We start from the raw sequence: 72,089 nt of genomic DNA, 5'->3' as shown, positions 1-72,089 counted from the left end.
CTGTTACACTTTGCCAGACAAAATTACTTACGTTAACTATAGATATCACACTAGTGGGCAACGATAGTGTGCCTTGAATACTACTTACATATGGCCATTATATATACATGCATTTGATAAACATACATCACAAAACAATTAAATTTAACTAAATACAATACACAATTGTCATAACGATTTCATGTAATATGAGATGTCATACTGTGTGGTATAAGGGAACATGCCGATAAAATGGAATCTGCAAAAACGCTGTAAATACTGTAAAGTAGAAATATTTTAAATCCGGTTTCACTGAGCCTGCTCATAGATAGCATTGGTAAGTGCAGACTTCCGTCCACGATTTAAGCACAAGTATGGAAGCGTCCTAGTGCCAAACCTGAAATGTTTTTATGTCATAATTAGTAGATAGTAAGTGCTAATTAGTAGAAAGTAAGTGCTAATTAGTAGAAAGTAAGTGCTAATTAGTAGATAGTAAGTGCTAATTAGTAGATGCTAAGTCATAATTAGTAGACAGTAAATACTAATTAGGAGATAGTAAGTGCTAATTAGTATTATACTAAGTCATAATTAGTATATAGTAAGTACTAATTAGTAGATACTAAGTCATAATTAGTAGATAGTAAGTGCTAATTATTAGATAGTAAGTGCTAATTAGTAGATACTAAGTCATAATTAGTAGATAGTAAGTACTAATTAGTAGATAATAAGTCATAATTAGTAGATAGTAAGTACTAATTAGTAGATAATAAGTCATAATTAGTAGATAGTTAGTACTAATTAGAACATAATAAGTCATAATTAGTAGATAGTAAGTACTAATTAATAGATACTATGTCATAATTAGTATATAGTAAGTACTAATTAGTAGATAATAAGTCATAATTAGTAGATAGTAAGTACTAATTAGAACATAATAAGTCATAATTAGTAGATAGTAAGTACTAATTAGTACATACTAAGTTATAATATTGTAATCGCTGCTTGCATTCTGTGTTAACTAATTATGACTTATTATCTACTAATTAGTACTAACTATATACTAATTATGACATAGTATCTATTAATTAGTACTTACTATCTACTAATTATGACTTATTTTGTTCTAATTAGTACTTACTATCTACTAATTATGACTTATTATCAACTAATTAGTACTTACTATCTACTAATTATGACTTATTATCTACTAATTAGTACTTACTATATACTAATTATGACATAGTATCTATTAATTAGTACTTACTATCTACTAATTATGACTTAGTATCTACTAATTAGCACTTACTATCTAATAATTAGCACTTACTATCTACTAATTATGACTTAGTATCTACTAATTAGTACTTACTATATACTAATTATGACTTAGTATATACTAATTAGCACTTACTATCTCCTAATTAGTATTTACTGTCTACTAATTATGACTTAGCATCTACTAATTAGCACTTACTATCTACTAATTAGTGTTATGTATGCAACTTATTACATGTATATAATTTATATATGACCAGTTGGTATTTCCAATATTATCATTGTTCTATTTTTAGAACATAAACTACATGTATGTACTAGAACGTTCTTAACTATTGTAGAAAACTCATGCATTATATTTAGATAGAAAATTTCTGGAATGATCTTTATTGGTGAAGTTGCTAGATTATGATTACTGTAGTAAATGGAAGACTATTCTAGAAACTTCTTAGTTAATATATATAGATTGACATTTTTCATTACCTTTACCTTTTAAGTCATGAGTTACCTTTTAAGAAATCAATATATTTGGAGTATTATTCAACTTGGATATTAAGTGAATTATTGGAGCTTGGATTATTCTTGTGGATTTTATTGTGGGAATTTATTCTAAAGTGTTCTTGGATTTAACTTGGATTTAACTGTGCTATTCAAAAAGGATCATTCCAGGATCAGACTAGACATTTGTAATTTTCATTTTTATTTGGACTTCAGGTATTTGTAAACATAATTTGTTAATTTATTTTTCTTTAATAATTTTTCTGTAATAAATTTGTTATTGTTACAAGTTTGTTGCTGGCTTTTCTTTCTCGTTACGCCTGGCTCGTAACATTAGCACTTACTTTCTACTAATTAGCACTTACTTTCTACTAATTAGCACTTACTATCTACTAATTATGACATAAAAACATTTCAGGTTTGGCACTAGGACGCTTCCATACACAAGCCACAGCAGAATTATTGCAAACGAAATATTTATTCTTTACAAAATTAAACATTTCTGTTCCTTTTATGCAATTTATTTTCTTAGTTTTCTAGAATAATATATCGATTATAAGACATTAGTGTACATTGCCCAAAAAATTAAAGCGTGTATACACATTTGACTCAATTTGGGCTAAGAATAACACACAATAAGATCTTTTTAATTTATATGTTTGTAATTATCTTTTGCATTTTTGTTTCGATTTTAGTGTCACTGTATATACTTTAAAAAAACTATCATTGTAATTAATAATAAGAACTTATACGAACATTAATCTTACTTTTTAATCTAAACTATTGCAACCGATAATCTTAGATAAAGTTTACATATAATGAGCATACATTTTACAAATCCAACTTTTGTGCTTTTTGCTGTGAAGGAATTGTGTTGTTATGATGTAATTATAATGTTGGCATTAAATTATATTGTTATTAAAATGGCCTGTATGCTTATGATCGGATTTAGTTAAATTTAGTCCTGCATATGGATCTTAAAGCAATATAGCATCTCTGCGGGTCTTTAAATTTTAGTTCAATTCTTTTAGAACATGAACAAATCTCTTTTTAAGCAGTCAATTTTGTCGCCGAATGGAGAAACCATTATATGCAAATGATACTCGGAAATGTTATCGTGAGACAAAGCATAAGAGGAAATTAAAACATCTGTTTCTGGGATGGGTGTAAGGGTTAATCCACAAATGTATATCTACGGCTTTATGCTCTGTGCCAAGTAATCATGACAAGTGAACGGCCTTGTCTCAATGAGGTGTACAAGTTCATGACATGATATGTTTGGAACGAAATATGTATGCTACCAAAATGTATGTAATGCAAATATGAATATGTAAGTTTTAATATATTTTAAACTTAGAAAAAAATATAAATTTATTATTTCACAATACATGTCATTGCAAATATAACTTAAAAGAAGCGTTAAAATGAAATAAATTACTGTCCTTAACATAGATCCAATCATTTGTCAAGTTTGTTAACTTTAGTTTAATTTTGCTTTAGTCCGTTATGTGCAGTGTGATTAACGCAAGTTATTGACTTCATAAAAAGGTAATTTGTGTTAAGATGTCTGCAACCTTAACATACATGGACACTTCATATGCTTTCTTATCAAATATAATTGGTCATTACACACATATATGCACGCATTTAGAGTGTGATTTATTGTGTGATTGATTTATATTTGAATTAAATGTATAATTGTAGGGTAAATTAGATGTTCATTTTCTCTTTAGATACTTCGAAGCAGTGAAACAGATTACACAGAGCACACTCTACAAGTAAAGAGTTTGAAACAAATTTTGAATTAAGCGTTGAAACTGTAGCTATGAAGTCAACTGAACGAATAAAGTAATATTATTATGCACAAAGCATATATAAGGCACATAAGTACTTGTAAGTTGTGAAAATTTGAACAAAAGGCTTATTTTCTTTTGTTTTGTCTTACATACTATAAGGTTCAACAATTATATTGTGACTCGTTTTGTGTGATTTTTGTTTGCTCTACATCTTAACAGATACAGCTTTAAATAAGGATATTTTCAAAAAGATTAAAATTGCAATTCAACCTTTATAGAAATGTCACAAACATGACAAAAGACCTACAGACAGGAAATAGCCATCCCTGTTTTATGATTGGCTTTTTGAACAGGATGTCCTGACAAATTGCCTGTATATTCATTATCTTGACAGAAGTAATTTCTAGGAGGAATCGAGGCAGACGCTTATATAAATGCCGTTCTTAGATGACTGGGAATATGTCACTTCAATATATATAGTTTATAGTCAAATAATCCGCCACTGCATTGTTGACTACATTAATTGTTAATTACATCTTGACAATATTCTTTTAGATCATTGTTTGAAAATAATTATATCTTTAAATGATATTAGCGTAAAAAGTATTGTTATTTTCATACATTTTCATGCAGATGTACAAAGACTGCGTTTCATTGACATATTTATATATGTCATTGAATAACTTCTCGAGAACGATTTCACATCGCTTGCGTGGATGGTAACTTGCATTTTCCAGTACAGTCCTTGAACAGGCTCGCAACATTTACAATTTTGTTGTTTTGGGCGATCTTAAGGGATTCTGTGTTTACTTTATTTAGTAACATGACGTTACGCAATAGTCGTTTAATTAGTAAACCAATATTTAGATAAATAGCATGTGTCGTTGAAATGTTATAGTACACTTAAGATAGGGAAAAAGCAATGAAACGTAATAGGATTCACAATTATATTTTCAGTAGTGTGCGGCACAAGAACCACGACAGTTACAGTTCCCAATCTCTGACAAGACCAGATGTAATGAATAATAAGTTCAAAATAACAATTCGAAACACTGTACACTGAAAAAGTTTAGTCATTACTTAAAATTGTTAATCATGTAACTCAATATGTACATCCTTGTATGAACAGTTGTGGATAAGTGGTAAGTAGAAATGACAGGAAACCTATTTATTCACCATTTTCAGGATATTAACCTGTAAGCCAGAGTGCCATTTTTAGAAGAATAAGTCAATCATAATATATACAGGCTTGCGAGAGAAAATTATATTAGGACACGAAGACATATATTTCTAGGATAGATGTAAGACTTAGAACTCAAATGTATGTTAAATATTCCATTGTTTTCCAAGAAACATTAGGTATTACGAAATGTTCTAACCTTTTCTTTTTTTTACGTTCACAGAAGAATGTTAACTTGCAATATTTTGCAATTATATTTAATATATTTTCTTACATAAGTAAAGATATCAATATAAAAGTCAATGTGAAAAAAGAAAGAATACAAATAATACAAAATAGACGGTTTATAGAATAATCATAGTAACTTTAACTTTATTTTTTTAATGCTTTGAACATTGAACATTTTAGATAAAATACTTTAATTTTAGTTGATATATTTTATATATTATCATTTGAACGACGGTACATGCTATACTTTTCTTGAATAAGAAATTACATCTTAATCGGTAATTCTGCATTTCCTTATCTGTATTATATGTAAAGAAACCATCGTGTCCTTTCCATGCAAGTAGGATGTCATTCATTTATGTTTTGACAATAAAAATACCAAGGCTGTCAATGAATTGGTTGTTTACTATTGCATCATAAGACAATTTTATAATTGTAACTATTCTTTGCAAGAAAAATGCTTGAAGCCTGTCTAGCTATCGTGATTAGCATTGAGATTATTCAACAGCATTGTTTAAACAAAATTGAATAATTTTGATCTATTCTAACACATCTAATATAACTCAATTTTATATTCGTATATGTTTATGTGTTATTAAAGAAAATAAAAAAACATCGTATTTTAACGTTTAAGGTACACATTATACTATAAAAATATTTTCCTTTCACAAAAGAAATAGACTAGATATCTGAATAACTAATATAGGATCTTTACTATACAAAGTTTGCGCCTTACATAATTGTTTTCTTACATATTTTATTAAGATGGCGTTCTACAAGAAACGTTCTGTTAGTCAAGTCAAATTATAAGTACAACCTAAATCCTTGATTACAATCGGACTTAAAGCAAGTAAGAACGTTTTCATTTAACCAATGAAGCAAATATTACATACCGTAATATGAGTGCCGACGCGGCCGAGTCAAACACACACGGTCAGCAATCCTTACATTACTAGTCCGACTCGGCCGCGTCGGCACTTATATTACGGTATGTAAAAGCTATAAAATAATGGAAACACTGTCGAGTAAGGGGCAAGCCGTCGTTTCCGTGAGGAAGGCACTTTATAACTTTATACTTTTTGTTAAGTATTGATTGGTTCAAGGAACAGATTCGACAGTGTTTCCATTATTTCATAGCTTTCAACACAATCGAACTAAAATACATTATTATAAACTAAACAATATATGCATATTTCTGTAATTTTATTATTTAAAGAAAACAGTAACATAAGCATGTATTATATTGTATCATTATGTTTTCTCTCAACTTCATATTTATTCGGTTTTAGAAATAATCTATTTCCCAGATGACCCTGAAGTACCGTGACAAACATTAATACTTGGTACATGACAGTATTTACCGGAAATTGACCCCGATATTGTTAGAAGCAATGCCATTGACGTTTTCGTTTTGTCATATATGGCTGCAATATTATTACTTTTTGATCTATTTAAGCTTTGACCTTAGTTGCGGTTCTTAAAACAGGAGCGTATTTGTTAAGCAAAAACTTATCAAGCCAGTTTGAGCGGATTTACACAGAAGTGATATCAATTGCCTCTTCACAATTTAATTTTGTGAAACCCGTGTAGAAGTATGAGAAAGGCCCAAACTGCCGTACAATTTGGACACCCTTCGAACATAAATGTTTTCATCAGCAACGGAAACAACAATTTTGATTTTTTCATCTTTATCAAACTCTCAAACTTAAAAATAAAAATTAGTACTTTGCTTTTGATTGTCTGCCTGTTTATTTGTTTGTTTCCTTTTTTTTAGAAGGACGGCAATTTAATAATTGTGATATTTTGAATTTTCATAGTAATTATATGTACGCAATCAAGCTGATGTTTTCCTGAATTATGTTTTCTACCACTCTGTACTAATTGCTCTAGTTTACAATGCCAGTTTGATACGGTGTGCTCCGAATATTTATAAGAATGTTAATGACCATATATTGATTCGAAAATGCAGCTGGAACATCTGGGAGATAAATCGTTTCAATAGGCTTAATCAAACTTTATATTGTACCCTCTTGGGATGCATATATATCACGTCTTTGATGGATGTTGATAAACATTTCAAGGTTTACTTATTCCATCAAAGCAAATATACAGAAAATGTCCTTGAACAGGCCAAATTATTCTGAGTCTGAACAACTTCCATTTTATTTCTCCATTTTTGGCTACAATAAACTATAAGTAAATATAATCCATATAAGCATAACAATATAGTAAAACAGAAAGGTTTATTGTGTTTTAGTTCTTTTCCTTTTATTTATTCTTTTTCTGGTTGTGTTGTTCCAATTTGCTAACTTTTATTTAGTTTCACCACCCTAAAGATACGGAGTTTCTTTGTCTGATGACACATTGACTGTGCTATGCGCCTTCATAACCTATGATCCCCTCTCAGTTCTATTCACTTAGTTTAGCACATTGTTTTTCTGTTACTTAAGGACCATGACAATTGCCATATGAATACAAATGCGGATGATTCTAAATTCAAAATTTTACCATTTTCATTTAATGATTCAGGCGGTACTAGAGTGCGTGGACATTAGCTTGTTATTACCATTAACGGCCATAAACACCTTCAATTAAATTGAGCCTGCGACATTTTTATCTTTCCTTTTTGAGCGTCCTTTAGGGATTATGTTTTCTCTATTGTTATTGTATTACAATATTGAAACATTTTAGTATAATTTACCTTCTTAAGGTTAGTTTACGTTGTGTATACTATATTCTAATTATATATCACGCGATGATATTAAAACACGAATATATATTTCAGCCATTCAAGAGCATAATTGTCAGTATAATTTTGAAACTTATTTGACTGCTAAAAATCGATGAATTTTGGAGAGAAAAAAAAAATATTTTGTTTGGTTTTTATCATGACTCTCCTTATTTTCAACCATCTGTATTTCAACTACATGTATTTTAATGATATTATTATCATTTAGTAGACGCAATAGAGCATTGTAACTTAACTGATAAAGATAAATGTTATTTATCCAAGTCCTAATATTTATACTGAATGTCTGCATGCACCTACCAACTGCTTGCGTAAAAATAGTCTCTTAGACACGCAGTGTACATTAAATAAGACTGGATACCGCATTGTTTTTGCATTGATGATGCCTTATGTTTGTACAATTTTAAGTTTTATATCCCAGTCAAAACATGTAGACTAAACTCTTTAGCATAAATTGAACGATATTGTGCGGTCTTTTAAGTCAAACCATTTTGCATATTTAAAGATATTCTATGCTAATCTTTGGGTAAAAGATTTTTACTGCAGACATATATTGATTTGTTTGAAACTCTTACTTAATAATTTGAATAACTGAATGCATTAACTGTAATTTAAAGGTTGCATTCTCTAGTTAAGGTAAATGTGACCTTTTATTCGTACATTAACATCTGCAGAAGCCTTTCGACTTGTTAACCCCTTCGCCCTACGGACTCGAGCTTTTAATACACCCTCATGCTTCTGTAGATTCTAATGCACAAAAAGGTACGTTAATTACTCTACTTTATGTACAATTCAAACTGATATTTGAAATGTATTTATTATCAAATTTATTACAGAAAATTAAAATGCAAAGTAAATACCTTTTAATATTTGTTTGGATAATTGTTTTTTTATTTACTTTTTGTTGTATTGTTTTTGCATACAGAAATATATTTCGATCTAAATCAACAAAATCATTCCACACAAAACATATCTAAAGGAAGTAAATCGCATTTTGTACTTCTAATTTCGTAAATGGAAAATAAACGATTTTACTACTCTAATGTTTTTATCTTTTAAATGCTTTTAATATGATGAGCGATTTTTTCAGATTGTTATAATTTCAAGCCAACAAACATCATTATTTTAATGTAGTTCCTATTCAGTATTTTCCAGGAAATCAGATTGGCCGACGGGAATACGGCTATCTCGGTCTATCTATTTAAACGCTTTGTTAAAAACACTTTTTTGTTTCTGCAAATATATTGATAAAGTGATATTAGAAAGGTCGACTAGTGTATTTTGCTAGACAGTCTGTTTGATTGGTTTGTTACATCAAAACAGTAAAGGTCATGTGGCGACGATCCAGCTTGGTTAAGGAAGACCTCATGTGCCTTTCCGTGCATTTTTTCAAGCATGAATGGACATCTGAGTAGAACCATCGACAAGTGTAAAGGAGGTATAAAGCATAACAAATCACGGTAAAAAGTAAACGATGACAGACGTCAATTTTATTCTCAAACTTAAGGGGGCATTCTGAATTTATCGTTATGAATTTTGAATACTTTATAATTTTGTAACAAACTTTCAATATTTCTACAGTAATTATGATGGTTTTATATATGCAGCCTGTTATTTAAAATCAATGTCATTTTAACTCATCTTTATTTCTAAATAATGCCTATTCGCTTGATAGTACACTATATGAGATAGATGTAGATATCAGCATATATTGCCATATGATATTTGCCTGAATTGGATGAAGTGTGTAACAGATGATATATGATTTGAAATTGCTGTGTTAATATTCATGCAGATTTCATGTTTTGTGTATGTTTAGTTTGTAAATATGTTAAGCTCTTCAATAATTGAGTAATAAAAAAGTATCATTCTGTAAAAACAGTACACATGTAATTTATGTGCACCTACTTATGTATATGGCGTTTTTGTTACTAAGAGCGTTGTAAAACCGTTATGATTGCAGTGTAAGTATTTTGTGTGATGATAAAAAGAATTTTAATTAGTGCAGATTCTTTTTTAATTTTCTTATGAACTCGTTGAATGAAACCGTTGTAATCGAGACTTGGTTTATACCGTTTTTTTAACTGATTTGGTATTTTCAAAACAGATACCACGCCTATTTATCGTCCTCTATAAATATCATTTACAATGACAAATAAGAAGTAAAAATTATTTATCTTTCGTATACTTATGGTCAGAAAAATAACTTAAATTAGCTGCAGTGATTAACAAATGTCAAAAAATGTCAACTCTCAGCAATGAATACTATTTTAAGAGAAATTAAACGATGGTAAATGCACGAAAGCTATTTTTTCCTTGTTAATTAAATACACCGTTTTGTATTAGATACATAATTTTATAAGTTTAACCATTGTTAAAATATTTATAAGTTTTTTTTTTGCATAAACCTTTTAAAAAATAAATACGTATGTCTTTTTAATGTCTTTAAATGATTACTGACAAGCTGAATTCGTCTTTTGAAAATGGAAGTCTAGTCGTTCTCTGAGATTTTAGATGATAAAATTATTAAGCGTCAGGGAGAGTGAAGTAGAAAATTGGATTACAGCGAATAAATTTAAGTTCGGGAGAAATATAAGATTTAAGTGACAACAGGGGGTAAAACATCCAGGGGGTCGTCAATTACGGTATCATTAAACAACGCTGTCCTACAACCATACAGTGTTTATATATTATAAACCATTGATATCAATACATGTAGCATTGTGATCCACAGTCATGTTCAGAAACGATATGCATAATATTTGGACATTTTATATTCTCGAAACATACAGCTAATAAAAGCATGTTTTAGTTTTTAATAACTGTTTTTTAAGAATGAATCTAAATATAAAAACATACATAAAGTTCATAATACATGCGTTATGAGTTTTGTATTTGTTAATTAGTTCATTTTGTTCATTAAGAGCTAATGAGTCAAAATGGGCAATCTTAGTGACTTCCATATTTAATTTATGTGCAGTATAGGTCAAATGACGATTCAGTTATCAATAAGGTGCAAATTCGTTATCACATTACAAAATCCGAATGTCTTTCCTTCTTATGGATAATTATGCATTCACAAAGTTAAACATCCTATTGAATATATAATTATGTGAATATTTACATGAATGTCTGGTGGTAGGCTTAATCAAGTATTATAATTCTGTCTCAGGGGATACATATTGATCACTTCTTTACCGGGTTGAAAGAAATAATTATATGCGAGTAATCATATAAAGCATGCATCAATTAAAACCATACATTATTAAAGTTTGCTTGTATGCTGTTTCGTATGTGTCAAGTATCATTAATCACATCATTGTGTAATCAGAACAGTATATGTACCTCAGATTTATTCCAATGTTACCTATTACTTTTACTTAAACCTCAATGTGACATGACGACAAAAATAATATTCATTAAAAGTAGTAATTAAAGCAGAAAACAAACTGGTTATTTCTATAACTTACTGTTAGAATAAAGTGAAATGTGAAGTTAAAGTTTTTAAATTGTATATTTGCTGCAACACGTATTGTTTTGAATTACTATATAAAAGAAATGTGTTACTTTATTGGCTTTAAAGCGAATGACGCATGCTAGAAACCATTGTTAAACAGGTTTAAACCCTCCTTAAAACAGCAATAGCACGCTTCAAAATTGAGTGGTAGCGTGACTAATATATTATACAAATAATTTAATGCTCTCCTATTTATTTTTCCTTCGTCGGAGTGATATTATAGGACGTGTTTTATCTTATCAGTAATTTAAACAAGGAACTTAAAAAAGTGTTTTCTTGTTTTAAATTGTTACGGAAACAGGTATCATGTCGGAAAATTACAATTGATATTGAAATTAGCTTCAAGTCTTTATTGATTGTCTAGTTATTAGTTTACTTATACACATGGCAGATCATCAGAAAAAAGTGTATTATTAAGAAATCAATGTTTAATCTTAACAGAAATTTTTTAATCAATAAAATTAACTGCCAAGCAACGTGAATATTTTGTGTTTCAAATGCTTTCATTTTCTTAATATAAATAACTTCTCTGATCCTTCGCATCATTAGGTGTGCTTAAGCACTAGGGTAAGCATTAAAAATGTGCATGTCTAGCAAAATATATATCTATATGTAAGTTAAGAAATGTTGCATATAATGTAAGAAATATTTCGACGAACCTTCTTTTTTAAGAAAAGGAAGTCAGTGTTTTTGTATCAAAATATGTGCTAAAATTATAATCTATCCGTTTTACGTTTGTTTTTCATATCATAATTATAACCCACATTACTAAAAGATTATCAGGTGCAATAATGTATCTTAAACAATCCTGACAACTTGTCATCAAACCATTAAAAGGTTTTGATAAGATTAAAGAAAACTAATACATAAGATGGTCTATTGACACGGAATGTTGTTTATACAGCTACACTTATGACAGCTAGTTCAATACCGTTACAGATGAATCACACTACGACATTAATGGTGTAAGAACTTTTCCCAAAATGGGTCTCTTACCACTTTCACGATCATATGATAATTTCAATCGTATTAAAACATAAACTTGAATTGTTTCAAGTCCATTGAAAAATATTTGATAGATTGCAATCAAACAATTTTGGTTTTTACGCAAAATTAATCAGATTATTTCATGGATATTTGTTTTTTACGCAATATCGATTAGATGCTCCATGAATATTTGTTAACTTTATATATCCTATGAAATATATGACATTGTAAAGATTATATTACATCATTTTGCCAAAATGAGATGTTTTTTTTTCTTGATTTTATAAACTATCTGAGAAGGTTTTATAAAATGTCTGAGTAAACGGGAATGAGAAGGGAACGGATGTCTGTGTGGGGAAAAAAGATTGTTTTCCTTCATATAATTTGTAAAATACATATTTCTAGATTTGTCATCATTCAACGATTTGTGCAATTTGCATGAACATTGCAACATAAGTAATTTATTGTATGTTTTTATTGAAATCTGGTAAAATCACAAACTGATTGTTTCTATGAGAAACAAATACGCGATGCTTTGCTTTCACAGATCTAATATAATCAAGTGTCACAGCAAGTAGAGGGGGCAATCTGATTACCGCGAATAAATTCAATTTGGAGAAGACTCAGAAATTAAAGTGACAACAAGAGGTAAAAAATCTAGGGGACTTGTCAATTACGGTGTAACAAAGCAAAGATTCAATTGGAATGATTGTAGTAGGCAATGAGGTTTGAAGGCAATAGTAAGTGCATTTTCAATGGTAGATTTGCAACATTGTCTGTTTCTGACAGGATATTTATTAGCCACTATACGGTTAGATACGTGTGTTTTTAAAACAATTGTTTTTGTAAGCAATCAAACAGGTGTTGGTGGTATTAATGGTGTTATTGACTTATACTATGATCTAAGAGACATTAATTGTCTTTGATTGACTATACTTTTAAAGGTACAATAGGTCATTTGGCGAGGTTTCAGCTTCACTGGTGAAGGAACACCTCAGGTGTCCTTCAGTGCATTATTTCAGGCACGAACGGGGACCTGAGTAGAACCACCGACGTTCGTACGGTAGCTGGATAGAATCCAAATATGAATAATCTAAAGTCCCTTTCGGGATTCGAACCAACAGCGGTGAGGGGCAAGTGGTTTGAAGTCAACGTCCATAACCACTCGGCTGAATTAGAATAAAATGATAATCATTTCTATTTCCAAGATTAGTTTGAATAAATAAAACGAAACAGGCAAATCATAAATAAAACGAGGAATAAGGTAAAATAAGGATCCAGTAAAGAACATAGTTCTAAGCCAAGATTCAAGTCTAAGTGTGTGGTTGACATATTTGCGTAACCATAAATATGTTTTTATTTCGTCCTCTTAAAAGCATTTTGATAAGTCCAAGTCGAATAGTTGTCTATAAGTTATTAATAAAGTGCAAAGTCCTTGTAATCATATTATTCATAAAATAAAGTTGCACTTGGGAAAACCAACTTAAAAGGCTTTTGACACAAAGACAGTGTCTGCTGTTAAAAGTGCAAATGTTTTTTCCTAATTACCACATATCCCTTTGAACGTCTGGTGATAATCCATATCAATAAACATTATCATTCATTATCATTCTGCCCCAGGGGATGCATATTTATCACGACCTCGCCACGTTCTTGGAATTATATACAACATTTATATCTTTGTTTAATTAAACAAGGCTTAGCAAGATTTAACATAATCAAATATGCTTGTTAAAATAGTGAGGTACACGTGCATATTTTTACCTTTCTGCTCAAAGTTTTACCATTAAAGTTTCCAACTTTTCGACAGTTGTTCCTCGTTATACATAAGTCTGAGACAGAAATGTACAAATTTGCTCCATTTTATAATACAAAGACACAAATTTATCAAAAATCAAAAGAGGCTAAAACGAAAAAGCTAAATACATGTATGTCATTAAATATCATTTAGATCTTCACAAACTGATTAAATGATTTTCACATTACTAAACGAAAGTGCATTCAGGAAACTCATTTACAAGATTTTTTAACATTAACATTTTTTTTAAATATTACTTTATGTTAGACAGTATATTGTTTTGAGCGAGATATTTATATTTTAGACTTGAACCTTTTATTATATAAAAACACTGAAATTCCAGGTAATTTTTGTCCTTGACTTGTCTCATAACACATCTGGAGTAAAGCAAACGCTTAACGCCCTTTCGTATTTTCATGTCATTACTCTTACATGCATTTGTGTACTCATATAATAATACATGTAACACTAATAAAACTATAACACGTTTAACGTATTCTATCATATCTATCGCTCGTGTTATAAATAATGAAAGTTGATCAGCTGACGTATTCCTCAAATAAAGTCTTCGTATGATTGTACGAGTGACAGTAACAGTGTTGTTACAAATAAAAAAAATGCAAGATGGAAAACATATCTGCAAATCTGAATTTCTACTGGCCACTCATCTGTAGCTGGCAAGCAATGCCAAAGCCTAAAATGAAACTGTTTTAAATACAAATACGTTTACCGACGTCCTTACATTTTAGATTAAAGTGACAAATTGATGTTCACATACAAGTCATGGCGACTGATCAACATGGAAACGATGCAGTATTGAAATTTGTTGTTATATACAAAGGAAAGACAAATGATATGCAAATTAGCCTCCTCCTGTGAAAGAAGTCTTAGAAAGGTTTGAAGACAGCGACATTAACCCTTTATCTACGAACGCGATATAGCATGTTTTAACTTTATTGTCATAATAAACAACTCTTTGCTATTGTTAAGATCAAATACTATAAGTGAAAAAACTCGAGAATTCAGAAATGATGAAAATTCAGCCGATAACTTTAATGTGAAGTAAAATTTGATATTCATACGTCAATATTCTGAAATTATAGTTTTTATTTTCGAGTGCAACTTTAATTTTTTAGTGAGTAAAGGCACTTTATTTATACAAATCTTGTAATTATTACAATATTGTGAAAATGTTCAAAAAGCATCATCAACAACAACAACAACAACAACAACAAAAAGAGGGGTAATATGTCAATATTTTAACCTGCTAATGAGCAGTGCATCCATTTGATGCTTCTGTAAAAATGGTATCAGTCTAACTGTACAATTTGCTTTAAACAAAATAAAACATACTATTTATGATAATATATTCACAAAACATTGCTCATTACTGTTGTCTGACGATGGTTTAAAAAATGACCTGACCCTTCTGACAAATAAGATAAGGTTTCAGAATCAATTTTCTGCTGTCAACGAGATATGTTATTCTAGAATGTTAGTTTTATTTTGAAAGTAATGAATACGTACAAGGAAATGTACTTAAACATAAAAAAAAAAAATAGGTTCAAATATGTTAATTTTGTTGCAGACAGGAGTTTACGTGAAATATGAGATGGCTGTTGTAAATATAAGACAAAATAAATCTTGTTCAAAATATCAATGATGATAAGGCTAATATCATTACATGGTTTGAGATAGAACAAGAGATAAGGCCATCTTTTAGTTGTTTACGTTTTGTTAGATCGTACCATTATTTCAATTTCTCTGTGTAAAAGTATATACTAGCTAATATTTTATAATAACTTGCAAACTTTAAGTTGCACATGACATATCTATTTTGAAAAGCAATTTCATATTACTTTACTTTTGCAAGACATGGAATATATTTAAGAAATAACATCGGCCTGACAGGTGTTTATCGGCTATTTACCACTGGTTTGGAGTTTTGATGCGTAGGAATTGACCAAGAGGCCGTAGGCCTGAGTGGTTAATAATTTCGCATCAAATTGACAAATAGCCGATATACACCTCTCAGGCCGATGTCATTTCGATTCTTTCACGATGAAATAAGGAAGATCACTAATGTTATTTTTTCAAGCGGAAATAACTTCCGGTGCCGATTTTCATATTACGCTGTTCGATTTTTGCACCCTACTGTTGCAAAGATATAGAAAATATTAAACAAAAAAAAAAATAATTAAAGAAAAAACGTTATTTTATCAAGTTTTCAACAATCAAAACTTACATCGTATTGTGTATACATCAGTGCCCCATTTATTATTTTTGTATGTATTAAATAACGTTAGCTTGTTTATGTATGAGTTGTTTACTTACGATGACGTCATTACGCTGCTAACGGATTGGCGACGTTTTGTCAAAATATTAACTGATATGGATCAAATATGTAATGTTAGTGTATGTGAAATATTATTTCGGTATTGTATGAAAAGAAAACATTATAAGAACTGAAAATATAAATACAAATGATTTTTATTGTTGCTTTAAAAGGCTTTGTAAACTATATAATCGAGGGCGAAAACATAAAAAGCCGCATATACAAGTAGTCCCTAACCACTGTTTATTGGCAGTTTAAAACCGGTTTTTTTCCTTCTTTGTCTATAGTGACAAAATCACGTGTTGTGATAGAATTGATGTTATTACACATAGAGAAACAGTTTTGTCTTTTGCCTTTTGACAAGCCTTTTCCCTCATGTTTTTCTAACACCATCTTACAAATTTTAACAATCACATAGGAACAATACGTTCCTTTTCGTGCAAAACAATTACAATTATAGATTTATATTTTCACATACGAAATCAACAAGCAGTAAAGGTTTGTGGGAGGAAACATGTGCCGTTTTGACTAAATTAACATTTTTATAAATTTCGTTTCAGTCAGAAATAAGATTATACATCTTAATTTCAATGGCTTTAAATTTCTTGCAAATAGTTTCCAAAGGTCTATTAAATAGAAAAAAAATCGTTTAAGAGAAAATACAAAAATGAACAACCACAACATTATTAGCAAGTTGTTATAAATTGAAAAAATCGATGTACATGTAAATCATCTGTCATTTTTGAATATACAATAACAATCATAGATCTTGTAAATATCATTTTCCGAATAATGAAGAAGACCCGATATTCTCTTTTAGAAAATTGAAGATTGATAAAGTAATACTTTGTTCTTCGGAGAATTCAAGATAATTAGGTGTCGTACTTAGTGGAGTAGAAAACAGGATTACTACGAATAAATTTTATTTGGGGGAAATAATAGAGATTGGAGAGATAACAGGAGGCAACGAATCTAGGGAGTTGAAAAAACGGTGTTACAAAACAGTTTTTAAGAATTATATGTGTAGGTAATGGTACCTTAATGTTTAATACTAGGTTGCTTTTCTTTTGAGACGACATTTATCAGCGACTATATCGTTTATATTCGCATGTGATTAAAACAGTATTTGCTTGGTTAAAGGTGAAATGCTTAAACATAAACATGAATTTAAGGAGTTCTGCGAGTTCATATCATCTTTTCTTTGAGATCAAAAGTTGTTTGCAGAGTGTTTTTTTTACGTTATAGCAAATGAAATAGGAATATATAGTTTAGGGTTATAAATGTTTTGATTTGAATAGATTGTTCGCCAATTTCATCCTACATAACCTCCTCTCTGTGACAACTCGTCGGTAATTACTATAATTTATCCGCTTGTTACTTATTTCACGTGCTTTTTAATCAGGTTTCCGAGATAAAAAAAAACTTACACTTCGTTGCTTCGTAGAAAATTTCACTCGCTCTATGACCGAACCAGTGATCTCTAGATTTTGAATCCGCTTCTTTCCGGATTGAGCTAGGTGGCCGGAAATGTATAATCGACTACCTTACATGGTAATATTTACGGACCTGTAAATATTATTTTCTTTTTATAACATAAGTACCAAATTGAATGTGCATGTGTTATAAATGTGAAGAGTATGTATAAGAATAAATGTTACGTGATCGTTCATTTATATTATGAGCTTTGCATAGTTTCATTTCTTAAAAACTTTTCAATTCAATAAAAGAGGTACAGACACTACTACTTCCATTTGAGCTAAGCGCATACATAGTCGGATAAAATGTTTTCTGTCATATAACTCTCTTGTGCACATACTTTTATTGATCACATATACCAAAAATCGCTATCAAAGTTTACACATACGTCTGCGGAATGAACTATTTCAATAGACCTAATCAAACATTAGTGTAAGGCCTCAGGGGATCCATTTGTTTATTCCGTCTCAGTCTCGTTCTTGTAAACATATTATAGCATTTAGCATTCCCATGCGATTGTGGCCTTGATTAACTTGAAACAAATGGAGCCCTAAAACGTGTACCAAATCAATAGTTAACTTTATTTGAAAAAAAAAGGACAAGCGGCAAGACAAGAGTAGATTCTTTTTTGGTTATTATCACGTATGACATATTCTGGAACAGATTTTTCGGATTTTGATATGTTTGATTTCTCCGTATTTAACCTAATGTAACAAGGTCACAAGAAGAAAATTAAATTCCTTCAATTAATTGTACTTCTATAATTTTCAGTATAGTATCTTTAATTATTTATTATCAAATTTTATTAATTGACATCTTTTTTGAATTTAATACTTCTGATTAAAACGTAGTTTCTTTTTTCTGTAAATGAAATTAATTTCATGAAAATGGTTGAATTGCTGAAACAGTACATTGCTTGCAATGTCGAAATTTTCCTTAATTGCACAACATCTTGACACAGAATCACCCGATTTTGTAAAGTTTATAAACTAGACGAATAATCAAAATGCTTTAGATGAAGAAAGAGCTATAATTATGGAGTTATATATCCTGGATTAGTAAAACTGCTGTCCATAGTACTGAAAGAAGTTCCTTTAAAAGAAATAGTTCAAAGGTTTATACAACTTTTCTGTGGCAGATGTAAATTCTTTTACGACTGACAGGGAATTGCAGTGTATAAGAATGATTATTTATGGCAAGACATTTTGATTAAACGGAAACACTGAAGTCTAGATAATGTTTTTGTTTAACTTCTCTCGGAGCATTCCTAAAGTAAAGCAATCCATTTCAAGTCCTTTCCTGACTTCATGTAACGTTTACTTTAAACGTACAGGGTTTCCCTTATGTCTACTATTTGTATACTATATTTTAGCAAAGCAAGACAAGGCATATATTTATTGAAATATCGTTATTCATCCTATGTTATTTGGATATAGGAAGGTATGAACTATTTTTGAGAAGCTGCATGCCGTATTTCTTGTCAAATTTATTTGATCAATTCTTATAAAAACTACCAGACATGTATGGTATCATATTGTGATTACCTGTAGGGGGTAACATAGTTCCTTTCTGTATGTATACACAATATGTCTATTGCACATTTCAAAAGAGATTGTATGGTAATTATCAGAATTTATTTCGTTTTGTTGTTGCTTCAACTTTTTTCAACTATCAAATTTGAGCATAAAATATTTTTGATATCAAAATCGTGTTTACAGCATATATAGAGGATATTGAATGAGTGTAGTTTAATACTAAATTTATTGAACGAGTTGAATAAAATCATATTATGGGAGCCTCTGGCGAGCATAATATTGTTTTATTCAACGAGTTCAATAAATTTAGTATTGAATATACACGAATATAATTTTCTTTTTATCACATACATAAATTAAGAACATTAAACTGTTAAAATGAGCAATTTTTCAACCACGCGTTTATAGTGTAACGCTAACATTAGCGCGCTTTAAGCTATGTTTATATATAAGGCAAATGACGTCACGTCAAAGTGTTATTACACTAGTGTAATATCGTTTTTATTAAATGGCTTTATTACACTCCTGCGCCGCGGTTTATGTGATAAAAAAGGTTATGAGTGTATTCCAGCATATGAATGCAAGCCATGCCTTGACACTAGACACGTCTTAATGTTCAAAACAGTACAATATGAAAAGCTCTTACTATGAATGAACTATGAATGAACGTAACATGTAAACCGATAGTCTCTACAAATTATTGACTCGTGCACATGTTAACATAATAATGATTTAAGTATTTTACTCAAAGATGAGAATAGTATATCCATAATTCAAAACATATCAAAAAGACGATCATGACGCCTAGGTCGAAAGGGTCATAATTCTTCTGTGTGATACTTAGGTTTAACGACCAAATTGTAAACAATACAGAGAAATAAACAACCATTAATACTTATACGAGGAGTCTCCAGATATTCTAGCCTTCAGTATTGAGACTTAGGATTAGGAGTATTCTTAGACTGCCTTAATTTTTCATATTTTACTATGTTTTTACCTTATGACAATCCAAAAAAACATTTCAAAGTTGTTTTCTTGATCTTGTGAAATTTAAAAGTACGTTTTATAAGGGAGATTGTCAATTACTAAATTATGCAACGTCGATGCCATATAAATAAGACTGGGATGTAATTGTCTGTATAATATTATTTAGAGGTTTCCCTATGTGAGATTTTTGTTTCTGAAATGCCATTGAGCATTTATTGTTCCGCTTAAAATGAGGAACACTGAAAGTTGTTTTGATATTTATAACCATACACTGTGTGATTTTATGTGCCCTAGACAGCTTTACATGTAGCATTGTGATTCACATCCATGTTAAGAGACGAAATGGATTGTATTTGAACATATTTTATTCACAAAGCAATACAGCAGTACAATTTATAATAAATGTTTAAAAAGCACGAATTAAATTAGCACTTATTTACTTATATCTAGACTTAATAATATAAATTTTATGCGTTTGGAATAATTCTATAAGTTCAGCTTGTTCATTTATAGGACGTGATTACAAATTGGAAATCGTTATATACTATTATAATAAAGATATATGAATGAAAAATATTTACTGCCAAGACTATTATATGAAACAAGTGTTAATACATTCGCAAGATCATAACTTTTGTCTTCAATATTAAAATCAGTACAAGTCAAATGACGATTGAGTTATTGTTAATGTGCAGATCCGTTGTCACATTACAATATCCGAAAGTTCTTCCTGCTCTACACAGGGTTAAAAAGACCGTTCATTTTCCAATTGACTGTGAACGAATGTATAATGGTAGGTTTGATCCAGCGTTATAATTCTGCCCCAGGGGATGCATATTTATCGCTTCTTTACCGGGCTCTGAGAAATACATTTGCGAGTAATGTTATAATTAAATGAGATTGCCTATTTACGATTCAAACAGAAATACACCTTAAGCAATCATCAATCAAAACTATTTTAACATACCTTTATTAATTTGACTTTTTAATGTCTAGATTAAACTAGAACTTGATTATCACTCAACGACAAGCATGGATGTATAGTTACATTTGTAATATATTCGGAGAAAAACAATATTTAAAAGACGATTACCAAACAAAATACTGTATATATAGCCTCAAGCTAAGTCAATATTACTAAATTTATAATCGTTACTTCATTAAATTATAAATGTTTATATATCATTGTGTACAATTTTAATTAACGATTTTGCGAGTTATCATAATTATAAAATTGATATATTGTTAATTCTATTATTTTACCACGTAACATGCTATAAAAAATTTCCAAGAGGGACCTACAGCTTTTTATATCATAAAAACGATTTTATAAGTTGCTGCTTTCTTATATATGTATGATTGATATAGATGTATTAAATAATATTAATTTTACTTTACATTGTGCTTCCTTACTGATTTGCAATGTACGGCATTTCTGTATGCAACAGCAAGAAATGTCCGTGAGAAATAATATGGTAGTTTAAAGGAAAATATTATCCGATTGGTCGTTTGAAAGTTGCCACAATGGCAAGTTAAAGATTCTAAATTGTGTTCATTTCAAAATAACAGATTAGTTCAGAGTCAATAAGAGCGTTGTCACGCATTAATTTTACATATACCTATTTATCAGGACTTGCAAGATCATAGCGTGTTAGTTTCATTTCTTATCATAACGTAATGCAAAAAAATACTTTTATAACGGTTGAGTATATTTATATGGACGAATTTGTATTCCTTTGTATTCTATGTAGCTGTTTTTGAAATTCAATGTTGAATGTCATTGTTGCTATGTGATGTGGGCTTCAAAATTGACCTATCTCTATTATGTGGTAGCATAACTTATTAATCATACAAATAATTAAATGCTCTACGATCCATTCTTCATTTGTCAAGGTGATTTTATAGGACATGTGTAATCTTATCAGTAATTTCTACAAGGAACTACTTAACAAAATGTGTGTTTGTTTTTAAAATTGTTAAGGAAATAAGTATCATGTCAGGAAATAATGGTTAATGTTAAAATTATAATATACCGAATTCATCTTCAAGTCTTCATTAACAGTCTAGTTATTAGTTTAGTACTTATACACATGGAAGATAGCCAGTCAGAATAAAGGTGTATTGTAGAAAAATCAGATTTGGCCATTTCACTATCAAAGCCATATTAACTGCAAAGAAATACAAATATTTTGTGTTTCACAGGGTTATCATTTTTCAAGTAGAAAGCAACGTATCGTTTGCACTAAGGGTGCTTAAACACTAGGTGGGGCTCATCAAACACATAAGCATGTCGACCAAAACATAAAGATAAATCCATATGTAAAGTCAGGAAATATAAAACTTTCGACATTTTTACACCGATGAACCATTTCTTTGTGCAAGAAATGGGATAGTCGGTGATTTTGTTTTACAATATGGGCTTGAATTATAATCTACACCTTTTCGGTTTGTCTTCATAGTAATATTGATCTCACAAAAAATAATTCTTATGTTGCATTGTTTTCTTCTTATAATAAACATTCATGACAATGTGTTAACAAACCGTTTCGAAAACTAATTCATAAAATGGTTTTTTTACAGGGAATATATTTATCCAGCTACACTTATGACAGCTAGTTCAACACAGTTACAGATAAATCACACAAATACATTAATGTCAAAAGTATTGAAATATTTCTTTTAGCGCGTTCACGATCATTTGATAAATTTGATTGTACAAAAAAGTCAAAATCGTCTGATGCACGTATATTGAGCAAAATTTGATAAATTGCCGTCAAAATATTTTACCTTTTTACGCAATATCGATAAGATTATTCATGTTTATCATTTACTTTATGTACTTTATATAACACTATTCTACCGAAATGAAATATTTTCCCTTGATTTTATAAAATACCGCAGTAAATAGGGATGGGCGGGTTATGGTAGGGCTGGGTGACAAAAATTATGTTGTTTTTTTTTTCATATAACTTGTGGAATACATCATATTTCTAGATTTGTCATAGTTCAACGGTTTGTGCGAATAACATAGACATTGCAACATAAATACATATATCTTTCGTATGTTTTATATTTAAATAAGAACTGATTTTTCTATATAAGAAAAAGAACGTAATGCTTTGCTCTCAGAGCAATCTTATATGATTAATTGTAAGAAAATGTAGAGAAGAATATTTGATTACATCAAATAAATTTAATTTGGAGAGAACTGAGAGATTTAAGTGACAACAAGTGGTAACAAATCTAGGGTGCTTGTCAATTAGGGTGTAATAAAGCAAGATACAATTGGAATGATTGTTGTAGGCAATGGTCCGTTCATTTTTAATGGTAGATTTGCTTGTAGAATTGTCTGTTTCTGACGGGATATTTACTAGCCAGTATACGGTCAGCTATGAGCGTTTTTTTAGACAATTGTTTTAACTGGCTATCGTATTATCATATTGCGTATTCTTTGCGTCGTTGAGTTTATCTAACATCTTTATTATGGTTTAAAGACACGTTTTTTTAATTTGGTTTTTGAAATAACCGTTATAGAAAAGATACAACCTAACTGATATATTGGCATGTCACTATGGATCACAGTTTATGTTTTGTATTTTACTTTACATTAATAATACCAACGTTGTGCATTTTGTATTATACTGCAGTCATTGACTTGTCCATTAAATACGTTTGCACTAAAAAATTGATAATGATTTCCATTTCAAAGATTAGTTTAAATATATAAAACAAAGCATAAACAAAACAAGGAATTAGGTAAGGATAAGGATTCAGTAATTAACATAGTTCTAAGTCATGACTCACGTCTTAGATCTTTGGTTGACATTTTCGCATAAACATAGATAAGTTTTTATTTCGTCCTCAGATAGGAGTTTAAGCATTCTGATCAGTCCAGTTCATACAGTTGTTTATATTTATTTATTAAAGTGCAAAGTCGTTGTGATAATTCATATCATAAAAAAGCACTTGTCGAAAACAAACTTTCAAAGGCTTTTGACATAAAGATAGTGTCTGCAGTTAAAAGTGCACATGTTTTATTCTACTTATTCTCATTTTACTCATCATATTGGCCATATCTCTCTCTTTCTTAACGTCTGCATGGACGTCTGGCGATAATCCATATCAATAGACATAATCAGTCATTATGAAACTGACTCAGGGGAAGCTTATTTATCATGTCTTTGCCACGTTCTTGGAATTATATACGAGCATTTATATTATTGTTTAACGAAGTTTGACGTGTGCATTAAAGCAAAATATACCTGTATTTTGCCTTTTTCCTCAAAGTTTAACATTGAAGTGTCCAAATTTTCGGACGTTGTTCCACATAATGCATAATCCTGAGACAGTGCTTAATGTACAATTTTGTACCATTTGATATAACAGACAAATTATGAAAAATTAAAATACTACTAGAAAAAAAACAAAAAGCTTAATGTTAGATATATCATTAAATAACATTTATATTTTCACAAACTGATGAAATGGTTTTTAAACTATTAAGCGAACATACTTTAAGGAAACACACTTGCCAGATTAAATAGACATTTAAATTGATTATTTTAAAATAGATTTGTTTATGGTGAACGGGATATTGCTTTGGGCGAGATATATATATATTTTGATTATACAATAACATTGATATGTGTCCTTGACTTCCTTGATTGAAACCCGAAGTGAGGCGCAAGTTGATTGAAGTCAACGACATTAATGACTCAGTCATGGAACGATATAACATGTTATTTATGATATAAAGTCATAATCCAATGAAAAGAAATAAAATATTTGCCAGATAAAACATAACTTAATAATGCGAATTAAATTCAATATTCTGAAATTATTGTTTTATCTAGAGTGCATCTTCTACTTTATAGCAAGTTATAGACACAATAGCGATCGAAGAGAGCAATCTATACTAATCTGGTTATTATTACAATGTGGCATGAAATGTTCAAAGAGCAACAAAAACAACAACAACAAAAGAGATATAACATGTTAACATTTTGACCTGCTAATGTGAAGTGTATCTGATGCTTCTTTTGTTTAAAATGCTAACACTATTATCAGCCTTACTGTTCAATTTGCTTAAAATTTTATAAAACATACTATTAGTGATAATATATTTACGAAATATACCTCATTGCTGTTATCGGTCAAAATTGACCCTTCTAACAAATAAGCTGAGGCTATAAGAATCAATTTTCTGTAGTCAAGGTGATAAGATAAATATTATGATATTCTAGAACCTTTGTCTTATCTTGGATTGACATTTTCGTACAAGGAAATACTTAAAAAGATTATTTACAAAATACGAATGCTCAAAATTTATGATATGTTTTTTGCAGACAGGAAATTACGTGAAATATGATATGGTTGTTGTATATATGAAGACACACTAAATCAAATGCATAATAACACTGATAACAAGGACGAGCGCAATGCATGGTTTGAGAGAGTACATGTTGGGAAAACCCATCTTTTTTCAGTTGTGTATTTTTTGTGTGTGTAATTTCAGACAATGTAAGTTAGAAAACTGAATGCAGACAAAATAATGTTTATTTCGTTTCTGTCCGGTAAGATTTGTTTCCAATAAGTTTTGTTTCGCAAAAAAAATCAAAACAACGTTTCAACTTTAACAAAAGTAAAACACGTAAAACATCTTTATTATAATGCTTAGAATACTTTATTTTCAAAGTCGCCGATAGGAGCTTCATTGTTGCTACAGGAACTTTCAACATGTCGTACACCTGATATTACTGATTTATAAACGCTCAAACAGTCGATTCGATTTTCATGTTGAATACAGTATCAAGAAGAATGTGGTTATTTTAGAAAACCATTTCTCTTTTAAAGACAATAATCTAAGTGTTTTTTTTTATCCGGCTGTGTTTTCTTATTGAAGTAATATTGACAAATTTTGTACTTTCAATTAAGGTTTATGGGTGCAACTAAATGTAAACATTTTAAATAGGATTTAACTACTATTTTTTTATGGTCTTAAATTCCTTGCAAATAGTTTGAAAACATACACAACACTATTTGCAAGTTTATAATTTGTTTAAGTTGATGTAGTACATGTAAAATTGTTGAAAATCGACTTATATAACATATTTTCATATATTAACATATAATACTAATACATAGATATCTTTCCCAAATATCGTGAGAAGATCTAATATTCACTTTAAGAAAACTGAAGATTGATAAGGTTATACCTTGTTCTCTGGAGAATTCTAGATAATTAGGTGTCGGACTTAGTGGAGTAGAAAACAGGATTACGAAGAATAAATTTAATTTGGGAGAACAAATGAGTTTGGAATGATAACAGGGAAAAAACTCATCTAAGGAAAAAGAACGGTGTTATAAAATAGTTGCTATTAAAATTAAGTGTGTAGGTAATGGTCCGTAAATGTTAAGTTCTAGGTTGACTTGTCGATTGAGATGACATTCGTCAGCAATAAGATCGTTTAGATTTGCACTTTATTTCCTGTTAAATTTACAGGGAAGATCTGAATGTAAGAAGAATTTTCATTGGTCTTTTTAAAATTACAAAATGAAATCTTAGAATCTCATTTGCAATTCTAAAATAAGATGTAAAGAACAGTTCTTAACTAAAATGTAAGATATAGTTTTTGCCATTATGAAATAAAATGTAAAGGATAGTTCTTAAGCAATATGTACAAGACAGTTCTTTAACTTTCTAGTTAAATTGCTCAGAAATTTAAGTTATGCTTAACAATACTTCTTGCATTCAGATATCATTACATTTATTAGTGAACTGTTTATGTTTGGTAAGAACTTACTTGGTTTATTTTACTGCAGATCTGAGTTTTAAATTATGTCCAAAATAATGAGAATAATATCAGAACTTATCAGGTACTCTTTGTTAATGATGTTCATTAAATGTTTTTATGTATTATATGATTATTGATGTGTTCAATTGATGTATGTTAAACTTTATAACTTTTATATATTTTTGCATATTAATCAAATATTGTGTATCAAAAACTGCTTTCCCGACTGTGTAGATGTTGGTGTTAGAAATTGAGTTCACTACCGAAATGTCACAGGTTTGTTAAGAAACACATACATCTTAAATTGTTCTATTTCACAAGATTACTAACCTTACAAGAATTTGATACGTCAATGTTATGCAAGCTATGCTATGCCAACATTTATATATGACTTTGCATGGACTAAGAAGCTAACATATGCAAGTTGACACTTTTTTCTTCGGTCGATTATCTTTTTTAAAGATAGTTCTTGAAAATTTTCAACTCTATTAAAAAGGTTCACTTACTAGTACTTCTGTATTAAGTAAGCGCATACAGAACGTGTCAGGTCAGATAAAGATGCTATCCCGTCTCATAACTCTCTAGTGCACATGTATACATTTTGTTGATCATATAGTCCAAATATCGCTGTCAAGGTTTACACACACGTCTGTGGAATAAACTATTTTTTATAGACTTAATCAAACATTAGTGTATGGCCTCGGGGGATACATTTGTTTGTTCTTTCTTAGTCTGGTTCTTGTTAACATTTTCAAGCATTCATCATTTCATTGACTTGTTGAACAAAAACAGAGTGAGCCCTTAAACATGAACAAAATCAATAGTTAATGCTTTTGTGTTGCACTTTTAATAAGTTCTTTATGAAAGAATCGACATGCCCCAAGACGTGATTATTTCCGGTTATTTTAACGTTAGACATATTTTTGATAAGTTTTGTCGAATGTTATCGTTTGATATGGTTTTTTCCGTATTAAAACAGGTTGACAAAAAGACAATTAAATTCCGTCTTCATACTTTTATAATTTCAGTACAACAGTATTATAATATTCATTTTTTATTAATATTTATTATTTGACATTTTTCTTGCATTTATAATGTACGTTCTTTTTTTCTGTGCAATAATTGAAGTTCAATAAATGGTTTAATTGCTGAAATATAACATAAAAAATTAATTTTTATTAATTATTATTAATATTTGAGGCAAGATATTTTGATTAAACGGAAACATCGATGTTCTAGATAATGTTTTTTGTTTTACTTCTCTCAAAGCATACTTTATAAAATTTAATTAAACCTAAATGGAGTTCCGATAATGCATAACAAAGCTAAATTAGAAACATAACATTGTTTTATTGGTACCACAATTCTCTGTTACTTAATAGATTAATTAAGGCTTCTAATATGTTCTAATCTTCAAAGCTGAGCCAGTGTGATAAGAAGCTTTTGATCGGCTTGTTAAAAGCTTGTACAAGCGGTCGTTGATACTCTAGCAGATAATTAATTGCATACTTCCTTTACAATAACTGCGCGAGAATCAGATAAACAAAACATTCATCTGCTGCCATTCCACATACACTGTTTTGTCAATTTTAGATAATCTTATTTTAGATGACAAGTTTATTAGGGACATTATCGATAAGGTCGCCTGACCATAAGAACACCTTTCGTTTTGTCTAAAAATATCTCACACTTTGAAATAACTTGCGATACTGACATTCATACGTTTAAGGTAAATGTGTTAAAAGTAATTCATAGGCAACTGTTTAATGCAAAAAGACAAGATATCCTAAATGACTCGCATGATATGGTAAGGAATAAGGTTACACTCCTCAAAATGTTCCAAAAAGCATATTAATTTACCGAATTTATATGTCATCTAATTAAAGGGAGGCAATAGTGAGACACTTCCTATTTTAGTTACATTTGATTCATTTTTTATATATATTAAATACTTGTTCCTACTACATAATTAATCAAGCATTATTATACTGCCTTAAGGGATGCATTATTTACCGGGTGTAATCTGATATAATCTAGAATTAATACAATTCAATAATTAAAAGTAGAATTGTTTGCAATCATTAAAAAAGCACAACATTTTATCATTTACCAGTTTGTTTGTAAAAGGGTTTCTAAACCGTTGATATTCATATTGTGTATTTTTTTCTTTTCAAAGCAGTCTGTTTTTACATTACGAACGTTGCCTTTATCTTGAACACTGGGTTATCTGTACAAGAATAGTTGCAAGGATTAGCTTATATATTAAAAAACTAATACATGTATATACATCTATCATATCCGTTGAGCGAACTGTTAATATATGAGACATGATGACTTTTTTTAAGAAATCAGCAATATTTATTCAGTTTAATGATTTGTTTTTCTCAAAACGCAACTTCAGTAAAACAAAACACGTGAAGGCCCTTTCTTGTCCTAATTTTCTTTCGTCCTTTAAATATATACAGATTGGGTGTCAGTTTTGTCGTGTTCGTTATTTAACTTAAGATTATTTTCTAAAACTCCTTGTCACAACTTGTCAATTTAAGGATAAAATACTAAAAATACACAACAAACACAGAAATTGTGTTTCATAAGGGGCAAACATAATAACAGCTTGCTGAATACGACAAAGAAAATTTTCGAAAATGTGAATTACGCTTACAATCATTACATTCTTATCATGAGTTATCAAATAAACTTGAAGGAAAGGCTAGAATAAAAAGATCATATAATATAATGAATATTGAAATGGCAACAAATACTTTACAATTAGGGAAATGAATGATCATAATAATACTTGAAATGAATTTGAAACAGTACTGTAAATGAAATGAGTGTGTTCATGGCAGACGAGCGAGACGCTGTATTAAGCAATATGTCGATAAATGAGATATCCACAATTACGTGAACCCAAACAGGATTCCTGATGCTCAGGGTAAATTAAATGCGTTTCGTCTTTCAGAACGCACCTGAAGTAAAGCAAAATACTCAAAAGCTCTTTGGTTTTTTTATTCATTATCATTTCTTACTGATAACATATAACCTAGTTTTAGTTAGACACTTAACCGCAGCCATCGAGCAACGCCAATATCAAAGAGGTGCATTTTCATCATGTCCTTTAAATGTCTGAATGCAGATAAGATGTCATTTATTTTGTTGTTCGATATTAAACTAATGATAATTTTATCGATAAACGTGTCAAGTCTTTTCATTATACGTTAAAGAATTATTGTAAAAACTTTACCATCAAACTCAAGAAGAGTGTTTGACAAAGTGACCAAAGGGAAGCATGAAGTAGATTGCTTAATACGATAAAACGCAAATTCACATGGAGTGACTTAACTCTTTATATTTACGTCAATAAATTATCAAAATTCTATAAAATGATTTTGAAACATATGTGTGAATGAAAGAATATTTTGAGTTAAACGTTGGGTAGTCTACTAGTAACATAAAATCTAGGTTGATCATATTTACGACCCATATTTGATTCAGCTAGATAGAAACATATTTTCATAAACTTTCCGGAAATGTGCTTATAATTAGCAATCCATAATTCTATACTATCTAAAGAAGGGTTGAAATACGTATTTACGATTTTACGTACATGTACACAAAAATAAATGAGACGTGCTCTATAAATTCAGCGTGTTGTGTTGATAAAACATACCTGTATAACATTTTGTTGTACACAGACCGTTTCCAATCATGCTATCCTTATTAAAGTTGCTGGAAAACAGAATATTCCCTGTGCGAAGAGTAAAATGAAAACAGTTGTTAAGTTAAATTCAACACCTGATTAATGCTACGCAAACACCAAATAAATATATTTATCATGTCATTACATTGATTTCTGTTGATAAAGTGCATGCCTGATAAACCTAGCTTTATCAGTCACCCCAAGCTTTATCAGACACCTCATCAAAAATATGCGAAATTTGCGAAATGAAATAAAAAGAATGGAATATATTTTCCTGCTACTGGGTTGGAAATATTTAACTGATAAACTTTGAATCAAATAGAAATTTTGAATATGAACGCGTCACTTACAATTAACTAAAACATTCGGGACTATTTCTTTTTGATTTGACATTTCACATATTATTGCGCGCCGTCTGAATAGGTTCTGGATAGGGTTTTGCTTCAATTAAAATAAAAAAAATCAAACAACAATTGAAATTAAAAACATGATAAATAGAATACCAAACAAGTGTCTAATATTATAAAATTGATCAGGCTCGGCACGAAAAAAAATGAAGAGCTCGGCAGAGCCTCGTTCTTCATTTTTTTTCTTAGCCTTGCCTGATAAATTTTATAATATCAGACACTAGTTTGGTATTCTCTATTTCCCTTAATGTATGATCACAATCAACAAAGTAACTTGATTATAATAATACTGACGTTGCCAAGGAAGTTTATGACGTCATGGCGTTATGACGTCATAATGACGTTATATAAAGTTTATCAAACAAAAATTAGATGAAATTAACAACAGTTCTGTAGAAACAGATGCTTTATTAAAGTATGTTTAATAGTATAAAGCAAGTGTTACAATTTGTACGCCAAAGTGCCTTATAAAAATTATTATAAAACTTGGGAAATGATAATTCAAAACAAATTGCTAGAATCTATGAAATGAATTATAAATACATTGTGTCAAACATGTTATTTTCTTGTTGCTTTAAGTTGTTCACTTTTATTGAATCAAAATTATACTGGTTACTGATAATAGTTTAAATATTTGAATAATAATTAGTTTTTATCTAAATATAACTTGTATACACGAACATATATGAGCATTGATGCTTTTATATAAGAAACTTTATAAAGTATATTCTTGCTTGACCTTAATCTGAACTTATTCTTGTCTGTCTTCATGACAACAGGAAATAACAAGAAAGGAAATATGCAAGTCTTTAAGTATCATTATCATCTGATAAATTAGTAGTGACGTCTAGTTAATAGCATAAAACCTTGTTAAATTTCACATGAAATTCTTTTATCTTCATGTTGTGTCTGTTGTTTATATTATACAATAACTTTCATCGGCATTTAATTGTACGTATCGCACTTAGTAATTAAACAAATGGCCACCTTAATAATTGCAATTTGAGGGTTCGGACATATATATTAAACTTATTACCCCTCACTTTTATCGTAATGTTAATTTCCCATAGGCCTCTGGGAGTTATTCTTACTGTTAATGCCTGTGTACCACGTGACTAAGAATTTTGTACTGTTACATAGGTAACAGTATTGTTTAACTGTATAAAATCTGGTGGTCTATTTCTAAATAAAAAGAAATAAAATTGCCGCCATTTTTCTCTCGATTCATTCTTATTTTCGACGATAGGGCCTAGGGCATCGCCAAAGTAACTCTCATAACTCTCATAAAATTTAGTTCTTTGCACCCTACTGTAGAGTTCTTTTCGCGTATAAAATATATTTTTGTTGAATAGTCAAAAGTAAACATCCGTTTTCAACGGACGTAATTGTAATGTGAATAATTTTGTGTACAACTGGAACATGCAGACGATTAAAGCATGGAACAAAGATTTATGTAGCAGTTTTAACCGATAGAGTTGGTGGACAGACATCTGTAGGATATCATCGTTATTTTGTGAATGCACTTTGTCAAAAACCATGCGAAGCATATTCTGGATACACAAGGATCAGATTTCACAGATCATAACCTTATAAATGGGTAAGTGTTTTGTTTTGTTTTCACAATAAAACACAGCTTATTGTATGTTTATGACTGGTAGATATCATCACTTGCTTAAACAATAAAAGAAAAACAGCTTTTCAAGTAGGCCTACAATACACGGTAAGGACAGTTTTGTTATTGGTACTCTTGGGTTTTTTTTGTTACAGTTAGATTTAGTTTACCAATACAAACCATCACAGTGTTTGTTCGGGATAATAAAATAATTTACACATGGGTTTGTGGGTAACAGTTAAAACATCATCCCTCGGGTAACAGTATTTTTCTCGGGAGGATATTTTTACTGTTACCCACAAACCCATGTGTTATTTATATAATGTCAAACCAAATATTTTTAAATTAATACTACCCGTGAATATAAAAGTTTATCGATGGACGTTTCCTTAACAGGTGCGTACAGGATATAAAATTCGCAAAAGGACTACAATATCAACTGTGTAATATTGTGAACACAAAAAAATTATAATTAACTAATTAATTAAAGCTTATGATCTTCAAAGCTGAGCCAGAGTGATAAGAAGCTTTTGGTCGGCTTGTTAAAAGCTTCTCAAACGGTCGTTGATACCCTAGCAGGTGATTAACTCCATATTTCCTGTGCAATAATCGCGAGGGAATTGGATAAACAAACATTTTATCCGCTATCACACCTAGAGCGGAATCAATTGCAGGCATTGTTTAAACTGATATTAGAGCGAACCCTATTGATAAGACCGCGTATCTCCATTGTCTAGATTTATCTTAAGTTAGTATATTTTGCAGTTAATTTGAATATACATAATTTTATACAATGTTTGTCGTTAAATTGAGGTATTTTTGTTAAAAGGTAAAGAGTATGTTATAGGGAACTGTATTTACCAAGAGACCGAATGAAATAATTCATCGGATCAAATAGTAAGGATAAGTCCAAACCTTTAAAAAGAACAACAAAGAACAGTTAAAAAATAAAGCACTGTTTTAATTGTGTTTTTAAAGATATGTCTTGTTTGACACACTACCAAAAACATAGAAATATACGGCGATATTATAATAATATGAAATAATATTCCCTTGATAGCTATCTAGAGCAAGTTAATATCTTTTGTTTACATTTCTGTCTCTTTGTTTGCCTATTACAACAAATTTAGTTATTGTAAGCTTTTAAAAGTCATTTCGACATTGCAATAGCTTAAAAAAATATGCCATTCAATTTTACTGTTCATGTCTTCAGGTCACATATTTGATAATTTTGTTATTTGAAAGGGAAAGAAAACAGGCAAATATACATTTTCTCCTTAAAATGATGCTTTCTTCTTAAAATGTATTTGAGTAAAAGAAAACTATTCCTTTTATATTTTGATCATTTTTAATAGTTGTATAGCCAAATTAAACATCATTAAATACTGAATGTGGTGTTAAAGTATCTTTGTAAAAATAAGATAAAATATTAAAATGAATCGGTTATGCTAACAGTTTTATCAAACGATTTTGATATTAATAGAAAAATTGGGTAAGTTTGAAATAAATACTCCGATCGTTTTTGTGCAATTATTTCTAATAGTATATCATATGACATAATTTTACTAAGACATTTACGTCCAGCGCGCTTAGGCCATTAATGTGTCAATGTGCAACAAAGAGCTATCCTTTACTGACATTATGACTGCAATATGTATGTCAATATTTATGTCAATTTAATTTAGTTTCTCGTTGCCATGGCAATTCAACTTTAATTCTGACTAGAAACTTATTCATGTTTTAATTTTCCTTTTCATGAGTTGCTTGTCACAATCATCACGACTTGCCATTCAAAAGTTCAAAACCATTTAAAAGCGTAATACTGAAGATGGGCTATTGACACGTTATGTGTTTATCTAGACGCAATCAGACGAATGGTTATGTCAGAGTTTCAGATAGTACTTGAGCACTGGAGACACAACCAATAATGTTTCTTTTTTTTTCTAATCTGTACAAAACAAAAATCAATATTAAGACAACTGGCTTAAGTTTATTTCTACTAAGTCATATCATTTGCACAAGCTAAGCCGCTGTTACATTTGTATAAATTAGAAATGTTTTATTGTACAGACATTATAAGAATATAAATATAATATTAATAACAATGAAATGACACTTTTACCAATTTCAAAAATATCAAAAATATAGTGTAGACTTATCATAGGATAAACGTAACTGTTGTATATCCAGATTAATTGAATAGTGAAACAAGAACAACTATTTACCCCAAAATGTTTATTTTATGGCGTATGCCATGGTTACATAAAGAGATATAAACGGAATAAAATCTACAGAATAAAATGTATTTGCGTGATTTGAGAATATGATAATAGAATCAGTTAAAAAGAAATATAGGCTTGTAAAATATCAGTATGGCAAACACTCGTTTTATATCCTTAATCTATAAAGTGAAAATATCAGTAAGGCAAACACTTGTTTTATATCCTCTTAAGTGAAAATGCTGGCATACAAAAGGTTACAGTTCAATATTTTAATTTTTAATTCATAACGCGTTATCTTAATGTTATTGTTTAATTATACTTATATTTAGTATGGACTTAGCAGGTTTGGTTATTTAATGTAGTGTTGCATAGCACATAACACCATCCGCCCGAGAACCGTTTTGAGCCAAACTCAAGTTTTTCGAATTTTCGAATATATGTTCAAGGTTAAAAAATGGTTTATTAGAAGCCTTTAAAGGTGTTTTCATTTTTAGCCTTTCAAAATATTGTAAAATAAATAAAAAACTCTGTGAACAAAGTGATCTGAAATTTTTACACATATTTAAATTGACCTTCACCACGTTGTTTTTGTCCTTTCATGTCAAAACACCTCAGTTATATGCCTGAAACAGATGAAAACAAGCGACGCATTTCTGTTTAAGAATGTCTTATCAAAATGTTCAACATGTTCTATCCTTTCAAATTAATTCAACAAGAATGTCTTGAACAATAGTTGTTTTAACTGTATGTCATGAAGCCAAGATCAATTCAATACATCAAAGAAAATGTTATCATTTAAGCTGTTATAACTAAAAGCCTAATACAGTCTGATGTCAGATATCAATATCCTAGAACAAAAGTTAAATTTTCTTGTTCAATATTCATCAAGGGTTAGATAAGCGAGCCATATCTTCATATTTTCTATCGTGAATCATAAAATGAAAATAAAGAATAAAATGAGCAACTTCTTTTGTAGTTGTTGCAAAATCCATGATAAGAAAGGTTTGTATGAGGCATTGCAATATGTTTGCGCTAAAAGCATAGCATTGATCAACTATTATACTAATTATTACTGTTAAGGAAATAAATCTTTTTGAAGTACAAGCATCACTGGATATGGATCTAAGGATGACATGCTTGAATCCCCGCTACAATATAAAAAAAAGATCAACAAGGAAGGTCGGCACCCAATATAACATCCCTCAACATCATTATTTCAAACAATTGTGAATTAGACCTTATGAAATCAAAGGTCCCATGTGTTGGTGCTCTACTCCTGACAAGAACAAAGGTGGTCTCAAGAACAAGATAAGTGCTGTATCTATGCTTTATCTCCGCAAATAGATAATTACTTTTCAAAGATATTGCAAAAGTAAATAATCAGACACTCTTCGCTAAAGCATAGGCTGTAAAGGTAAATAACGATACAATAGCGCCATTATAATGGACACTTTCTAACCGAATTTGACATTGTTAACAAAATTGTATTCAAGATTATGGAAAAGGCATTTATAATAAATGTGTAAATATACAGTCATATCTTTGTGTTATATACCTGTTCATGTAATGCATGTAACACATGCATAAATATGAACCGACAGAGAAAAATCTGCATTACACTCTAGTGTAATCCAAAATGACATCAAGCTTCTCGTATAACAAATCTATTGTGTATTGTTGGGAGGATCACATACTTCAGCTATGTGAAAATTAATGTTAAAATTAAAAACATAATCATTTATCTAATGTCCTTACCTATAGACACGTTGTCATGCAGCCATCCGTCTACCTTAACCGACCTGTTTCGGGTCTTCGTTTCCAAACTTGTTTGATAAGTTTACGAATGACTTTTGTCTTGTAAATTTTTTCATTAACAAATTTGCCTTTAGGGATAACAAAATGGATGACGGGACCCTGAGTTGTAAAGACAATGGCATACCTTCCTATACTGACTTTTTCCAAGCTTTTGCTAAGCTTTGAAGCCCACATCCTGTGTTTATGTTTACATTTTTGCTCATATATGTGATCTCATGTATCGCCATCAGTAACATTTGCAAAATTCCATGCATTGTTATTTGGAAACTGTTTAGGCAACAACATTTTGCATTAAATGTGAGCCTGTTTCTGCTCATATATCGGCAAATGGGGTGTCCATCTAGCACAGATCTTTTAATTTTTAAATCACGCTGCTGCCAAAGATACAAGCAATTTGCCAAAAGATGTATCTTGCATCGGTGCGTACTTTTTGTTTTAGTTAGCAACCGTCTTTACATAGATATATGACGTTGTTTCTAAATTCAAAGTTTTACCAGTTCATGTTAAGCCGGTGCGTATGGGGGCGTATAAGGTAGATTGCAATTACCAGTTCCGTCCACATACAGGTTCAGTCAAACCAAGCTTGCAACATTTGCAATTATTGGCTTTCTCTAAGGGATTCTATTTTAGGCGGGCGGGCATAGGGTGCATCTACAGTCAGAATTACGCCACTGGAAATACCGGTAATTAAAACAAACGAATAGCTAATGAAAAAAACATTTTGATTGTCCATACACAGAACACAAATTTCATTGAAACTCTCTTTTGTACCCTATACTATGGAGACAACGGTTCTAAATATAAGACCGTATTTCAGTGGCATACTCTGATCTTCTACCAACTATTTTGCATTACAATATACGTGTAGACAATGTATAACAAACTATAAAGACAACACATGTGAACAAATTTTGTAAATGTTGTATCCTTGTAGAGCTAGCATGATCTTTCATTTTGTCGTGTTTTCCGCACAATAAAGAACAATATACATGTAACGTTCTAGATATATTCATATTTAGACACTTTTTTTTTGGTTGAAATTTCTGATAAAAAATGTTGATTAACCATTTAATTATGCAATTTCCTCGTCGCTTCAAAGTATCATACTACCCTAAGATAATAACCGCACATTTCCAGTTCATTTAGTAGCCAGAGAGATGTTTTAAAAATGATATTTCAATAAATTTTCTTTTAAACTCAAGTACTATGTTTTGTTTACGTGCACACATATCCTATAAAGAGGGAGATCCCTCGAAAGCACCGAAAAGTAAATTGCGTAATCATTTTGACATTTGTCAGGAAAGTGCAAATTTTCTCACATTCCATGGCACTGAGTTCAGCAGTATATACTTAACAACCCTGATAGTTCGTACATTCAATTTATATCACTAATATCCTTTACATCGATAGTTTCTGCTGCAAATTGCACATTGAGTATTTGTCTGACTTTAATCACAGAATATTGTGATGACACCTAACACGCGACAGGAAATTAAAGATCATTCTCAAAGAAATAATTTCTAGTACTGCGTTATATATTGCATCCTTGCCTCGTATATTGATTAAAGGACAAGTTGGGAATATATCAAATTTCGGAAGAAACATATTTCTATGCTGCATATGCTTTAGTCGTATTCGATTTCTAATTCTGTTGAATTATTTTTCGAGAGACTCTATGATGGACACTTCTTAAAGCCCTTTGGGACTGAATTGTCTTAATGTTCGTCTTCTGTCTTACTTTGTCGGGCCCTTGTAGGTAATTTTCTTGTTGCTCTGATTTTCTTTAAGGCATCGAGTACTTTGTTAATGGTCATTAGGCTGTACCTTTTTCTACATATTTATCTTTTACGTGTTTTATTTATTTCGTCTAATGTAACCATGACCATTGTTAGAATTTTACTTGGAGGGTATTAATTTTATTTAGATTTTCGTGTCATTCAGGAACATATTGGGGCTAAAAGTGAGGTTTGGCGCGCGTAAAACCGACCGTTCCAAGACGGTACCCCTCTGTGTTCCTTCACGTGTTTTTCATGTCTGTATTGTTAGTTTTTTATGGTTGTTTACATGTTTTATGATGTCTGTCTTGTTCCATTGTCGTTGACGGTAGGTATTTTCTCACCCCCCTCCCCCTTCTCCCATTTTTGATCGCCCCCACCCCCCTTTCACCCTTACAACCTTTATTCCTTTAATTCCCATATGGGCCTGTTTAGTGAATATTATTTCACATTACATGTCCCACTCCTTTCACCCTTATGTCCACTACGGGTTTTTGTTTGTTGTCTTGTGAGTGCCCTACTTGGGTCTGTCGGGGGGCTGCATCCTGTGAACGTTGCTTTGCCTTGTTGATGTGTATTCTTGTTTTTTTCATGCTGTCTTTTACTTAATGAGACTCATTTCGTCAGAGGAATACGTTGCTTACATTAGTTATCAATTTAATGACAACTTTGAGAAATCATAACATCAAATAGTCGAAATGACAATTACAAATAAATGGCACAAGTTGTTTCAATAAACAGTCATTATATTACCTTACTATAATAACGATGATTAGATTGTGTTGATATTATAAAAAGAGAATCTTGTTTTCTTGCTTAATTTCATTTTTGTGTAAATCTATTGCATTCTAAACTGAAATTACTTGATAAATTATATGAAGGCTTAAGAAATTTGCCTAGCCGCATTGCGTGGTACATTTCGTTAAGTGGCCATTCAGAATACTTGTAGCATGTATACATTTCAAAACTATGATTTGTCTGTGTTTGTTTGATTGTTTTTTTCGTCACACCGACACAGTTTATGTCATAATGCGACGTTCAAACTGGTGGAGTGTACTTCCGTGCCTTATTTCATGCATGAACGAGCGGGCTCCCAAACTATAATTATGTTAATATAACTTGAAATATTCTCAATTCAAATGAAGATCTTAAATCTTAATCAGTTTGAATTGTAGCTTTGAATTTATATTAACACGAACTCTATTACATTTTGCTATAAATTTAATTGCATCTTATCTAAGATACATATCTTTAAATGCATTAGAAAAGAAAATGAGGAACGGGTTAGAAAAAACGGAAAACACTGCCAAATTTATTATAATTTTGTTTTTATTATATTAAGAAAGATATTTAAATAGAACAGTTTTATTCAAAAGGTCTATATAAAAGGAAACAATATACCAAAATTTGAAACAAAACTAGACAGACATTAATATACATTATAACATGTTAACACATAAAAAACTTAACATTAATACATTATATATTTAAATTATTCAACAATAGGAAAGTCTATCAAACGAATACATGTAAATAATTAAAATGCATATTATGCCAAGACAAATTGGAAATATTTTATCTTAACATATGTTGCATCTTTTGACAAAATATTTCTGACATGTACAAACATATTAATGCATTTATTGGCAATAAAATTCATTTAAATAAAAACTACATGATACGTGTTTTTGTTACAAGATCATATAAAATCACTTTAATACAATTTAAGTATTTTATTAAAATAATTTAGTTCCTGAATTTTTGCTTTTAATTGTTCGTTAATTTTTTATAATGCTATTGTTTTTCTATTGTGTGTGTGTGTTTTTTTATAGTAACCCGTTTGACCTATGCAGACCAAGATAAGCCGGCACATACACGTATGTGTCATCAACATGTATCCATGGTATCCATAGCCAACTATTTATTCAGTAGTTAGTTTTGAAATTCTTTCTATAAACAAATTATGATTTTGACTATATCGAATTAAAAAACGACAAGGGCATGTAAGATATAAATCGTGGTAAGTTTTAACTTATTGTAGGTCATTGTGTCATATAATGTTACCCTTAAACCAAGACAGCCTAAAGAGCAATAGACCTTACGCTAACAAAAACAGAAAGATTCTCCCAATCGTTTTGTCATGAAATGAAAAAAATAGAGATTATACAACATGCGTAGATTGTGAAACAGCACCTTGAATTCAGACAATGTCCTGGTTTAAAGTGTTCATGGAGTCTTGTAATCAAATTGTGATTTAAACAAGACTCTCTTGAAAACTAGGGCGTCTTCTTTTAGATCCACTATTTGTTTCATTTGAGTTTCTAGATCTGTTTTGGTTTGATCCTGCATACATTTTTGTACGTGGTGAATTTGTTTTCCTTGTTTTGCTTTCACCGATATTCCTTCTTGGTGAGATCAAGTTATTATCATGAATATCACATGAAGTTTTGATATCATTTACTTTTATGTCTGTAATGATATATTCATTCTCTTCATTCAATGAATTAGAAACACTTTTATCCAGTGATAGTTTTTTAAATGTCACATGTTTGTCATTAACATTGTTAGTTATAACGCACGATTTAGATTGATCATCGTTGTCGTTCAGTTCACTATCATTTTGTAAACAGAGGTTACTATTAACATTCACACTTATCTCATGATTGTTGCATACATCTTTATTATTGTCGTTGATAGTCTGTTGCTTGCTTGAAACATGATCAGTGTACACATACTTGTTGTTAAGATTATCTGTATGTGCTCCTGATTTTGTCGGATTCATAACCTCATCGATATTGCTTAAAATTTGCTCTTTTGCCTCTAATAATTCATTAACGTCATTTTCTGTTCCATCAATATCTTTTGACATTTCGTTAAGATTACCAGAATGGCTATTTGGTGTAGGACTCACGTGTATAATTGAGTTTATTACCCGTTGTTCGGACGGCTTGTGATTGTTTATATTGTCAACAAGTACTGGTGGTGTACTTGAGCGAAACATTGGAGACGAAACAGTTGACACACGTTTTGTAAATTTGCTAGGATCCAGTTTTCCCTTCTTAGCACCAGCTTTAAATTCGTCAATTGACAAACTGTAAATGAAATAAGAATATTAATTGTACAACCTATTTATAAATTGAGGGCAGAAAATGATTTAGAGAAACTAAACGTCACCACCTAATAGGTTGAGATTATTTATTAAAGTCGGCTAGTTGCGATCATAACAATGATCTTCATCAGGTTAAAACTTATATATAACTAAAATGTGAATAATTCAAATCGAACTTGTAATGTATATGAAACATATCAATTTCAGCATAAACGCTTTATGAGAGTTAAAAAATTACAATTTTGAAATTCTTAAAAAAAAACACATTTTTTAAAAAAGGTATGACAGGCTAAGATTTGGTTTGTGACAAATGTGGACTGTTAGGTCTAAGGCGGGTAGTTCATGTAGTTTTCTACAGTCTTCATCATGTTTCTCGGAATGCTTCTTATTTTTCCTCTCTCTTTTTAAATTAATTCTAATTATACTTAATTTGTTACTTAATGTAGAGCGCAAATTTTTAGTTATTTTTTCAATAGATCCAACGAACATGTGTACCTACCCATGATTGTCTCCACTTTATGAAGCAAAATAGAAAACATAATGCAATCAAATTAAATATATAAGCGAAAGACAAATGACACAAAGTAGTAGAAGATATATTAAAAATGATTACATTACTTTTGTGCCAGGCTTTATATCGTTAACATAAATAGATGTTGTACGTTATGAAAGTTCGTACCACATTTTAGACAATGTTTAATTCTTTATGAAGTAAATGCTGACGAATAAAGCATAGATGAAAATAAAAGTGGTTATCTATTCATAACAACTGTCTGCAGTTTCATGCATATTCGCTGTTCGATCGACATTACTAACTTCTGCTATCAGTAAACATGCATAATACGTTATTGTTTATCTTTACAAAAGCAGCAAAGTTTATGTAAGTAAACTAATTGGGAAAGGACCTGTTCTGCGGGAACATTTGTTTTCTAGAATAAATATAAGAAAATAAGAAAACACATACTTAGATAGAGGCGGAGGATCGGGTAGATCTTTCTTGAACTGATCTTTTCCAATCAACCAGAACGTCTTGGCCATGCCTTTTCCCTGCAATTTTTTTTTTTCAAATATATCACATACATTCTGATGTTTTTTAATTATTATTTGTTTACAAGAGAGAGGGCTTTGTTATTAGCTTGCTTTAAACCACTGTAATCCATATATAAACTCAATAAAAGTAATCCTGCAGCATTATCATTTTTAACCGTTTGAGGTAAACAACAGGGTTTCCTCTTTCAAAAAACATGACTTTACATATTCAACCCTTTGAAATACTTTTAATATATTGTTGACAAAATTTAGCGTTCCTTTTAATAAGTTTATGATTCTAATTATGTTGTTATCATCAGAACAATAATTAATTGAACAAAATTTAACTTAAAAAATAAACAACAAACATAGCTGCCAATTAATCGTAATTATCCCTTAGCTATACACAACACTCCAAAGTGATCAAAAGGTTTCCAATTATCCGGATATCAACAAGTACAATGTTTGCCAAGAGCTAATTGTTTTAGTATTTCCAATTATTGTGAACGCTATCTTATATGCATGGTTCTGATAAAATAGTAGACAATTAGCATTTCATCAAATAAAATGTGATAAATATCTATTGATGAAGAGAAAGTGCACCTAATTAAGAGCTCATTCGCTTTAAATTGCTTAACAAAGATAATTACGCATGTCGTTTGTCTTTCCTCTCCGCAGTTTAATTAATTATATCACTATCTTATCAATTTTATTACCTTAAAAACTTAAATTAAATGACAAAATTTACAGGTCCTTGTTTTATTTATGAAACGTGTTGTGATTAATTGAATCACCACTAAGCTTTTAATCAACCATAATTGGAATGAACATTTATATTCTTCACTGACCTTCAGCTCAACTTCGCCTCGATATTCAGTTTGATAACCACCAAGTAGATCAAGTATTGTTTTAACAGTTTCACTGATATGTATTCGATATGCTGAAACAAATAAGTTTAAAGTTTTATTTAACAGGATGCAATCTCTTTAACTGCTTCCTTTTTCCATACATGGAATAATAAGATAATTGATTAGACGACCAAGATCAAAATGAATGTTCAACTATCCAACAAATGATGGAAAATATCATCTTCATATCTTGATAATTATATCGTTAAAATGACACAGATAGTTTTATTTAAAGAACAATTACATATACAAAGTAATCCACACAAAGAAAGAATTATTCATTGTCATTTTTGATTGATTAGTCTGTTTAAACGACAATTTTAACACAAACGTTTGTCATATCAAACCGGCAGCTTTTCTGGATAACAATAACCAATAATTATTGTCGATAATTACTGATTACAAGATTTTGAATCAGGGTTGGAGACAATTTAACATCACTCGGAATGTCCAAGATCAATTGTCTTCGACAAACGAACAAGCCACTCGTGGATTACATATCTGATGTTTGAGCAAAAAATATTGCATGTCGATATAATTATATGATTATTCATATTATATCTTTACCTGCACCGGTAGATTCCATCCTCGAAGCAGTATTTACAGTATCACCAAATAAACAATATCTCGGCATAGTAAGACCAACAACTCCAGCCACCGCTGGCCCTGAAAAACATAGTGGCATATTTTGCATCTTTCGTAGTCAATGGCCAATAGGTCTTTCATCAAATTTACCTTGGAATTAAATATTAAGCTACTTATAAACGTACAGCTACGAGATGCAAAATGCAAATTATATTCTGTACGATAGCAGTTCTTTCACTACATTAAACTTTAAAAACGTTCACATTACTGTATTTCGGAAGATTTTAAAATATTTAATGAAATTAAAAGTGTGGCTATATCAAATACCTGAATGAAGTCCAATTCTAACCCTGAGAGGCACTTCCGGCATATGTTTTATTGTGAAATTTCCGCATTGTGAAAGAAGATCTAACGCCATTGTTGAGATTTCGCCGGCATGCCGATTACCGTTCCTTATCGGTAAACCACTGCAAACCATATATGCATCTCCTATTGTCTCAACCTAAAACATAAAACAGTTACCTTAAATAAAGTCTAAAATTGGCAAAATGTAGAAGGTTGCAGATTCAATATACAGTCGATGTCCAAAGGAAACGTTAAAAATTAAAAATAACTTTAACAAGTTATTGCTTCTGATTTTAATTTGTTGTCATTTTGAATTTGCTCTAAACAACGTTACACCGATCGGAATCACTTCATATAGACAGTTAGACTATTTGAATATCATCGATGTGAAACGACTCATCAAAGTGGAATCACTTATCAAAAGCTTATACTTTATTAAATACAACTTCGTCCCTGTCAGAACATAAACAACATGTAGATTTTTCTAAGAATTCAAACTTAAATGAGTCAATCGCACTGACAATTTTAACATTTTAACTCTAATGCTTACTCTGCTAATGTGATTAGCCTTTGATACAAGTATACAGGCAGGTCGACTTAAATACCCGTTTAGTCTGAACAGGCAGTTTAATGTTGGTAGCTCGTTGTTTTTGTAACTCAATAGTGAAATCCCTAACAATTTTATTGAATTTCAAAGCACACGCCCAGTACACAAAGTAAAGAAGATTAGGGTTCAAATGAAGGTTCTTACTTTATAAACGTCATATGCATTAATAGTTGCATCAAACATCGTATATAGATCATTCAGAAGGTCGACCACTTGCATAGGAGTACTGTTGGCAGAAATTGTTGTAAATCCGACAATGTCGGAAAAGTATATTGTAACTTCAGAAAACTGTTCAGCCTCTACGTTACGTCCACATTTCAAGCTATCTGCTACAATTCTAAAATATCAAATTATCTTCATAATCTCATCAAATAAATCATTAAATAATATAAAGAAGAAATTTAAAGAAATATATTACACATAAAAATATCAAACCAATTCAGAACTACGATACTGCTTACTTATTCTACTTTTGATGCACCTGGAAGCTAAGATTTGCGAAAAATATGAAAAACAAGATCAACAAGGAAAGGCGGCGTTCAATGAACGCAACCCCCATATGACCCAGCAACAAGAACCAACGGCAAGGAGCCCAGGCGGACCCCAAAATGTCTTTCACAGAATACAAATGTTTATGGAAAACAAAATGAATGATGTGCATACGTGACGATGCATATAGTAAACTCAATTTGTACACTTCAAAGTGTGACAAAATAAGAAGAAGATAAAGAATTGTATGATTGACAATTAAGTTTGCGGAGTTACGAGAATAAACTTCTCAGATAAAGGGCTTAAATTGTTATTGCAAACTTTCTTTCTACTTCAGATGAAGTATATCACAACATTGATTGGAACACATATAGAGATGTCCTAGAGGTTACAATCTCGATAACAGACATTCGAGGTTGTATAGTGCACATGAAACATATACATACAAACAGTGCTCTGTTTAAAAAATACACAATGCTCTGACAATAACCGACAAATTTGTTGTATACATTTTCATTGTTAAATATCTCATTTAAAGGTTACACTGCTATGTCTACGATATCTTTATTTAACCTAATAGCTGGCTAAAGTACGGTTGATATTCTAATTGCAAAAGGGAACAAGTATAATCTTCTTTTTATAAATATATATTGTTTTTCTACGAATGATATTTAACAAGTTTAGACAGTGTTTACAAAGTCTGGTAGATCAGTATAATTGCAAAGGAGTAAAGTCTTCTGGAAAGAATAGGTCTATTCTCTCTGTATCCCTGAAGTCCCTGAAAACCCTGTATAAATGGTAATATCTAGCTTTTATTGGGAATATACTATTGTCTCTCACCTTGGAAGCATTCGATATAAAAGAAGCTCGGTTTTCTTCTTTTCCTCCTCTAGTTGAAGTGTTCGGTCTTTTACTAGGTCTTCTAAATCGGTTGAGTATTTCTCTAACATCCGGAACATGGTGTCGACTATGTTCATTTTTCTAAACGTAACATAACAAAATTATCTTATTTTGATTAGATAGAGAAAAACAGAATCCCTTTATATCGCCCAAATCGAAAAACATTTAAAAAATATTGCAGGCTCGGTTTGATCGGAAGGTACTGGAAAATGCAATATACCGTCCACGCCCCTAGCACCGGCTTACAACTTTTTCCTTCATTAGAAGATAAAACATTTTTGTTATATGAACATAATTTAATAGTTACTTTTTAAGCTACACAATTCACAATTATATGTACAGATTAGATCCTAGCATTACAGAGTCCGGTTTATCAAACTGATAGTTCATTTAATATATATAATTATCAAAAAATAAATTAACTTTAACGATGAATGAATAAAATATATTCTGACTCAGAGTTTTCAAGTGAAACAAGCTTCTACTAATATGAGAGAAGGGACCTTACTTCCCGCCGGTAAAGGTTTTGAACTGTTGATAAATCTCTTCCATTCCGGGCCGCATTTCCGGATTCTCCGTCCAGCAAACTTTCATCAGTTGTATATACTGCGGTGGCGCTGTACCATGACTAACTGATGGTCGAAGTAATGGCGGAGGATGTTTCAACTTTTGTAAAATTTCTGCATAATTAAAGTACATAGTATATGTGACAATGAAATAAATTACAATATGTACACAAATGAAATATGAAAAAGCAAAATTCATTACTTTAGATAAAATGCAAAAATCTAACACGTCAACTTCTTCCTCCTGTTTAAGTAGGGCTACATTAAACCAGATTAATGTCTTTTCATGTCCAATTTTTATATTTCTGCTGAAAGCTTGTCATTTATAACGAATAACACTTGGAAATGAATTACATTTGGGAAGGGTAAAGTACTAAAGCTGATAATGTGTGAGCTAACATCTCAATAAATTACTTTAATCTGTAGAAGAAGCACTTGAAAATAACTAGAGCATACATTCGTGAGAAGCTCTTCTAAAACGAATACAATCTGGGCTTTATTGAAAGCAACGTTGACAGAGGTTTACCATATAACAATATCTAATCATTTAGGTAGTACAAGTATATATCGAAGTATAACAGTCATAGGCATGCAACGTGACTCAGTGGAGGAACATATTAAAGAGTCACAAACCATTCAACTTTTACAAATATCTTTATTCTAGTATGATAAAATATATATGTCAACGCTTTCAGCGATATAGGGTAAATGCAACTTGCAGGCTGGTGTTTTAAATGAGTCATGTGCTTCTGCATAAGCAAATGTATGCACAAGAGTGCATAAGTTCTATCCGTGCATAATTTTTATTCCGTCTGATTCGATTATTCTGCGATTTATTATTTGTGTTTCGTATATATAAACTGGCTTTGGCATGCTTATAACGGATGAGTCCAATGTTATTTGACAAATTGTGTTTGATAATGAAATATCATGAATTGTATTGTATTTAGCAATTCTACATGATGCCCGGTGGCACACATATTATAATAATTTGCAACAATGGTGCGTGATCGCGTGATTTGTTAGGTTAATTTATTTTTTCCCACTCTTCTGCGTACTGAGCTTTTATGCAATAAAATAGTAGCTATTGATAGAATTAGAGAGAAACCAAATTATAACTTTCAGAATACAATTTGTACAAGTTCACTAAGGGATCATATCACGTTGGACCTTAAATAACCATTTCTGGCCTGATGTTTTTTGTTGTTGTTGTTTTTCAGTTTTAAAATTAACCATTTAAGCAGTATTGTGAAAAATAAACATTAAATTATTTTAACTGTGTCATATACAGAAATATGGAGAATAACCTTTTGCAATCTAACCTACAAAATCTATACATTGTATTAAGAAGTATGCACGTTTACAACTTGGCCACCTTTCTCCATGAAAAAAATAAACTTGTGTTACTGCCGCATGCAAATAAACTACGATGTTCTCACCAGTAGGCGTCAATCCGGAAGTACTGTAGGGTTCTGATCTTAGGACGACACACTGCATAATGATAGATATACTGTAAACATCTCCTTTTTCTGAGCCTTTAAGCCCAGGAACCTGATCTCGAAGATGTTCTGGTGCCATGCACAACAGATCTGAAATTGATGAAGTCAACTTGAAGTTAATTGAAGAATACCTCGGACTTATTGTCAAGTTTAGGTTAATTTAAAGAATACCATTAAATAATTTTATTAATGTTAAATATTTTGTAAGAGAAGATCTTGAAAATGAGGTTTCATATTATAATTCATTGTCTTAACATTTAGGTAATTAATTAAGTTGAATCGTTATTTCAATTTGCCTTACAAGTTCGAAATTAAAGTGGATCGTTTAACTAGAACACATGACTGCACTTGAAAATGATTAATACAAATTGGATTGTTTACCTTTGTCTTTATGTTTTGGAGTATATTTAATAGCACCATAGAAGCTTGGAAGCCCGAAATCCGACACCTTGAGTACCCATCGACTGTCTATCAAACAGTTGCGACATTTAAGATTTCCATGCCACCGCACGGAACTGTTATGTATATATCTGACACCCTTAAAATAAAATATTACATCTAAGTATTTTGTTGTTGTTTTTTTTTCAAATAAATCTTATAGCGCTGTATGGTCCACCGTGTTTGTATAAATGTCTCTACATATTGCATCATTAACTATGCATGTTTCAATCATCTTTGTGATTTCTTTAGAAGAATGTTTTACTTTTAAAATTGTTTGAAATTTACATTTTTTATAATGACTGTCAGTTTTTATGCATAACTATTGTCGATTGTTATTGTAAAAGATGCACTTTAGATAAATGTATTTAAATAAAATGCGTTTTCATTTTGTTACGCGTGACATTACCAATTTCTCCGTTTAAATCAAATATAAGATTCTTTACATCGGAAACAACTTTTATGTATTGACTTGACTTGTAAACGACAAGCATTTAATGCATAACGTATGGATAAACCTTATACGCATTATGCTAGTTCCTGTTTACATTCTTCATCTTCATTAAATATGTAATTGTGTGTATATGTAAACTTCACTTACCCTTATGAGATCTGTAAGTAATGAGACCTTGAAGTCCCAGTCAAGCTTTATATCATGATTTTTGAGAACATCCTGAAAAATAGGATTATATAATTATATTTATAATAATAATAACTATGGTCGCTTTGTTTAATTACTTTCCTGTAGTCCATTCCGCTAGCAATAAGGTGCTGTGCCAAAAAACTTTACAGAACAGGGTCATGGCAATTGGCCTGTTGTCGTTCTGTTGTTAACCGCGCGAACGGAAGGAATTGCTGAGTTTGTTTTGTTCTTATATTTTAATTAACAAAAACGCGCCGCGCGAAAAGGCAAACAGTGAATTTGCTTTGGATAGTCGATAGCGGAATTAAAGCAAAAAAATCATGGAAACCGTTCCAATAAATAAGCAAGTAATTAAAAAAAAACAATTACACGCCGTGCAAAAAAGCGAAACGTGAATTTGGTTTGTTGTTGCATTTTCGTTATAACAACTGAACAACTCGTCGTGTGCGAAACAATGTGAAACGTTTTTTTTTCTTTCTTTTTTTGTGGGAGGGGGGTGAAAGCCAAGTTACACACAACAAAAACGAAACAATTAATTAGAAAAACATACGTAAGCAAGTATATTTATAAAAATAGAAATTTAACACACTTCTTAAGAATATATTGATTACTTTTTTAAGTCTTACATTTAATAAGACCATTTGCTTTATAGTGTCAAACAAATCATATCTAACCTCAAGACTACCTCTGCTGCAAAAATCTGTTATTATTGCTGGAACATGCTGGTCGTCATAGAAACCAACAAATAAATTCACGTTTTCATGCCGTACATCTTTTAGCTGAAATCATATATTATTGCAAATGTCATCATTTATTCGACTTGAAAAAAAAACCAATAAAACAAACGAATATCAGATCAGAATATGAACAGAAATAATGTTCAACAACAGATTTAGTTTCAAGCTATCTCAAATTTTCTAATTTTCAAGTAAACTCAAAATATTTAATAATGCTGTACAATTTGAAACTATCGCAGCTGATTTAATGCATTCATTCAAAGTTAGATATTGCCTTCGTATGTCGTGGTGTTATATTCTTGTAGTGTCTTAAATACATAATGAGACAGTAAACTGATATCTTGGAGGGCTGGAAATGAGAGCAAAAAGTAAAGTTTAACTAATATTTAGTTTTGATTATGTTAATAGAAAATAATATCGTTAATTATTTAGTACATTTGTATTTGTTTTGAAGTAAGTATTTGTAAATATTAGTAAAATTTATATAAAAGTATATGATTTAGAAAGAAATTTTAATTGGACTAGAACTTAATACTTACCGTTTTTATGACCTGTAGCACCTTACTTTTCATTTCAAAGTTTTTAATATTTAGTTCTTTAACATGAACCAAATCGCCCTGTAAAAGTGAAAAACGATTCCGTTAGTGTAACACCATTAATAATGCATATGTATACAAGCGTACATAATAGTCAATATTTTTTTTCTTTTCGTGTTTCTTGTTTAATAAACAACAAAATGCTGATTTTACAGTTACTTTGGTTATGAAGCTTACAAAACTTTGAAGTAAATCTAATACCCAATGGGAAATATCGACGTCTTAGTAATAACTTCAGATAAATTCTACAAACTGTCACAATTTCATCTTCTCTCTTAAAATATTTATGTTTTTTTAAAGATATATTGCCGTTAAAATTTCAGAAAGTATCTGAAAATATCTACGTTTCAATGACACGACAGTAATGTGTGTGTTATTGTCATAAAATGTTATGAAATATATGATGTAATACTTTCATTATATAAAGATGTTATTGTTACGTTAATATATGTTATATTTACTTTATAAGCTGTTATGTTTACATTCAAATGTTAAACCTACTGTATGAGGTGTTAAACTTACATTGTAATATGTTTAATTGACATTATAAGATGTTATATGATGATATGTAAAACTTAATAAGAAAACTTAATAAGATTTTATACTGTCATTATAAGATTTTATACTGACATTATAAGATTTATTACTGTCATTCTAAGTTTTTATACTGTAATTATAGGATTTTATATTGACATTATAGATATGATACTTACATTTTAAAATTTCATACTGACATTATACAATTTTATACTTACATTACAAGATTTTATGCTGACATTATATGATTTTATACTTACATTTTAAGAAATTATACTTACATTTAAAGATTCTATACAAAAAAAATTATAAGATTTTACACTGACATTAGAAGATTTTATACTTTCATTATAAGATATTATACTTACATTATATCTTGCTGTATCCGTTATATCAGCATATTCATGGAGACTAACCATTGACCTATTTGTTGCTGTTCTGCCACTGGAGTCTTTTATCAGATCTGGTCTGTCTATCAGATTACTGTTACCATTCATTATCTATAAAGAACGAAAAATAAATAATTTCCTGAAATTTCATTTTGGAAAAGTGTTTTGCGTTGACAAAAACAACTTATTTGAACAAAAACAAATATAGATCTATATACTTTGTACGATAAGTAGCAAAGAAAAAATAAAGGTAGATCGTTGACAACAATCACCCGTTTATTGTCTTTACAAAACTGAATGTCATTTTATTTATTCAAGTATTATTGCAACATTTTATTTTTATTGCAATATTTCTTGCAGCAAGAATTGCTTAAATAAGCATTTGAGGATCTCTTTTGAGCCTGTTTCAATCTAAAAAATACTTAACATGTATTCAATACTTAGTTAAAGAAAAGTTCTTTGTGTGCTTTGCGTATACATTTCATTCACAAAACATTGATTATTTGAAGTCTATAAACTTTATGATTATTTAAATGAGTGAAATGAGTTCCAGTTTCTCAGTTTATTATTCCTATTCCTCGTTCCATTCATTCAAATGGCAAATATTCAATGGTGTTGGAGAAATATATAATGAGGAAAGAAATGAATTACAAAACCAGTTCGCATACATATCCACTTTTATGCAATTTTCTGAAAGTTTGTGTAATTGTGTCATGGTCTTGTTTAAAACAGAAACTAAATGCAAGGTTTCATTATTTATTCAGTGAATATGTTTTCAGAATAGAATGATGCTTAAATAACATCACAATGTTTTCGAGTTGTTGTTAAGATTCGGTTCCAGAATTAATAAGAGAAAAACATAGCTATAATTAGATCTGATGACAGAAAACACAAAGAAATTGGATGTCTCCATTGATTACTTGGTGATTGAAAAAATATAGCATTGTTAAGATTGTGAATAAGGAAGAGTGAGGAGAATAAATCTTTGTGAACTTTGGTGTCACAGATAAATCTAACGTTGTTGAGTATGGTGCCACAGTAAATCTTACTTTGTTGAATATAGTGCCGACGATGAATCTACGTTTGTTTCGTATGATGTCGGAGATTAATATAACTTTGTCGAGTATAATGTCACAGATAAATTTTACTGGGCTGAGTACTTTGTCACAGATCAATCTAACTGTGTCGAGTATATGGAGTACTGTGTATCAGATAAATCTTACTTTGTTGTGTATGTAGCACGGCCAATTCTAACGTTGTTGAGCATGGTGTCACGAATTAATATTTTTTGTTGCGTATGGTGTCACATATAAATGTTACTTTGTTGAGTATTGTGTTTCAGATAAATATAATGGAGAGAAATAAGAATCCTTAAAGAAAGCCCAACACGGCAAAATCGAAAATGTTGCAGGCTCGGTTTGATTGAGCCTGTTCATGGACGGTACTGTCAAGTGCAAACTACCGTTCCGCCCCCAAGCACCGGCTTAAGCAGAATTCAACATTTAACATGAACTGGTAAAATTTAGAATTTTGAAACATCCGCAGATTGCTGAATACGGTGTCACGATTAAATCTTACTTAAACGACTCACCTTAGATCCTTTTTGAACGTCACGTTTGGATAAAAAGACGAGGTCGTCTTTCGATAACAGAACTTTATGTTGACCTTTAGACATATCTCTGTGTATAATCTTTCGCCTAAATCAAAATATGAAAACAAATATTATGCCAATCTAGAAAGAGTCTTTATATTCTATCGAGGTACATTCTTTAAAAAGAAAGTAAATGAATTTTCATAAAACAGATTATATAATGGTCATAGCACCATTAAAATGTAACAGAATGAATCCGTCATTTGTTTATTTGTGTTGAGTTTTTATACAAGATCAAGTCACATAGCACCATAAAAGAAAAGAAATCAAGAATAATTTTTATATTTAACATAAAAAAGTTGTGTAATGTTACTTATAATCTTTTGATAAATTTGTATGCCTCTGGATTCATCAGATTTAAGCTATTTTTATTTTTGATTATATCATCGTATACATACCACACAGTAATTATTGCAGTTGCTACCCTGGCAACAAACAAGACAGCTATGGCAATGGCAAGAATATAAAGAGCATCTAGTCCTCCCTCTGATTCTTGCCTGCAAGAAATTAAATGGAAGCATTGGTCGGGACCCAACACAATATTCTTTGGCCATCGAACCTGCAAAATGTTGTTGAATCATTCAATAAATAGATAGGCGGTAATACAGATTTCAACAATTCAAATTCAAATCTTCACGTTTATGCATAACGTTTCATTTTTGCGATCAACCATTTTTCGCCTGAGATTCGACATTTAACTTTTTCAATATTCTTAACAGCAATAAAACAAGAATAATCGTGTCGAGCGACATACTTACACTTTCTACTTCTTCTATTAAAGTTTCAGCACTTCCTTTCATTCAAGCAACTTATGTAACTTAAATGTTTTGCGAACTAATTTGTGTAAAAGTGTGTCTGGAAGTCAGAGTAAATCAAAACAAATCAGAGGGAAATCAATCTTAACAAATTTCTTTCTAAAAAGATTAATTTGTGCAAAATCGTCTAAAAATAAAACCCGAGAAATTTGTAACGACGCTAATGAATAAACCAAAGGTCACATCACAAAGTACAAATCTAGAGAAAAAGAGAAGCAGACCAAAATTATTAATAATTGTGCCAGTAATCATTTTGATACTCATCTAAATAACGTCCTTGGACGCCTTCAGGGTTAAATATCTATTTTTTACTTGCATCTTAAAGGGCTAAACACAAGATAAAACAAAGAACGGTACCTTTGAAAGTCCAATTATTACCCAATTACCGTCTGAAAACTGCTTTATTTCCTACACACGATCTTTTTGTCATTGTTTGATGTTCATATCACTCAGAACAAAATCGAATAGAATATTATTAGAAATGTCAGTTTTAAGTGTCCCGGAATATAACAGAAACGTGATATTGCTATACTACAAAAATAATACTATATTTAAAATGTTTATAAAAAAATGTTTCATCTTCAAAAAAGGAAAACACGTGAAACATATTTATGATAAAATACTTTGTATTCATTTTGTTTCAGCATTTCAGTTGTTTTGTGTTTTCTGTCACCCATAGGAGCCCATTTTATAGCTTCGTTGTAGCTTCTGGAATTTAAACCCCCTGAATAATGCATTTAAGTTAAACATCGTTCCCCTTTAATAAAAACGTATAAAGGGGAATTGGTTTTTTTAAATTTTTTCTTGAAAAACAATATAAAAGGAATTTTTTTTCGGGGGCTTTACTTAAAAGTAATATTTAAAAATTTTACTTTTTTAAAAGGTTTGTGGGGGAACAGATGAACAAAAATGTTCTTTTTAAAAAAGGGATTTTATTTTAAAACTATTTTTGAGGCGCCAAAAAAATCCTGAAAATTTAAAAAATACCAAAAAAATTTATATTTGATTGGTTGATGTCATGTAAATCCTTTGTATTGTTAAAAACGCTGGAATAATAAAATTTTGTTTGTAATATCTTTTCCCAAATGCCCGTAAGTTTATTTTTATTTAAAAAATTGCAGTTGAAAAGGAAAACCTTGTTCTTGGGTTTGTTTAGGTTCGGACTATGAGTAAAAAACGGTTAAAAGAATTTTAAATTTGGGCCCAAAATGGTTTAAAATGAAAAAGGGAAAAAACTTTTAAAGGGAAAAAAAGGGGTGTTAAAAAATGTTGCTTTAAATTGTGTTAGGTTGGCCCAAAATGTTTTTGGGTTGACTTGCGTTTGATGAATTGAGAAAAAGTTTTTTAGATTTGCATTTTATTCCCTTTTAAAATTTAAAAGGGAAGATCTAAAGTAAGAAGAATTTTCATTGGTTTTTTTAAAATACAAAATGAAAATCTTTAGAATCTCATTGCAATTCAAAATTGATGTAAAGAACAGTTCTTAACTAAAATAAAAGATATAGTTTTTGCCATTATGAAATAAAATGTAAAGGATAGTTCTTAAGCAATATGTACATTACAGTTCTTTAACTTTCTAGTTAAATTGCTCAGAAATTTAAGTTATGCTTAACAATACTTCTTGCATTCAGATATCATTACATTTATTAGTGAACTGTTTATGTTAGGTAAGAACTTACTGGGTTTATTTTAACTGCAGATCTGAGTTTAAAATTGTGTCAAAAATAATCAGAATAATATCAGAACATATCAGGTACTCTTAGTTTATCAAATTCATTGTGTCTTATATATTATATGATTATTGATTTGTTCAATTGATATATGTTTATAGTTTTTATAAATATTATATCTTTGCATATTAATCAAGTATTTTGTAACAAAACTGCTTTCCCGACTGTGTAGATGTTGGTATATAAATTGGGTTCACTTACCGAAATGCCAGAGGCTTGTTAAGAAACACATACGTCTTAAATTGTTCAATTTCCCAAGATTACTTATCCTACAAGAACTTATTACGTCAATGTTATACCAGCTATGCTATGCTTACATTTCTATATGACTTTGCATTAAAATTTAAGAACTAACATGTGCAAGTTAACAAGTTTTTCTTCGGCCGAGTATCTTTTAATATACTTCTTATTTTATATCATAAGTAACAATGTGCACGTGTTTATTATGGAACAGATTGTATCAGTATCAATGCTACGTGACCGTTTATTCATATAAATTAAATAAGCGTTACATATTTCCGGTTCTGTTAAACTTTTAAACTCTTTTAAAAATGTACACATACTACATGTACTACTACTTCTCTATTAAGTGCAAGCGCATACAGAACGGGCCAGGTCAGATAAAGATGTTACACTTTATAGAGAAGTAGTAGTTTGTGTATACATTTTAATGATCACATAGTTCAAATATCGCTGTCAAGGTTAACACATACGCCTGCTGAATAAAATCTTTCAATAGACTTAATCAAACATTAATGTATTGCCTCAGGAGATAATTTGTTAATTCCGTCTTAGTCTGGTTCTTTTATACATATGCCAGCATTTAGCATTTCATTGACTTGTTAAACAAAAGAACATAATAAGCCCTTAAAGTGACATTATGCTCATATTTTCATACTCAAGTTGAGCTAAATTCACTTTTTATTTTTAAGTTTGATTGTTGAAATGGTGTTTGACCAACAGTTTATTTTGGAAAATGTTTAGGATAAAATTTAAAATCTGCCTAAAATATAAAAGGACTGCCCCACTCTATTTATAAACTGAACGCTTCAGGTAAGTTCTAATTGATATTTCCAAAAAATCAGTTTTGATCCAAGGGTTATTTATTGTTTATGTGAAGTTAATTATCAAATTAAAATGAATAATGGCAATATAAAAACTTATTTTGACTTTCACCTATTCAATTACTGTTCACTTCAATGAACATAATGTCACTTTAAACGTGAACAAACCAATAGTTAATTTATTGTGTTGCAATTTCTAAAACGTTCTTCCGCAAGACGGGATTTCTTTTTTAGTTATTTTAACATTAGTCATATTTTGGATAAGTTTTGCCGAATGTAATCGTTTGATATGTTTGTTTATTCCGTATTCAAACAGAGTGACAAAAAAATGAAATTCCGTCCTCATCCTTTAAATTATTTCAATACAACGCCTATTAAAATATCCATTTTGTTAAAAAATATTTATTATTTGACATTGTTCTTGCATTTATAATTTTTTGTTGTTTTCTCTGTACAGTAATTTAATTTCAATAACTTGTTTAATTGCTGACACATTACATATTTTGCTGATTGCTGACATACATATTGCAAATGTGTTTAGTCTTTAATCTAAAGAAATAATTTAAATGCTTTAAATGAAAAAAGGGCGATAATTATGATCAAAATAATCAGTAGATAAAAGGTAACCATAAATATTGATAGAAGGTCCTGAAAAGAAATACTTAAAAGTAAATAAAAAAATCTGTTTCAGACTGATAGGACATTGTATTGTACAAAAATGAATATTTGAGGCAAGACATTTTGATTAAAAGGAAAAATCGATGTTCTAGATAACGATTTTTTTGTTTTACTTCTCTCGGAGCATATCTTTTAAAATTTAATTAAACCTAAATGGACTTCCGATAATGCATAACAAAGCTAAATTAGAAAAATAACGTTGTTTTATTGGTACAACAATTCTCTGTTACTTAATAGATTAAATAAGGCTTCTAATATGTTCTTATCTTCAAAGCTGAGCCAGTGTGATAATAAGCATTTGATCGGCTTGATAAAAGCTTGTACAAGTGGTCGTTATTATCCTATCAGATAATTAATTGCATACTTCCTTTACAATAACTGCGCGAGAATCAGATAAACCAAACAATCATCTGCTGCCATTCCACATACACTGTTTTGTCAATTTTAAATAATCTTATTTTAGATGACAAGTTTATTAAGGACATTATCGATCAGGTCGCATGTCCATAAGAATACCTTTCGCTAAAAATATCTCACACAACTTTGTTTGGAAAAGAGTGTCTAAACCGTTGATATTCATATTGTGTTTTTTTTCCTTTCAAAGCAATCTGTTTTCACATCACGAACGCTGTCTTTATCTTGAACACTAGGTTTTCTGTACAAGAATAGTTGCAAGGATTAGCCAATATATTAAAAACTAATACATGTATATACATCTATCAAATCCGTTGAGCGAACTGTTAAAATATGAGACATGGTGACTTTTTAAACACAACTTCAGTAAAAAAAAAACACGTGAATGCCCTTTCTTGTCCTGATTATCTTTCGTCCTTTTAATATAAAAGATATTTACAGATTGGGTGTCAGTTTTGTCGTGTTCGTTATTAAACTTTAAATTATTTTCTAAAACTCCTTGTCAATTTAGGATAAAATACTAAAAATACACAACAAACACAGAAATTGTGTTTGGTAAGGGGAAAACATAATAACAGCTTGATGAATACGACAAAGAAAATCTTCGAAAATGTGAATTACGCTTACAGTCATTACATTTTTATTTTGAGTTATCAAATAAACTTGAAGGACAGGCAAGAATAAACAGATCATATAATATAATGAATATTGAAATTGCAACACATACTTTACTGTTACGGAAATAAATTATCATAATAATACTTGAAATGAATTTGCAGCAGTACTGTGAATGAAATGAGTGTATTCATTGGAGTAAAGCAAGACGCTGTTTGTTTGTTTGTTTGTATCATTTTACGCCTTTTCCCAAAAGTATTTCAGTCATATAGGCGGGTAGTTTCCTAACCATCGTTTCTGAAGAGTTACACCAGTACTAGACCACCTTCCTCCGCCTAAACTACCAAAACATCCCCCGGGGATCGAACCCACGCCAGAGAGGTAACTGGATTAGAAGTAATCGACACTAAACCCTCGACCGCGGAGGCGGTGCGAGACGCTGTATTTAGCGATATGTCGATAAGTGAGATATCCACAGTAACGTATACACAAACAGGATTCCTAATGCCCAGGGTAAATTAAATGCGTTTCGTCTTTCAGAACGCACCTGAAGTAAAGCAAAATACTCGAAAGCTCCTTTTGTCTTTTATTCATTATCATTCCTTACTGATAACATATAACATGTAACCTAGTTTTAGTTAGCAACTTAACCGCAGCCATGGAACAACGCAAATATCGAAGATGTGCATTTTTTCGTCATGTCCTTTTATTGTCTGAATACAGATTAGATGTCATTTATTTTGTAGTTCGATATTAAGCTTAAGATAATTTTATCAATAAACGTGACACGTTTTTTCATTATACGTTAAAAGAATATTGGAAAAAACTATACCATCAAACTCAAGAAGAGTGTTTGACAAAGGGGAAGCATGAAGTAGATTGCTCGATAAGATAAAACGAAAATGTACATGAAGTGACTTAACTCTTTACATTTACGTAAATAAATTATCAAAATTCTATAAAATGTTTCGAAGCAGATGTGTGAATGAAAGACATTTTGAGTTAAACGTTGGTTATTCTACTAATAACATAAAATCTTTTTTGATCATATTTACTACCCATATTTGATTCAGCTAGATAGAAACATTTTTTTGATGTGTTCATAATAACCAATCAATAAAGCTATACTATCTAAAGAAGGGTTGAAATACATATTTACATGTACACAAAAAGAAATGACACGCTTTATAAATTCAGCGTGTTGTGTTGATAAAAACATACCTGTTGAATAGCTTGTTGTACGGCTCCAAAGTAAGGCAGACCGTTTCAAATCATGTTAACCTTATTTAAGCTGCTGGAAAACAGAATATTCCCTGTGCAATGAGAAAAATGAACACAGTACTGTAGAAACAGATGATAAATTTAAAGTCTGTTTAATAGAATAAAGCAAAGTGTTAAAGTTGTAAGCCAAAATGCCTTATAAAAAGTTTTTTAAACTTGGGAAATGAGCATACTAAACAAATATCTAGAATCTAGGAAATAAATTATAAATGAATTGTGTGAAACATGTTATTTCCTTGTTGCTTTAAGTTGTTCACTTTTATTGAAACAAAATTATACTGGGTTACTGATAATAGTTTAAATATTTGAATAATGAATATATTTTATCTAAATATAATTTGTATATTCGAACATATATGAGCATGGGTACATTTAGATAACAAACTTCATACTATAATCTTACTTGACCTCAATCTGAACTTATTCTTGTGTGTCTTCATGACAACAGGAAATAATAAGAAAGGAAAAATGCAAGTCTTTAAGTATCATTTTCATCTGATAAATTAGTAGTGACGTCTAGTTAATAGCATCAAACCTTGTTAAAATTTACATGACACTCTTATTTTGTCGCGCTTTGTCTATCGCTCAGGTCTTACAATAACTTTTATCTTCATTACGTTCCGCACATATTAATTAAACCAATGACCAACTTAACAATTGCAATCTGAGGGTTCGGACATATATATTCAAACATATTTCTAAAATAGGTTTCAAACTGCCCACCCAATCCGTACAGTTTATTATTTGTCAAGTATTATGTAAATGTAATGTAAATGTAATGTTTATAAATAAAATATTGTTTAAACTAAGCCAGTGCATACCGCCTCCGTGGTCGAGGGGTTAGAGTTGATGACTTCTTATCCAGTTACCTCTCTGGCGTGGATTCGATCCCCGGGAGATGCTTTGGTAGTTTAGCTCGGAGGAAGGTTGTCTAGTACTGGTGTAACTCTCCAGGAACAATGGTTAGGAAACTACCCGCCTATATGACTGAAATACTGCTGGAAAAAGGCGTAAAATGAAACAAACAAACCAGTGCATACAGGATCTGAAATTAGCAAAATGACTACAATATCGAATTTGTAATATTGTAAACGCAAAAACAATAACTATTAATAACTATTAATTAATTAAAGCTTCTGATCTTCAAAGCGGGGCTAGTGTGATTAGAGGCTCTTGATCAGCTTGTTGAAAGCTTCTAAAAACGGTCGTTGATTCCATGTGTAATTACCGCGAAGGAATGGAATAAACAAACATTTTAAACGCTATCACACCTAAAGAGGAATAATTGCAGGCATTGTTTAAACTGATTTTAGAGCAAACCCTATCGATAAGAACGCGGATCGCCATTGTCTTCATTTATCTTAAGTACAAAACAAAAAACAATATTAAGACAACTGGCTTAAGTTTAATTCTACTAAGTCATATCATTTGCACAAGCTTAACCGCTGTTAAATTTGTATAAATTAGAAATGTTTTATTGTACAGACACTATAAGAATAAAATATATTAATTAACAATGAAATGATTACTTTAACTGACTTCAAAAATATAATAAATTGTAGACTTATCATAGGACAAACGTAACTGTTCTATATCAAGATTAAATGCATTTTTTTAAATAGTGAAACAAGAACACATATTTCTCCTAAAATGTTTACTTTTATGGCGTATGCCAGGGTTACATAAACAGAAATAGACGAATGAAAACTACCTAAATAAATATATCTGCGTGATCTGAGAATATGATAATAGAATCAGTTAAAAAGAAATATAGGCTTGTAAAATATCAGTATGGCAAACACTCGTTTTATATCCTTAATCTATAAAGTGAAAATGCTGAAACACAATCTTTAGAGTTAACTTTACAAAAGGTAACAGTTCAATATTTTAATTTTTAAATTCATAAAGCGTTATCATAATGTTATTGTTTAATCATAATTATATTTAGTATGGAATTTGCAGGTTTGATTCTGTTAGGTAGCAGTAGTATTCTGTGCCACATTACACCATCCACCCGAGAACCTTTATGAGCCAAACTCAAACGTACAAATTTTAACTGTTCGTAGATGTTGAAATATGTACTTCAATGTGTTGAATTTTGGAGTACATGTATATGCTCAATATTAAAACAATGATTTATTAAAAGCCTTTAAACGTGTTTCCATTTGTAACCTTGAAAAAAATATTTCTGAATAAAATAAAAACTCAGTAGACACTATAGACACGTTGTCATGCTGCCATCCGACTAGCCAAACATGTTTTGGGTCTTCGTTTCCAAATTTATTTGATAAGTTTTCGAAGGACTTTTGCCCTGTAAACTTTTGCATTAACAAATTTGCCTTTAGGGACAGCAAAATAAATGGCGGGACCCTGTGTTGTGAAGACAAAGGCATATCTTCTTCATACTGATTGTTTTATTCCCGATACATGGTCTTTTACTAAGTTTTGTAGCACGAATCTTGTGTTGATGTTTACATTTTTGCTCATAAATATGAACTAATGTTTCGCCATCAGTGAAATTTGCAAAATACCATGCACTGTAATTTGGATACTGTTTAAGCAACAACATACCGCATTATACGTGACCCACTTCTGCTTATATATCACCAAAAAAGGAGGGAGTCTGTCTAGCCCAGATCTTTCTCCTTTTTAAATCACATTGCTGCAAACGATACTGTGTATCTTGCATTAGTGTGTGCTATTTCTTTCATTTTGGCAACCGTCTTGACAAACGTATAAGACGTTGGGCTTACTTAGGGGTTCTGTTTTCTTCTATAGTTAGGCCAGCGGGCATAGGGTGCATTCGTCCCTATAATGGAATTAATCAAGTCAACGAATTACAGATGAAAAGACATTTTGTTTTGTCCATACACTTTTTGCACCCTATACTAAGGAGACAACGGTTCTAAATATAAGATCGTATTTCATTGGCATACTCTAATCTTCTACCAACCAGTTTTGTATTACAATATACGCGTAGACAATGTATAATATATCCTTGTAGAGCTAACATGTATAACTTCTTGTATGGTTAATTTATGATTAAAAATTTTCATTAACCATCTTATAATGCCACTTCCTCGTCGCTTTAAGTATCATACTACCATAATACACGATAACAACACCTTTCCAGTTCATTTAGTAGCCAAGGGATGTTTAAAAATGATATTTTAATAGTTTTTCTTTGAAACGCAGCAACTTTGTTTTATACGTGCACACACATCCTAATAAGACGGGGATCCCTCGAAAGCAACGAAAAATAAATTGCATAATCAGTTTGACATTTGTCAGATCAGGAAAAGTGCATAGCACCGTGTTAAGCTGTATTCAATTAACATCCCTGATAGCTCGTATATTCTTTCAATTTATATCACTAATACCCTTTACATCGATAGTGTTTGCTGCAAATTGCACATTGAGTATTTGTCTGACTTTAATCACAGAATATTGTGATGACACCTAACACGCGACAGGAAATTAAAGATCATTCTCAAAGAAATAATTTCTAGTACTGCGTTATATATTGCATCCTTCCCTCATATATTGATTAAAGGACATGTTGGAAATATATCAAATTTGAGAAGAAATATATTTCTATGCTACATATGCTTTAGTCGTATTTCAAATTCTAAATCTCTTGGAATTATTTTTCGACATCGGTTTTGATTTAGTCCAAGCTGTCAATGAAATCAAATAGGTTGCTTACATTAGTTATCAATTTAATGACAACTTTGAGAAATCATTACATCAAATAGTCGAAATAAAAATTAGAGATAAAGGACACAACTTGTTTCAATAAACAGTCATTATATTACCTTACTATAATAACGATGATTAGATTGTGTTGATATTATAAAAAGAGAATCTTGTTTTCTTGCTTAATTTCATTTTTGTGTAAATCTATTGCATTCTAAACTGAAATTACTTGATAAATTATATGAAGGCTTAAGAAATTTGCCTAGCCGCATTGCGTGGTACATTTCGTTAAGTGGCCATTCAGAATACTTGTAACATGTATACATTTCAAAACTATGATTTGTCTGTGTTTGTTTGATTGTTTTTTTCGTCACACCGACACAGTTTATGTCATAATGCGACGTTCAAACTGGTGGAGTGTACTTCCGTGCCTTATTTCATGCATGAACGAGCGGGCTCCCAAACTATAATTATGTTAATATAACTTGAAATATTCTCAATTCAAATGAAGATCTTAAATCTTAATCAGTTTGAATTGTAGCTTTGAATTTATATTAACACGAACTCTATTACATTTTGCTATAAATTTAATTGCATCTTATCTAAGATACATATCTTTAAATGCATTAGAAAAGAAAATGAGGAACGGGTTAGAAAAAACGGAAAACACTGCCAAATTTATTATAATTTTGTTTTTATTATATTAAGAAAGATATTTAAATAGAACAGTTTTATTCAAAAGGTCTATATAAAAGGAAACAATATAATACCAAAATTTAAAACAAAACTAGACAGACATTAATATACATTATAACATGTTAACACATAAAAAACTTAACATTAATACATTATATATCTAAATTATTCAACAATAGGAAAGTCTATCAAACGAATACATATAAATGATTTAAATGAATATTATGCCAAGACAAATTGGAAATATTTTATCTTAACATATGTTGCATCTTTTGACAAAATATTTATAACATGTAAAAACATATTAATGCATTAATTGGCAATAGAAATAGTAAATGTTGTCGATAAATGTAAATTGAATAAAATAAAAACTACATGATACGTGTTTCTGTTACAAGAGCATATAAGATCACACTAGTACAATTTTAGAATTTGGTTAAAATCAATTATGTTCCTGAATTTTTGCGTTCAATTGTTTGTTAATTTTTTTATCATGTTTTTGTTTTTCTATTGTGTGTGTGTGTGTTGTTTATGGTAACCCGTATGACCGGTGCAGACCAAGATAAGCCGGCACATACATGTATGTGTCATCTACATGTATCAATGGTATCCAATGTCCACTATTTAGTAAGTACTTAGTTTTGAAATTCTTTCTATAAACAAATTATGATTTTGACGATATCGAATTAAAAATAGACAAGGGCATTTAAGATATAAATCGTAGTAAGGTTTAACTTATTGTAGGTCATTTCGTCATATAAAGTTTCCCTTAAACCAAGACAGCCTAAAGAGCAATAGACCTTACGCTAACAAAAACAGAAAGATTCTCCCAATTGCTTAGTCATGAAATGAAAAAATAGAGATTATACAACATGCGTAGATTGTGAAACAGCACCTTGAATTCAGACAATGTCCTGGTTTAAAGTGTTCATGGAGTCTTTGTAATCCAATTGTGTATTTTAAACAAGACTCTCTTGAAAACTAGGGCGTCTTCTTTTAGATCCACTATTTGTTTCACTTTGAGTTTCTAGATCTGTTTTGGTTTGATCCTGCATACATTTTTGTACGTGGTGAATTTGTTTTCCTTGTTTTGTCTTTCACCGATATTCCTTCTTGGTGAGATCAAGTTATTATCATGAATATCACATGAAGTTTTGATATCATTTACTTTTATGTCTGTAATGATATATTCATTCTCTTCATTCAATGAATTAGAAACACTTTTACCAGTGATAGTTTTTTAAATGTCACATGTTTGTCATTAAAATTGTTAGTTTATAACGCACGATTTAGATTGATCATCGTTGTCGTTCAGTTCACTATCATTTTGTAAACAGAGGTTACTATTTAACATTCACACTTATCTCATGAGTGTTGCATAGCATCTTTATTATTGTCGTTGATAGTCTGTTGCTTGCTTGAAACATGATCAGTGTACATATACTTGTTTTGTTAGATTACTCTGTATGTGCCTCCTGATTTTGTCGGGGTTCAATAAACATCAATCGATATTGCTTTAAAATTTGCTCTTTTGCCTCTATAATATATAAACGTCATTTTTCTGTTCCATTCAAATATCTTTGAACATTTCGTTAAAAATTAAACCCGAAGGCTATTTTTGGGGTAGGACTCAAAGTGTATAATTGGGGGTTTTAAATTTCCCCCTTGTTCGGACGGGCTTGTTTTTGTTTTTAATTGTCAACAATACTGGTGGGGGTCTAGAAACGAACATTGGGGAACGACCCCAGTTTACACACGTTTAAATTTAAAATTTTCTAGGGGTCCTGGTTTTTCCTTTCTTAGCAAACCCGCTTTTAAAATTTGTCAATTGACAAAAATGTAAATGAATAAGAAAAATTAATTGTAAAAAACCTATTTATAAAATTTTAGGGAAGAAAATGGGTTTAGAGAAAAACCCAAAAAGTCACCCCTTTAAAAGGTTGAGAAATTTTTTATTAAAATCGGGTAGGGTTCCCATCATAAACAAAAGATCTTCACAGGTTAAAAATTTATATATCTAAAATGTGAATAATTCAAATCGAACTTGTAATGTATATGAAACATTTCAATTTCAGCATAAACCCTTTATGAGAGTTAAAAAAATTACAATTTTGAAATTCTTAAAAAAAAAACAGGTATGACAGACTAAGATTTGGTTTGTTAGTTCTAAGGCGGGTAGTTCATGTAGTTTTCTACAGTCTTCATCATGTTTCTCGGAATGCTTCTTATTTTTCCTCTCTCTTTTTAAATTAATTCTAATTATACTTAATTTGTTACTTAATGTAGAGCGCAATGTTTTAGTTATTTTTTCAATAGATCCAACGAACATGTGTACCTACCCATGATTGTCTCCACTTTATGAAGCAAAAAAGAAAACATAATGCAATCAAATTAAATGTATAAGCGAAAGACAAATGACACAAAGTAGTAGAAGATATTTTAAAAATGATTACATTACTTTTGTGCCAGGCTTTATATCGTCAACATAAATAGATGACGTACGTTATGAAAGTTCGTACCACATATAGGACAATATGTAATTCTTTTTGAAGTAAATGCTGACGAATAAAACATATTAGGTTAAAATAAAAAGTGGTTAATCTATTTCAATAACAGCCTGTCTGCGTTTATGCATATTCGTTTTCGAATCGAACTTTGTTACTAAACTTCTGCTAATCAGTAAAAAATGCATAATACGTTATTGTTTATTTTTGTACAAAAGAAGCAAAGTTTAATGTAAGTAAAACTAATTGGGAAAGAACCTTGTTCTGCAGGAACATTTTGTTTTTTTTTGATAAATTATAAGAAAAAATGACAACATCTAGTTAGAGCGGAGGGAGACGGGTAGTTTTTCTTGATGATGACTTTTCCCCAATTTTCAGAACCGTCTTTTAGTCCCTTGGCATTGCTTTTCCCTGCATTTTTTTTTTCAAATATTAATCAACATAACATTCTGATGTTTTTTTAATTATCATTTGTTTACAAGAGAGAGGGCTTTTGGTTATTAGCTTTCTTTAAACCAGTGTAATTACATACGATACAACTCAAATAAAGTAACCTGCAGCATTATATTCTTTAACCGTTTGAGGTAAACAACATGTGTTTTTCTTTCCAAAAACAATGACTTTCACATATTCAACCCTATTGAACTTACTTTAAACATTGTTGGACAAAATTTAGCGTTCCTTTTAATAAGTTAATGATTCTTATATGTTGGTATATCATCAGAACAATATTATTTAACTAAATTTAACTTTAAATTAACCAAAAATTAGCGGCCAATTATCGTAAAATGTATCTTAGCTATACACAACACTCCAAGTGATCCAAGGTTTCAATTATTCCGGATAGTCACAAGTTACAATGTTGCCAGAGCTATTGTTTTGTATTTCCTTATGGTGACGCATTTATATTGCATGGTTCTGATAAATAGTGAGACAAATTAGATTTCATCAAATAAAATGTGTAAATATCTATTGATGAAGAGAAGTCATAATTAAGAGCCTCTCGCTTTAAATTGCTTAACAAGTAATTTAGCATTGTGTTTTGTTTTCCTCTCAGCAGTTTAATTATTATATCACTATCTTATCCATTTTATTACTAAAAATTTAAATTAAATGACCAAAATTTAAGGGTCCTGTTTTATTTATGAACGTTGGTTTTGTGGATTAATTGAATCACTACTAGGCTTTTAAGTGCAACTATGGAATTGAACTTTATATTCTGTCACTGACGTTAAGTCACTTCGCCTCGATATTCAGTTTTGATAACCACCAAGTAGAGTAGTATTGTTTTAAGTTTTTCATCTATCGTATTCGATGATTTGCTGAAAAACATAAGTTTATACGTTTTTTCTTCTTAACATGATGCAAATGTCTTTTAAAATGAGCTTCTTTTACCTCAGTCATGAATTAATATGATAATTTATCTTGATGACCTGAGAATCAAGAAATTGTTTATATTAACATACAATGATGAAATATTATCATTTCTTCATATCTTCGTAATCCTAAATATGTTAAGACAACTAGTGTTTTATTTAAGAACAAATGTCTTACAACAGTATCACAGGAGAAAAGTAATTATTTTATTGTTATTTTTTGAGTTGATTAGTCTGTTTAACGAACAATTTTCACACAATACGTTTGTCTTATCCAACCGGGGCGATTCATCTAGCCGAGCTTTTTGGATACCAAATAACAGTTAATTAGTGTCGACGATTAATGTTACAAGATTTTGAATCAGGGGTTGGGACAAATGTAACATTTATCGGAAAATGTTCCCAGTTCAATTGGTCACCGACAAAAGAACTACATCGTGGTTACATATTGATGTTGAGCAAAAAATATGCATGTTCGATATGTCTAATTATATTGATTATTAAATTTTATTCTTTACGCCAACCGATGTAGATTCCATCTTCGATAGCGTATATCAGTTCACCAATGAACAATTCTCGCATAGTTAACAAACAACTCGCCACGCGCTGGCCTGCAAAATATACTATGGAGTTTTGCATCTTTCGTTCTGTCACATGGGCCAGTTAGGTCTTTATCATCACAATTTTCCTGGGATTAAATTATTAGGTACTGTTAACTAGATACAGCTACGTATGCATTGAAAATGAATTATTTCTGTCGATAGCAGTTCTTTTCAACATGTAAATTTAAAATAACGTTACTATACTTATTTCGGAAGATTTTAATATCTTTCAGTGTAATACATTAACAGCCAGATTACAATACCTCTTTATCTGTGGCTGCATATCACGATACGTGATGTAATAGTCGATGTACTCTGAGAGGGCCAGCTCCGGCAGTATGTTATTGGAGATTTCCGCACTGTGAAAGGAAATTAAGATTGTTGAGATTGTCGCCGGATGCCGATTTCATTTCCTTACGGTAAACCACTGAACTATTATGCATCTCCTTTGTCTCAACCCTACCATAGCAAAACTCAGTTACCTTAGAATAAGTCTCAATTGGCAAATGTAGAAGGTGCAATTTCCAATATCAGTCAGATGTCAAGGAAACGGTTAAAAATAAAATACGTTAACCAGTTATTGTTTTGATTATTTGTTGTGATTTGGATGTGCTCTAACAACGTCTAATCGATCGGGATCATCATTAATAGGACGTGTAGCACTATTTGAATATTGTCTCCGATGTGGAAACGATCTCCTCAAAGTGGATCACTTCAAAGTTCTACTTTATTAAATTGCATACTTCGTTCTGTCAGACTATAAACAACTTGTAGATTTTTTCTACAGAATTTCCAACTTTAATTGAGTTCATCGCACTGGACAATTTACAGTTAACTCTAATGTTCTTTGCTAATTTTTGTTATTAAGCCTTGATTGACTTTTTACAGGCAGGTTGACTTGAATTGCCGTTCGTTTGAACAGGCAATTTAATGTTGTAGCTCGTTTGTTTTTGTATTTCAATAGTGAATTCCCTAAGCATTTTTTGAATTTCAAGGACCAGCCAGTACACCAAAAATAAAGAAGGTTGGGTTCAATGGAAATGGTCTCGAATTTAATAATCGTTCATATTATGCTATTATAAGATTGATCAAAATCCGTTTTATAGGTATTTAGACAAGGTCGCACTTGCATAGGGAGTTACTGTTGGCGGGAAATTGTGAAATCCGACAATGTCGAAAAAAGCTATTAATTCCAGATAACATGTTCAGCTTCTTACGTCCAATTTCAAGTTTCATACCAATCTGAAATATCATTATCTTTTAATTGTCGTAAAAAAATCATTTAATATACAAAGAATAATTGAATTATACATCCATTTCAAATTATATAGTCTACTTGGACTATTTGAAGAGCTAAATATGCGTAAAATGCCTTTTTTCCAGGTTTCTGCTTACGATGCATGCACAGAAGTTGCGTGTTCTATCATGCTTTAATTGTTTCGTTATTGTTTATTTGCGTTTTTATATGTCGGTTTTGTATGTACAAACCGGTTCGCTGCTATATTGGAGTTATATACAAAGATAGCAATGTGTATCATGTTATTTGAAATTGTGTTTGATATGAAATACTTATGTTGTTTGTTATTTAAGCCGCATTTACTAGTCCTGGTGAATTCTATAAATTTTTTGCATCCAATGGTTTCCTGATGCGATATTTTATGGTTTAAATGATTTTTTTTCATTCCACTTTTCTGCATGCCAAACTTTTATGAAAGAATGTGTTATTCCACTAAGGTTTTTAGAATGTTGAAGGAAACCAAATTCAACTTTATTACATGCTTTACCGTTCCCTGCATTATATACGTTGGACTTGAATATTTAATTCTGGCCCGGGGGCTTTTTTGTTTTGTGTTTTTTTGTATCAAAAATTATCCCCTTTAAGCTTTTTTTTAAAAAAAAAAATATTAAATTTTTTGAACGTTATATAAAAAAATGTTAGGGACCTTTTGAAATCTAACCTACAAAAAATAATTGTATTAAAAATTTATTGGAATCCCCCTTGAAAAAAAAATTTTGTTTCTGCGATGCAAAAAACCCCTATGTTCTCACCGGTGGGGGTCAATCCCGGAAGTACGGGTTTGATTTAAGACACCCCTGCATAAAAAAAAGAATTTAAAAAATAAAAAACTCCTTTTTTGGGCCCCTTTTAACCAGGAAACCCGATCTTAAATGTTCTGGTGCCGCAAAAATTGAAATCGTAAAGAAATTCGTTTAAAAGGAAATTTCACTCGGTCAATTGGGCAAAAAGCAAAATTTTTTTTGTCAAAAAATTTTAATGATTTTTTGTAAGGTATATCTTTAATAGATATCCTTATAGTAAAAATTTTAACTAAAAAAAAGGAAAAGTTTATTTTGTTTTCCCTACAATTTTAAATTTAAGTGGACCGTTAACAGAAAAAACTTAATTTTTTCGATTGCTAATTTTGGGGAATTATTATATACAAATTGGGTTTTATACCTTAAAATTTGTCTTTTTGTTTGGAGTATTTTTATAGCATAATAAGTTGGAAACCCGAATCCCACACCTTTTCCCTCAACTGTTATCAACAGTTGCGACTTTAAGATTTCCATGCCACCCCACGAACTGTTTGTATTTTGAACCCTTTTAAAAAAAATTTTCATCTTTGATTTTTTTTTTTTTTTATTTTTTTTTAGACCATTTCAAGAAAATTTTAAAACATATACCCATATTGGTCCCCGTATTTTAAAAAAAGTCCCCTACATTTTTACCTTAAAATGATGCCAATTTAATTTGGATTCCCTTTAAAAAGGGAAGCTTTAACTTTTTAGTTATAATTGTTTGAAATTTAAATTCTTTATAATGAATGTCAGTAGTTATGCATAACAAATTTTCGGCTGTTATTTTAAGATGCACTTTAGATAATGCTTTAAATAAAAAAGGTTTTCATTTTGTTACGGGTGAAT

General features: G+C 30.4%; 1 protein-coding gene across 1 annotated transcript; it reads right to left on the bottom strand.

Moving 5' to 3' along the window:
• Positions 1-40,452: 40,452 nt before the first annotated feature.
• Positions 40,453-53,734, bottom strand: LOC132738637 (retinal guanylyl cyclase 2-like). Its single transcript, XM_060726196.1, has 15 exons — positions 53,634-53,734; positions 52,022-52,153; positions 51,060-51,137; positions 50,458-50,562; positions 49,742-49,813; positions 49,084-49,240; positions 48,643-48,792; positions 47,146-47,317; positions 46,578-46,718; positions 45,393-45,585; positions 44,624-44,798; positions 44,279-44,377; positions 43,652-43,743; positions 42,739-42,821; positions 40,453-41,757 (listed from the first exon to the last, which is right to left on the bottom strand). The coding sequence occupies exons 1-15, from the start codon at positions 53,715-53,717 to the stop codon at positions 40,920-40,922; spliced, it is 2,571 nt and encodes an 856-aa protein (XP_060582179.1). The 5' UTR covers positions 53,718-53,734; the 3' UTR covers positions 40,453-40,919.
• Positions 53,735-72,089: the final 18,355 nt, after the last annotated feature.

Source organism: Ruditapes philippinarum, unplaced genomic scaffold, assembly GCF_026571515.1.
Source record: "Ruditapes philippinarum isolate M1 unplaced genomic scaffold, ASM2657151v2 ctg3165_1_1_1_1, whole genome shotgun sequence".
NCBI lineage: Eukaryota > Metazoa > Mollusca > Bivalvia > Venerida > Veneridae > Ruditapes > Ruditapes philippinarum.
This window is presented reverse-complemented; position numbering and strand designations above follow the sequence as displayed.

Excerpts from the sequence above, each read along its gene's own strand:
- LOC132738637 (XM_060726196.1), bottom strand. The coding sequence starts at position 53,717 with ATGTCTAAAGGTCAACATAAAGTTCTGTTATCGAAAGACGACCTCGTC. Across the intron at positions 52,154-53,633 it reads ACGTTCAAAAAGGATCTAAG|ATAATGAATGGTAACAGTAA; the intron begins GTGAGTCGTTTA and ends CGTTCTTTATAG. Across the intron at positions 49,814-50,457 it reads GCAGCAGAGGTAGTCTTGAG|GATGTTCTCAAAAATCATGA; the intron begins GTTAGATATGAT and ends CCTATTTTTCAG.